The sequence below is a fragment of the Cyanistes caeruleus genome, chromosome 1, assembly GCF_971803275.1.
Source record: "Cyanistes caeruleus chromosome 1, bCyaCae1.hap1.1, whole genome shotgun sequence".
Classification (NCBI taxonomy): Eukaryota; Metazoa; Chordata; class Aves; order Passeriformes; family Paridae; genus Cyanistes; species Cyanistes caeruleus.
The window spans coordinates 63,651,791-63,723,879 of NC_141701.1; the positions used below are offsets into that span (position 1 = coordinate 63,651,791).

The 72,089-nt window shown below is 35.4% G+C and overlaps 1 long non-coding RNA gene across 1 annotated transcript; it reads right to left on the minus strand.

The window, feature by feature from the left end:
* Window positions 1-26,465: 26,465 nt before the first annotated feature.
* On the minus strand, window positions 26,466-26,806 carry LOC111925412 (uncharacterized). The gene is made up of 2 exons (XR_002862235.2): window positions 26,703-26,806; window positions 26,466-26,619 (listed from the first exon to the last, which is right to left on the minus strand). It is a non-coding gene; the product is annotated as an uncharacterized LOC111925412 (long non-coding RNA).
* Window positions 26,807-72,089: the final 45,283 nt, after the last annotated feature.

Sequence of the window (72,089 nt, forward strand, 5' to 3'; positions counted from 1 at the left end):
TTCTAAGATGCTTTTGAGATTACATTAAAAGACGGTGCATTTTGGAGGAAAGAACCAAGAGTTAGAGAGGAAGTTATTATCTAAGATGGCTTAGAAGTTTTTGATTTTCATTCAAGCCAATTAATAAAATTTACTCAAAAGATGAGTAAAAACAATGTCAAAGGTTTTAAATTTCGACTCTGTTGCTTTCTCAGACCTTTTATGCCTAAAGAGAATCATGGAATCAGTCGGGTTGAAAAATATCTAGGCATAAACTCAACACTGCCAAGTCCACCACTAAATCATGTCCCCAGATGCCTGAAGCAGCTCCAGGGGTGATGACTCAAGCACTGCCATAGGCAGCCAGTTCCAGTGTTTGACAAACCTTTTGCGGATGAATTTTCTTCCTAATATCCAATGTAAACCTCCCCTGGCACAACTGGAGGCCATTTCCTCTGGTTCTGACACTTGTCACTTGGGAGAAGAGGCTGATCTCCACCTGGCTACAAAGTCCTTTCAGGTGGTTGTCAAGAGTGATAAAGTCACCCCAAGCCTCTTTTTCTCTAGGCTAAACAACTCCAGCTCCTTCCTAATTCCTAGCTTCCTATCATAAGTCTTTTGCTGCAGACTCTTCACCAACTTTGTTCTCACTTTTCTCACAGAAAAAACCAAAACTAATCTCCAACAGCAACAACAAAACACACTAAACTAAATTTCTTAAGACAAAGAGAAGAGCAACCTTCTGGGGAAAAAAAAAAAAAAGAAAAAAAGCCAAAAAAAAATAAGCCAAACAGAAGTAAATCAAGAAACACAAAAAATCAGGACTGAAGGAAGAACAGGAACATATGTTTTGTTGAGGAAAATTTTTACATCTGGTTAGATCAGTTCATATTGTTTTCTAATTCTCTCTCTCTTACCCTGTTCTGCTCACCATATTTGAGGATTCTATCATTGTTCCTACTTTGCCATATTCAGATTATGCTGTAGACCCCTTAGTTTGGGAAGGATGGATGTTCTTGCCAACTTTGCTGAACCCTTGTATGCAAGGAGCTGACCTGCACTTTTATTCGCTAGCATGACTTGTGAGCATCATGGTTAGCTAATAAACGTCAAAGGTAGATTGAGTTTGGATTGTTCTCTGCTGGCTGTCCCCTCACCCTGTTCCCAAGCCCTGCTGTGCTGTTTGTTCCTGTAAGCCCCAGCATCATGCTGCAATGTTTGACTGACTCAGTGTTTCTCACGTTTGGGCCAGGACTCTGGTCCTTACTGACAGATTTCCTCTCCTGCCTACGCTCTCAGCCTGTGCAGGTTTGGCTCTGCTGCTTCGTGGAACTAAACACAATCATCCATCATTGCATCACTGAGGCAGCTAACTACTATTCCTAGCACAGACAGTTCTGTAAGAACTGGTTCTGTATGCCTTGAAATCTTCACTACAGCTTCTCATTAAAACTATGAGCTTTTATTACTACCATAAACACATATGGAAGTAAGGAGTGGAAGTTTTCACAACTCATAAGAATTGAAGTATTGGCCAGGACAAATCTGGTTTTCCCTGTGAACTAACAATGTTGATTTGTTCCAGTCTTTGTAGGATGCAGTTCTAAGTAATCTGTCACGATAAAAGAAAATTGTTGAGGGAGATTTAACACTGGCTAAGATTTAAAGGGAAAATAAGATAAAAAAGGAAAGAATTATAATCTTACTCCTAATATTTCTTCTCACTACAGAAAGTTATTTTTCTTATTTTTTTAAGTGGAAGCTTTAGCAAAGCTTCAGAAATGGTTGAATATAAAATATGTCAATGCCTGTAAGTTTCAGTTTCAGTTCTGTTTTGCACAGGCATAGAAGCTAATTGCAAACAGTTTTATTTTTGCAAGTAACACTTGCATGTTTAGACAACTGACATATGTAAAGAGTGAGACATACACGAAAGGTCTAACGAGGCCTACAAACACATCCTACAGACACATCTTTGTCCTTGTCTTCCACTCCCCACAGTAACCTTAGTCTTCTTCACTGGGTTGTCTGTTATATCTCAAATGGGGAGGAGAAGGTATGTGTGAGGTTGGTACACCAGCCTCAGCATCAGATACTATCTTTATGAAAATACATGATGATTGAAGAGCCACTGTCAATTTCCATTTGAAAAGCAAATTTTTGCTTAGTCTGTACAGTTGCAGGAATTATTTTGCAATCCAGGAAAATGCCACTGATTAAAAAATAAAATACACACAAATAATGAGGAAATAACCAATTTATCCTTAATATTTTCATATTTTCATGTAGCTGACTCAAATAAAACGGCATATTGCAGTGAGACTGTAATTTATATAATTATTCTATGTAATTATATATAAATAAAATATATGTATAATTTATATACCAGGCTATGTACTAAAATGCTTGGGTAATTTTAATTATTTATTTATTTTATTAATTTATTCATTAACCTAATAAAGTAGCCAAGAAAATTAATTTGGAGGACCCAGACTTCAGAACTGTTTTATAAACAAATCCTTGATTAAGATTTGTCAACTCTGCATAATTCAAAAATATTTGTTATGTGTATGAGATACCTGTGAGCTTTTCTAAATCTCTCAGGTTATGTTTTGGGATTTCAAGCACCTAAAAAATTATGATAATTTCAGGCCGAAGTTCAACAAATAAACATATTGATGCTTCTGAAAAAATTATGCTACTTACTGCCACTTGAAATAAAATTCATAAAGTAATGGAAAACTCTTTTACTGTCTTATTCATGTTCTCAACATGTTGGACTTTTGAAAACTCAAACTCACCTTCTTTTTTTTTTTTTTTTTTGTCCAATAACACGTCCTTGGCTAGCACCATGTCTCAGATCAGAGTAAAATGGATGCATTATTAATTAAAAATTACAGTGACTGTTTCAGAAGAATATGTCCAACATATATTTTAATCTTGAAAAATACAGTATTCCCTTCCTTTTGGCCTCTTCCAAATCTCTCCCCATTTCATTATGAGTGATTCCCCACCCTAGGTAGCTCCAAGGTCAGGCACAGTCTTCACCCTGTTTTAGCTTAAGAACAAGCTCAGTTCCACTTCTGAAATATCCTTGCCCACATGCAAGTCATCAGTAGATCATCAGTCAAGGACATGACATTACTTTCATGTGATTTTAAAAGTAACAGCAAAAATCCTACTCCTTTAATTACAGATGGCAGAAAGTATTGCTCATGTATATTCAGTCTTCAGAAGACCATCAGGACTGAGTGGTTTGGCCTGTGCTCCAAGTACTGAGCAAGTGGATTGCCAGGGAAAGGGAAAGAATTACTTGGGTTTTAGGCTGCCAGGAAACTCAAGCTGCAAATGCCCCTAATTATGCTTTGCACTAAAAAGGAAATAACTGCATTTAGGTGCCTGACCAAAGGGCTTTCTTGAAACTCTGTGGCTTTACAGGGTGGCAGGAAATGCCCAGCACCTTAGATGTCTTCTGGTGAGTTACAAGTGAGCTTGGGAGTCTTGGGAATGCTCGGAACTTAGTGGTACCCACTCTGGCACTCTCCCACCATATATTCTGCATCCCTAAGGGCTGCTTCTCTAAGTCTTCTACAGGTGAAGGAGTGGCAAAGGAAGTGGATGACCAGGTTAAGAAGACTGAGTGGTTACGCAGAAGAGATAGTCTGGTTTGAATTTGCTGTTTGACTCTGTATCTAATGTGTCTGTACAACAAAATGGGCCATATTTGTCATACATGCATGGAATTTGCTGGAAAATGAAAATTCTGTCTTCTAAAAGTCTCAGCGTTTTCTCTCTTGCATTGAAAGGATGTTTCAAAATGCTACAGTTCTCCATGAAGGTAACTTGCTCTGTGTAGAGCCATAGGAAGAGCTGCTGTGATAGTGCCACTCCTACCTAGTCCTTTGACTACTCAACAGGACCCCTAGATTGCCTCTTACAAGCCTGGATGGGGAATTTTCCCTGCTGACAGTGGTTTCCTGGTTAGGCCTAGGCATGTTGTTCTGGCAGGCTCTGTCCCTTCAGGCAGGCAGCCTGCTAACTGCATAGGACGTCATGCACAGAAACCAAACAATCTCAATAGCACTGTGGGGTGGTCTTGGGTTTTTCTCAGCCCTAACCCCTGGAGGCTTCAGCCTTTTTTTTTTTTTTTTGGCTTTGGATCTGCACCTCAAAACCTGGCTTGGTCAAAGCTTACACAGTAAGTTTAATGGCAAAACTGGAAAGAGATTGATGTGCTGAGTTCAAGTGTTAGCTTTGATATTCTGCAAAACAGCAAAGACCTGTTGCACTCTTCATGAATGCAGGAAGGTAAAGAAAGAAGCTTAGTTTATGAGGCAAACCCCATTGGGTATACACAAGAACCTTCATTTAAATGTGATGTAAAATTGTCCAAACAGAAAACGAAGCCACAGTTAACAGCACTAGTTTTCTCTAAATATTCACAAATGCATTACAATTCTAACAGCAAAAGCAATGTTTAAGTATTTTTGTGTTATTTTAATGATTTTTTCAGTGATCATATTTCAAAGTTAATTGAAGATTGAAAAATAGCAGCAACATGTTCACTTTTTGTCTTTCATTTGTGTGTTGGCACATGGCAAATCAGGTTAAAAATCACCTAATAGGGAATTGAGATCAGATTTTCTAACCTTCAGCATTGCAGAATTACTAGACCTTGACTGCTACCACAAATCTGAAATTACCACCTTGCAGGTATGCACGTTTGGCTAACAATTTAAATTAAGTTTCTCAAATAGAGACTTAATTTAGTTTTAAGAGGAGAGTTATTGTATGCTAATTAAACACCAAATCATTCCTAAAAAGGCATTTATGGAGTTTTAACAGCTGTGTAATAGAACATCTATGTAGTTGTTCACCTTACATAAACAGGCTCTTAATAATCAATGTAAATTCAATTAAGGTTAAAAAGATCCTATGGAAGCTCAGTAATTACATGTATATGAATCAGCTTTTAAGGCCCTCCACTTAAAGTGTTGCTAGCAGTTTAATATTTTCTTATATGTGTTGAAATTTTACAATATGATAGTATTTTCTCTCTCCTCTCCTTCACAGAATATAACTTCATTCCCTCATATCTGCACAGCTTTGCTTTTCCTTCTTTAGTGTCAGCTGTCTGGTGATCAATTCTAAATCTTATAATAATGGTAAATCACTAATAATAATGGTGATTATTCTAAAATGACTCTATTTCTCTTTGTTGCCAATTCATTTATAAAATTTTAAACAAATATTTATCTATGAATCTAATGTTCTGTCTTTTTCAGGGTTTGTTTGTTTGTTTGTTTTCCTCTAGCTTCAATATCAAACATAACTCCAACAATGTGGTAAAAACTGAAGAGTAAGAGCACTGCCTGTACATTAATTTAACAATTTTGGCAATCAGAATCCATCAGTACATTGCAGGTCAAGAAACATCAACTGTTTTTCCCAGGAAAGGAAATTTTCATGTTCTATTCAGAGATAAAATACATGGATGCAATCAAAGACTGAAGGTGTAAAAAATCTGATTTTCATTTTGTTTTAAAGCAGAAAGAAAAAATGGGAGAGTTTGGTGCAGGTCTGTTCCTTCACCTTTGAAATGCATGCAATATTGCTTGAGCATTTCTGAATTTTTAGGTGGAGTCTGACATGAATGTGAGGTAGAATTGAGATTGCTTTTGAAACAAAAATATAAATATGCTTTTGAAGAGCTTTCTTTATATACTCAGTAAAATATAGGAACCTAATAGTTCACAATTAGTGTTGGAAAACTGGGATTTTGTTCTTTGGGGAATTCCTGACACCTGGAACTTAGTTTTCATTTTGAATTTGATCAAAAATCTATAAATTTGAAACTCAGGTTTTTGGATTTTTTCTTTTTGCTCTCCTAATAGATCAGTCATACTTAGCTTTGAAGAGGTAAACAGGGACTGAAGAGTTAGAAAAGCCTGACTGCCAGCTAAAGACCCCTCTGCAAAGTGTATCTGAGAGGTGTCCTGGGGACTGGGGGAAGGAACAGCATGTCATGGCTCTGTGCCTTGCTCCACTGTTGCTATCATTTGTAGGACATCCCCTTGGCCAATGCCTTTACACTAGTTTCTTAATGGATTTGAAGAGGAAAGCAAAATATATTTAGCACAATTTTCACTAATACATCCACCACTGGGGGCTACCTTGGTGGTTTGCATACAGAATGATTTTCATCCTTGTAGAAGACTAGGAAAGAGCAATGTTCTGCTCTGCACAGCTGGGTTTTAAGCACTGGTATTTAAATACAAAATAATTGTTGGAATGTGAGTGTCAAAAGAGTGAGTGGGAAGACTAATTAATTGCTGTTTGTAGACAGACCTTTATGTTTCATGATGGATGGAAATCTGTGTTGAACGAGTGAACAGCTTTAGTGAAACGCAATGTCTCTATAAATTCTTCATGCAATTCAAGAATATATCCCTTCCAAGAACAGAACATTTTCAATAAGTCAATAGCCTATATTAAAATACTGAATGATTTCTCATTGAACTTACTCTTTAATGATAAATTTTCAAACATAGGGATTGAAGGGAAAAATTAACATTATAGAAGTTTTAAAAGTAAACAAAAATCTAATATCAATTGGAATAGTGAGAATTGAAATGTGAATTCTTTTTTTTTTTTTTGACAATGTAGCTGCTGCTTTGATTAAGATTTCATGAAGTATTTCTCTGTATGAATGAAGTCATGCAACCTCTTGAGAACTTTAACAAACAAAAATCAATACAGAACAAACAGGCAGTTTATAATTTAGTAGGGGTGCCCACAACACACACAAGGCCAGCAAAATCGGAAAATGAACCAGTGTTCAACTGTATATAGCTGTCAATCCTTCAGCTGTGAGGAACTGAGCCACTTACTGTACTTGGGTCAATGCTAAAATACTGAAATCATCTTCTTTGAGAGCTCTGTTTTAAGGAGAAAAATAAGTGTCTCTGCATTGGCATTAAGGCTGTATGACCAAATGGAACTAGAGTGGAAAAAATGTCAGTTTGGGAAACAGCTCCCTTCCCTCTGTTAGCATTGATTTCTGGAGCTGCCTCTGAGTTACATGACTTTGAAAGCTCTAAACTTCTTTGCCACCTCTGGTTTCTGTCTGGAGATGGAATTCAAAGAGTAAAATCCCACAAGAAAGCTCTATTTGAAGCACTTCCAAACCAATCTGGAAGAAAACATAGCTTCAGAGAGTTCAGGATAGCTTTTCATAAACATCAAAACACTTTTGTTCTGTCTACTGACAACTTACTGCAAGTGATCTGAGGTTATGTCTTCAACAGTAGTAACTTAGAGAAATACCAGCATCAGACTATGAGCAATACTTTGGATGTTGTGCATGAGGAAACAAGAATAAGCCCACAGAGGTACATTTCCATCTCAAGTAATCTGTGACCTCAATCTGTGGTCAATTAGAACAAATATGCATATGTTGAATTCATTATTTATAAGGATCATCTTATGTGAGTATTTCTGGTTTGCATTAAAATATTTTGGATCCAATGTTAGTTGGGGGTTGACATAAAATGCTTAGAATAAAATAATTACAAAAGTAAGCACAGGAAGTGTGTATAGACTTAGGAGATCACCCATTTGGTTGTTCATGACAGTATTGTAAATACTAGTAGTGTGGACGACTTTCTTTTTCCCTATAGACATAAAAGTTATAGACATAAAAGTTTTCAGCTGCTACATTTGCTAAGGATGCCTACATTAGCTGTATACGAACATTTTAGCAATGTTTAAAACATCATAATCCTGAAACTAACCTATGCAAGTACAATTTTGTGCAAGAATTTCCTGCAACCGTCAGGTCCTTTAAATCCTTTCATTTAAATTGTATAAGCACTTCTTTCCTGCTGCTATTCTGTCCTGGTGTTCTTTGTCTTCTAAACCCAACATTGAATTTAAGGCTTTGTTGTCCTCTGTGCTGTCAATTTCCTGTTCCTCCTCTTCTCTGTATAATGTGGAACACATGTTTTTGGGTTAACCCTTAAACTCTTGACTTCATCTTTTTTTTTTAAATGAAGGGATATGAGTCTGTTAATTCCTAATCCACTGTTGGATTATGTGTATTTGAGGGTATGAGAATTGCCTTTAAAGGAAATTTTGATTTTCATTTATAGATTTTTTTATTCAGAGTGTTGAAATTTCAGCATAGTTGTCTAAACTGTGCTGAATTGACTCATCTCTCTCCTCCTTTCTCATTTTTTGGATCATTGGACGTAAATTTGTTGATAAATGAACATTCTGTCTTAAACATATGGATGGATGGATGGATGGATGGATGGATGGATGGATGGATATAATATCAAAATAGCAAAAGATCAAATTTTAAAGGGATGCTGTTTTAAATAGATGCTGTTAAATTGCTGTAACTCCCTTCCACCATGTATTCACCAAAAAATGCAGAGTTGCAGCATCTAAATATTGGTCCCACTTTTTCCAGTACTAGTCACCATAGCTGAAGTACAAACTACTAATCAAAGTGCAACAGCAGGAATTCATGAAAGCTAGACAGCTACTGAAATATTTATATAACTGGAGCTATAATAAAATAAAATAAAAAAAAAATCATTAGCATGCTTAAGCTTAAAATTTTAAAATTCCTTCATGAAGAAAAATTATATCAAATGTGGAAAAGACAGGTTTGTATATTTAAGTAGTTTGGTGCAATATATGCAAAGATAAGAAATAGGATATTTTAATCCATTGCTCTTTTTAATCTATTGAAAACATAATTTTATGACCAAATTCTCAAATGCTTGCACCATATCATTTCCTAAAGTGCAATTGTTTTTTCCTATTGCAAGTTTTCTGAATATTACTACAAACCAAGAGTTTGGGGAAAATTAGTAGAAGTGTTATTATATCCTTTGGTTTTTAGCTATCTCAATGAATTTTTCATTCAGGTCAATAAAAACGTGGTAAGACGTGCCCTTACTGACTAACCAAGAAAAAACTTCTTTTTTAAGTACCTACAATTGCTCTCTAGAACCCTTAATTAAGCAGCTAAATTATTTTTCTCTCGAAAGGGTAAAACACTGTGTCCCTGAGATGTCAGCAACATTTGCCTTCTGCCAAGCCCTGTCTTTGGTTTTATCACTGGCAAGAGAAATCTCTTTATTGTGTCTGTTTTTACCATGTGTGTATGATAATTAGAAAAGGACCTGAAATACAATTTTTGACAACACATTAGAATGTATCGTTATATTTATGGAAAAAATTAACTGTGTTCATAACTTTCAGACTTACATATCTAAGCTTCCAACTCTGCACTGAGATAACTTCATAACTATAACCTGACAAAAGTGTTATTTCAAAAGCAGTGGGAGTTACAGTTCTACACACATTTTGAAATCAAGCCAGTGTTACTTAAGTGCCTAAATGGGGATTTAGAATGCTACCTTTAGGCATCTGAAATCTGTGGCCACATCTATTTTAAAACATCCGCTAACATCAGGAGCTGTAATTCATACTTATTTGAGGTCTGAATTTAAATTTCTCAGGTTTGGTTTTCCCCTTTTCTTCCCCATCTCCCACAGCTTTGTTTAATAACTCAATCCACCTACCTCAGCCTATATTATATTAATTAAAAAATAATAGGCAAATTAATGTTAATATCCGCTTTTATCTAAATTTTGTTTCTGTGACTAAATATTGTTTCCTCTGAATTTAAAGATAAAAGAATTTAGTCTAGATACAAATAACAACAAAAACATGGATGGTCTTTACTTGTCTATTTATTTTAGGAAATAGCTGGAAAGGGGTATTCACTTAATCTTTTGTTAAACTTCTGTAATAAAAACCTTGGAGTTGTATATTTTAAAAAAAAGTTGAACCCTTATTTCAACTCTTCTGGATTGAAACCAAGAGGAGTGAGAGTTGGAAGAAAGACCAATGCATAGGTCAGTTTTTGTATATATACATGTGTGTACAGGTGTTGTAGTCCACTTCCAACCTATTTAAGGCTTTCCACAGCAAAGAAACAGAGAGAAAGACATGTTTTGTTTTGTTTTTTCTCTCCTGAAATAGCATCAAAGAGAAATAATTAATCCATCAACATGAAACTCTGCACTTTAATGTCCAGAGCATTCACTCTGGGTTGGGAAATTTCATTTTCAGTTATTTGTCAGGGTACATTTTCTATTTTGTACACTTTTTCAGTATAAAATATGCCAGAAAACACTGAAGTACAAGTTGAAAGAGATGAGCTTGGTTGCTTAGGTGAAAGAGAAGATTCTAGGATTTGGCTAATAAATGAGTTTTAGCATCTCCTTGTAGTCTTGAGTGAGATAAAATGCTCTTATAGCCAGTAAGAGGTTCCAGAACTTCAGTAAATCTGCTTTAAGAAAATACAGTAGTTTGAATTCCTTGGAACAAACACCCCATTTGATTTTTCAAAATCCTTTCCTTTAGTGTGTGAATCTTGAGGATATCCAAGAAAATTTCCTTCAAGAACATACAGAACATATCAGTACAGAGTAATACAGGAATTGCTCCTTTTTTTTTTGATTGCCCACATTTCTCCATAACATCTGTGATTTCAACATGATTAAGAATCATTAAATTTTTTTCAGCACTCCTCTCTCCCTTCTTCACTCCCTCCCTCCCTCAAAAATATTCTACAGTGTTATTTCAACATATTCTAGGATCAACAATAAAATAGTGATCTGACAGCTAATTTTGCTGATAAAGTTATTATATCTTTAATTATTATGACTTGTTCAAACAAGATGTCATTAAAGTGAACATTTAAATACATTCTTCCTTTCACATGAGTACTGCCAAATAAAATTGTATTGAGTTACACAGTTTCAGTCTTGGCAAAATTATACAAATGTAATCCAATGTGTAGCTTTTTATATCATGTGTTAATTTTTTAAAATGACAGTTAAATAATTAAATTGGAATGTTAACAGCAGAGGTTCTTTCTCCTGAGAAAATTACATTGCCATTAATCTCGCTTCTTGCTGATGTTTTACCTACAGTGTTATCAGAGGTCTAAAATCCAAAGCTGAGTAAGGAGCTTTAATTTTAACTTTGCACATTTTAGAGCAATAAAAATTCAAGATGTTACTCCAAATTTCATCATGATTATGTCACATAACATTGAGATTTTAATAATGCACTTTATTTAATGGCTCAGTGAATTCTGTAGCACTGTGCAGTAGAGTTGCATATACAATACAAACTTCAATACAGTTCTGTCCAATCTTCAGATATTTGAAGCTCTGAAGACCTGGAAAGCTTTGTTTTGTTTTTAATTTTAGATCATTATAAAGGAAAATATTGTCCATCTGCCAAAATTTACATAGTGATGAATATTTACATTTTACCTAAAATAATTAACTAGTAAGGAGTTAAAAATATAAGGCAACTTTTTTATTTTTTGCTCACAAAAAACTTTGCCGAATTAAGGCATATTTTGAGGAACAACTTGTGTAGCAGTAAAAATGCTCTGTATAAATATTTACTTGTACAAGATGCTTTTCACTGTGTCTGTGTTTTATAGGACATGCAGGAATAAGTTCAACCAACAGTGAAATGTCATCACCTCTAGAGTAAAATGTGGCAGTTGTTTAACAATGTACATAAATGATACAAAACAGTATACAGTGAATTAAAGGTATTTAAATACTTTATTTAGTTGCAACTGTAGAGAATATTTAAGTTGGCATAATGTATTTACTCAGTTTGGACTTTGTCCAGGATGCTACAGTTAACAATTTTAGCTCTTGTGAAATGTGCCAAGGGATATCTAATTAGCCCACTTGGTCAGCATCTTAGATTTATGTATGGTGCACAGATAATACCAGCAGCAGCATCTTAGTGCGGCACTGATTCAGTGTGGAGCCAGAGTGAAGAATACCACCTACTGAGTGACCAACACCACTTCCTACAACAGCTGGGTTTTCCTTGGAGGTCTTCCATCCCAATTACACAGCAGGCCCAATCTTGCTTAGTTTATAAGATCTGACAAGATCAAAGCCCAAGGTGGTATAGCTACAGACTTATACTGTCTTGTGTATTTGGCTTGCTAGCAAATTTATGTCAAATACATGTATCAAATGATTTCTAGCCAGATGCATTGTAGTTGTGTGCGTGAATATATTAAAGAAAGAGGAAAAAAATAAATATTCCAGAGCTAAGAAAAAAAAATTATATATACATATATATATATCTATATATCTATATATCTATATATCTATATATATATATATATATATATCTTTGAAAGATTCGCAAAACCTGCCTTCATCTTCTTCACCCCAAAAGACTCTTGAGGTTTATTCTTTCCTTCAGAATTGAGGAGAGTGACATTTCTATTAAATGTTTGTAAAATATTTTAATATACCTGTATATTTTCTTTTGACCAATCTGCTTTTCAACTCACTTTAAAATAACTGTTCAAAGCATTAGAACAGCCAGAAATGCAAGCCAGCTTAGTGGTCTAAATGTATGTCCTTTCACACATTTGCTTCTTCTGGAATTAATTCAGATTTTATTAGTCTTCTAATACACTGCCAAACGAACAGAAGGAAACATTACTCACTTTCCCTCATAATATCCATCAGAGGGCTGTGTTGTAAGCAAGGTCTACTGATGCTCTATCAGGGTTTTTTTAGTTTATAGATGTGGTTGAGGACATCGTAACAATTCCACCCACAAGTAAGTAATTGGGTACCAATTATTGACTGATAAATTTTTCCCCTGTGCCCAAAGAGGTAGACCTTGCTCTACAGTGTTCAGTTACAACATGTCTGTCTCTTCTAAGGAGAATACATTGGAATGTATACTCTTGTGCAAGCATATCCATGAGAGCAATGCACACAGCTCATGGAGTCTGGAAAGCACCAGTAGCCTCTCCATTCAGGAGTACAGTAGATTTTTTGCTAAACAGCCTCTCATGTTGTCAGCCTCATAATGCAGCCCAAGCTAAAGTATCTGGGGCCTATATTTACAGCACTTCTTAATTTTTATTTTCCAATCTCCTATGTGCTTGAATCTTCTGGGAAAGTCGAAGACAAACTTATTTCTATCTGGTATTTCCCAGGCTCATCAAAGAAAACAATCAGCTAACAACATAATTGGTAATACACTTAGCATTTCACAATAGTGCCCTTCCTTGTATATCAATATACATTTTCAGTTTCCCCTGTAGGATTTGCAGGTGACAGTTTCAGTACCCTGATTTATATAATTTTTTATCTCACTAATTACCTGACTACTCCCAAAGTCTGCTTATAATTCTTAATTGTTTACAAGTGACTATAATGAACTAGTGTTGAAGTTTCTCTGTTCATTGTTTATTCCTTGTGGCAATGAAAACTGACTGAGAGACAGTGCTTTGGTATTTCTTTTCAACCTTGAACAGCATACTAATAGGCAGGTGGATTGACAGGTAGACTGATATTGGCAGGGGTAGGGGAAGGGAAAGATTGCTTGACAGAGCCTGTCGTTATGGCATGTGCACAGGGATCTCCAAAGTAAGGTATGCATAAGTACCAATTCCTTTCATTTAAGTCTCAGTGACTCTTGACCTGTGCTTTAGTACTTATAGCTGACAAAATACATATATGATGCAGAATTCCAATTTTTATTCTTAATAGGGAATAAAGTATCAGGCCGCTTCAAATCATCAGCTACTCTCTCATTAGTACCCTCTGTGCCTCAGAAGCTTTAAAAAATGTGTACATCTAGTATAAAAATTGCTTTGTTTTTAGATCCAAAATTCAGCTATGTATTTAATGGTAATTTTACTTTTATTGTAGAGTAATAAGTCACTGTCCCTGTCTGTTGCCACTATGTGGCAGATATGCATTTGTCCATGCTATAGAATCTGTGCATATTATGTTTCAGATTAGCATATTTTACCTAGTTTAAAAAACTGTTCTTCCAGTGGTGAGGTTTTAGGTTTAGTGCTTGGGGTTTTTTTAGTGTTTAAATGCAGATGTTTATTTACAAAACTCAGAACAATCCCATGCACTGGAAAATTATTCTTTAGCTCAAATTTCTTCTTCTGTCTTGTTCTGTCTGCATACTCAGTTTAAAAAATCCTTTTTTTCTGCTTCAGAAAGCTGAGATGTGAGAGTAAGAGGTGATTGAGAATCTGAATGCTCAACAGCGTAGGCCATAAAGTATCTTTGTTGGCACTTGTGAACTGAACTGGGACAGCACAGCTGGATCTGAACATTAATTCCTCAATAATTGATGATTAATCTATTAAAGTTTAATGGAGAGTTGATAAGTAATGGTCTGGCTGCCATGTCACTTGATTGTAAATATAGCAAGTTGCCTGGAAATATGTTATTTTCTTTTGTCCATCAGAAGCAGACATAGAGGAAAGAGAAAGAAGGAAAGAGAAACCTGGATGGAAGGAGAAAATATATCCGTGACAAAAGTTTGGGTTAAGTAATCTGTCTGCAGCACGGCAAGAGCAAAGCACTGGTGGCAGTCAGAGAATCACTCACACCAGCAAACTCTTCATGCAAACTGCTTAATTCCAATTCTGGGCAACACAATTCAGATCTAGTGCACTCCATAGGTCACCTTAGAATATCAGAGTGAGAATGTTTTACCCTTCAAAGTATATTTTTTAAGCAGTAGATGGGGCTTTAGACAGGAAGAAAACCCAACCCCAAACCACCAACAAAAACAAAGCATTTTTAATAGGTAAGTTTAGTTTGTATTTCTTTGAGATACTGTTGGGGGTGGAGGATTGCACATATAAGTGTGAAGTGTCAGTGTCTCAGTATGCTATTAAAGAGCTGCACTTGATGATGAAAGCACAGGTTTTGGGAAATCTTAGACTACACTTGGCATGAGAAACACTTTTAGCTCAGACAGATGACATTTTTATTCAACTGTGGCCTTACATGTGCAGCATTACACTCTGCTGTGGCCTTAGGTCTCTTTCCAGCCAGAAGAACAAGGCTTGCTCAAGTGTGAAATTCACCAGCATGAATGTATCTAGTATCTTCTATCACTTTTAATTTTATCTCCTACCAATCATCTACCATTAAGAAATAGGAATTAGGAACATGAATCTGTTCCTGTGGCAAACCACCAGCAAATACATTTGTTGCATTTGAGTACTGGTCACATTGGATGTTATAAGATAATTTAGAATGTGTTTCTCTGTCTACAGCAGTTTGGGTAGATAATAGAATGAAACTTGAAATTGTTTGATCCCATTCATCTGCTTTGTATTAAGCTGTAAGGTAGGTGGGGTATTATGCTACTGGATAGGGTAGGATGCCTGACACCCAAAACAGCTGAAGAAACCAACTCTTAGAGTATGCAAGTGAATGACTTGTGTTTGAGGTAATGCATGATTCAAATATTTCTGTTCACAAATGTAATTTCTAGTTGTATACATTTTAACTATGAAGCAAGCATTAGTTATCCATTTTCTTCACTGTTCACTCTCTTTCATCACTGTGAGGGAAAATGTCTTCTAGGAAAAAGCACAGTACTGGTGTGTTACAGATCCCAGTGGAAAGTTACTTGAATTCAAATAATTTTTTTAGCTTACCTATGCTTTGCTTTCCTCTTTTTTAAGTTAATGACATCCTTATTGCATTACAAAGTTTTATTTAGTAATGTCTGAAAAAAATTATGCTATGAGGATTACGGAGAGTTAAAACAATATTCCCAGCTGTGACAGAGTGACCTGGAGTTGTTGGGCTGGTAGAGTTGTTCATCATATTACTTCTCATTATATTTGAAAAGACGCTGTGGCAAATTTTAAAGCAAGAAAAATAATAAGAAAACAATTGCATTCTCCTTCATTTTAAAAAAGAATTGTTCATCTGACACTTGGATGTAGCAGACAATAAAGAATACATAATCTTTGGTTTGCTGAAGCAATTTTATATGGTTTTATAATTTCGTAATATGACAATTATACATAAATGAATATGTGATAATGCCAAAAATGTTTAACATGTACAGTTTAGCATGAAAAATATTGCAAATTATGCATGATTTTAATTCTAAATGCTGCTAGGACAGTTGAGAAGTCTGAATGAAAAGCAAATCCAGCTGAAATATGACAGATTAGGTTATGATGAAAGCATGAGCCTAAGTAAATATCATGTGATTTAGAAGATTACCTTTTAATAAAAACAAATATTTTTAAAGATACACATAATTCAGAAAGGAAGAAAGGATTATTAATGTATATTTATATCCAAATGCACCGGAGAAGAGTTTTTTTAAGTCTTTATGACATGATTGCCATATCTATAGGGAAAAAGAGGTGCAGTTTCAGTCTTGCCATTGTAACTGAGCAATGTCAAGTGCCAAGATCTGTTTTATTTGTCTGAAGAGGTAGAGAATTTATTTTTCTATTAATCATATGCCTCAGAGTTTCTTAATGTAGAAAGTTAAAAAGAAGTTTGACTTCTACATGCATAAGTGGAGATAGTAACACATTTTTAGGCAATGATTCAAAGAAATACTACTCAGTTAAACAAAAACAAAGCTCTAGAATAGAACCTCACCTTGGTATTCTAGACAAATATGTATATTGACCCTGGCCTCAGACAGATCAGGGCATTTACCTTGTAAAAAAGCCAAACCAAACCAAACCAAACCAAACCAAACCAAACCAAACCAAACCAAACTAAACCAAAACAAAACAAAACAAAACACCAGCTCTGTGCTTGTAACTCTAAGCTAGTGAAAACATTCCAGGCCCTCTTTATTAAAGCACAGTTGGGTTTAGCCATACTATTGATAAAGGCTGGACATTTTGTATACTCCTCTCCCAGCACATTTTAGGAAGCAGAAGTATAGTACCAGGCACACAGTTACCAGTTCCAATCACTCTTTATACCTCAGGCCATGCCAGCAGTGACTCAGACTCCTCTTTGGGCTCACGTGCTACATTCAACCTTAGGGGGACCGATGGGCTGTCCAAGAGACTGAGTCCAAGACATATTTAAGCTTACTTGGGAATTTCATGTAGTCTGTGGTCTGGTCTGGTCTTCAAATCTCTTTTTTACACCTGTTGAGTCAAATAATAATAAAAGCTGTTGGTGGAGAGCTGGAAAAATTTGTTTTCGTCTTGCAGAAATACTAGATCAAGGAGGTGGTTGTGTGAGTGGAACAATAACAGAAGCACAAGATTTGTTGACTTACGCAAGACAAAGAGGAGGCCAAGGATGTATTTGTGGAAGAAAAGCTTACCAATTCAGGAGTACATTTGGATTTGGGGTTTTTTAAACCTCAAATCTTTCATGTAAACACCAAAATCAATAGATTACATTGGATAAGCACTGGATAGGCATCAAATATCTTATTTCCACCTGACCAGTAATTTTCTATTCTTTTAATGACTGTATTTTATGATGTCTAGTTTGTATGCAATGATACCATTATCTGAAACAAGCAGTATCTACACAAGTGGCATGGCACTAATCATATTTAAAAATAATATAAAATCTTCATACTTAGAAATGTCTTTGCAACAATTTGTTCCAAAGGGAAAGGCAATCCTGTTACAGACTATCTACACAGCAGCTTGAAAAAGTCTGCAATAAAAATCAGTCAAAGGCAAACCAGATTCAGATGCCACTGCTGGAAAAGCAACATCTATAAACTGGTATCTGGATTCTTCATCTGCCAAGCTTGTCCCCTGAGTAGTTAAATTGTCTGGCTCCTGTGCATGAACTGACAGGGCAAACAAACCAGAGCGGCCTATGTTTGACATCACCAGTAACACAGTAATGTCAAATCCGTCTTCAATGGAGTATGAAGACTTCTCAACTCTCACTGATCATCTGCAAGACTGAAAATATTTTGCATTTAACATATGTCTGATTTTTGGCCTCCCATGTTCTAAAATTTCTAAAATCTGTTCTTGTAATGAAACAGTTGAGCCTTCATATGAATTTCAATAATATTTTTTTTTTTTGAGTTGCTCTTGCATTTTGAGTGCCAAAGGCAATGGAAAAGTATACTGTTCCTTATAAAACTATATGCTTCTGCAGAACTGAAATTTGGATGCTTGAAATCTCTACATTTGAAATTCATCAGTGTCATAAAAATCCCAATCCTCTCAAATATGAAGGTAGATAATATTTCTGAAACCTACTGTTAAAGGAGGTTTAGATGAGACAAGAAAAAAGCCCACATCTAATTTCTTTACAGCTGGGATTGAATTTCTTGTTGTTATCACATATGAGTAGTGACATGCTTCCAGAACTTTGACCAAATGTTCCCCATGCCCTATACAGTCCTGGAGCTGGACTTTCCCATGGGAAACATCTGTATTAGAAGCCAGTTTAGAAAAGCACACCATTAATTTTTCATACAGGTAGTTTTCATAGCCTTTCTCATACAAATTAAAATTTTGTGAGGGAAAAAAAATTGCCTTTCAATCATTAACATCACAGCAGAAAGGAGAAAGCTTCCTTCTAACATGAAGGTGAAAATGGCAGTGTCAGCAGTTATGGTCTGCAGGTTTTATAGCTGGCCAGGATTTTTTTATGTCTTCTCTACCACAGGAAGACTTTTTCAGAACAGCAATTCTCTGGCCACAAAGAACCATCTAACAATTTCAGCCCATACTTTTTCATGAGTATTATCTTTGATGACTTTTTTTCAGTCAGTCCTTCCCTGCCTAAATTTATCCTAGTTGATAGTAGTCCTCTGAGCTACTTCCTCAGGTGTTTTCTTTTTCCTTTCTCTTCCAAGGACAGTGATCCCAGCTCTCTTGGTTTCCTGCAAATATAGGTTTGATTCTCCTCATTGTTGTGTATTCTGAGTTCTGGCTTGAGTTCAGCTCTCCTGAATGTGCATGGCATGGATAGACACCAACATTTCAGATGAATTCTCCATAGTGCTGCATACACAGACATTAATGTCTACTCATCATCTCTCATCGTGAGAATACATCTGCTTTTTTTCCCTTTTATTTCCCTCTACAGTAAATCAGGTTCATGTTGTGATGGGTAAACAAGCAGTGGTAATCTTCTCATTTGATTCATCATTTGATTAAAGCTTGATAGGTCCTTTTTCTGTAGTACATATTCCTGTTAGGCCCTAATGGTGAGGCTTGTGTTCTATGAATATTTTAATTTCATCCTTTTCCCCTTACTCTTCAATCTTCTGCATTTTCTAGGCACAGGAAGAAAGCAATGCAAGCGTCCTGCTTACAGACAGATCATTCTCTGTGTAGCCCATGTTTACTCCACTTGTATCACTAGCTGTTTCAGGAGCAAAGCATTGTTTTACCAAAATCTTTTGCAGAGCATCCAAGCAGCTCAATCAGAAGGCTAGTCTTAGGTTTGTCATCATTTGATCCAATAATTTCCCTGTCAGGAAAATTTACTGTCTGCCTTACAACTTACATCCTGTTTTTTACTATCTCCCAGCTTCTCTTGATAGTTAATAATTTCTGATATAACAACAAATTCCATGTTAAACTAAGTTCTTATTTAAATGATATTGTGAAGACCTGAGATAAAGGGAAGTGGTTTAAAGTTATTTTGTTGACTGAGGGAAATTCTAGCTCTTTACAAGAGGAAAATGAGTTTAATAACAGAGATAAGTTATTTAATTAGCTTGTCATGCTTTTCTCTGACTAGACACTTAAGGTCTGTGTTCTGGTGTCTGATCAAGCACTGTTTCACTGTGTTCATCTTTGCTGCATTAACTTTGTGAGGCTACATACTCTAAAGGTTCTCTTCAGCATCCCATGATTTTCAAGAGAAAGTGGCAATATAAATGTCTGCTGTGTCAAGAGCTCTTCAGAAGATTTAAGATGGAGGCAACTTAAAAGTGAAGGTTACATGCTTTTCCTCTCTTGAAGAAAAAATGATGGCATTTAGATATTTGAAAATAAGTAAATGAGGTAGGTAAATTAAATTTAAGGGAATTTCAGTAAGTTTCATTGAATCAAAATTCTTTTCTTCCCCTTGGGGGAAAAAGAAAAGTCAGTTAAAGAAAGTAGTGTAATTGTTTTCATTTGAAAATAGTTTTTCAGTCCCATTTATGACAGGTTTTACAGTACAGGCTTTGGTAAAAAATAAAGCACTGACTAGAATAAGCTTTTTTTTTTTTCAAGTTCACTTTTTACAATGTTAAAGAAATTATGTGATAATGAAAGAAAAAGTATGTATAAACTATATCTGAGAATTATCATTGATGTGATTCCAGTACTTCAGCACATTATGTTCATATCATGCTGGATATTTAATACCATTTGTGTGTGCACCCTATAGCTAACTGTGCAAGTTCCCCTAAAACAATGTATTAAACCAGTCTTGAAATATGGTTCTTTAAAGTGGGCTATGATGAATGAGAGGTGACACAGATGGAGTTATGTCATGGCAGGATATGTTTCAGCATGTCCAGTAATAAAGGGATGTGTAAATTCTTATCATTAGGAACTTTTTGACTCCACGACTTGTTCTTGATGCTCTATGAGGACCCAAGTACATTTATGGAACCATATAAATGTATCAGGATAAAATGGGCTAGGTTGGGGTTCTTTTTCCTTCACTTTTTATCTTGGATTGATTACCTTAAACTACTTTCTTACTAAAACATTCAAATTACTTTCCTCACTTACCAGAAAAAAAAAAAAAACAAACCATAAATTAACTTACTGAAATTGCATGGGGGGGTTGTCTGTGGGATTGCAGACACAACTGGTTTTCCCTTTAAGATTTAATTTCTCTTCAGCCTACCTTATTTAAGAGTTCCAGTATTAGCATTTATATACTAAGGTATTAAGGACTCTACTAATCTACCTTGTGAAATACCTAATTTGTTTAGCTTCAGTGCACAGAAGCACAAGAGAGTTAACACAGGGCTCTCATATAAGTTTTACAACTTGTGACAACACAAAGCACCTCTCAGATGTTAATATGCCGTGGGGCTTTAAACCTCATGCATTTTGCAAATATGACCTGAAAACAAAATTCTGCTTCTTATAAGTTTAAATACTCCATTTCTTTCAAATTTCTAAGTTAAAAATAACTAGAATTTTGTTTCAAATATTAATGACAAACACTTGCCCAACAGACCTTAGAAATCATTTTTTTTCCTGTAAAATAGACACCACTTGCTAATGTTAACGTTCACTTATAAATTTATTTTATTGAAAAGTTAAGATGCCAGGATTTTCACAATTTATACAGACAAAGCTTCTTCATAATTTTAACTTAATTTTTTTTGTTCTAGAATTTTGGATTTTGTAAAATTATTTTTTCCTAAATTGTGAAAATAGGACCATAATAAATAAAATTAGGAGTCTAAATGAACAAATGAACACCTGCCTCAGATACCTGATTTTAAGTGTCTAATTGAAAAAAATGTAGGTTAAAAATTGTAAAGGCCCTTTTAATCCAAACCGTTAAAAGTACAAAGGTAAAAAAAAAATCATGAGGTTCAATTTTCAGATAGTTTAGGATGTGATTTATTAAAAGACCAAAAACCATGTAATTATTCAATCCACTAGCTTATTTTATATAAGTAATGATTGGGCCATGAATAATTTCTCTGGACTTACTCCAGGAAACTTCTCAGCTATATATAAAAAATGTGCAACAGTTGCACCACCCATTTTCCCTATGGTTTCTATCTCCAAAGAAGGTAGAAAAATTTATTGTCTTATATCTGAAAGTTGCCAAGCATACCTTCCTTCGGGAATCATCTTCATTACTGTAATTCTTAGAAGCTCAAGTCATGGACCAATACTCCCTGGTGCTAGTCACTGTACAAACAAATTATGTATAGCTGTGTTTTTTCTATAATGCCAGCCAAGACCAAACTAATGAAAATAAACAACTGTAGCTGTATCTGCTACAGACTAAAAGCCAGAGTACTAACATCATTAGTCTTCTGCAAGAATTACAGCATGAAATAAGTAAAATTATGCATTGAATTTAGTGAGTTTAGAAGACCTAGTTTCTAGACAACAGAGCACAGTGGCAATTTTTACATCTTAACTTTGATATATTCTACCTTGAATTTTATGGCTTCTATCAACGCTGCTTTTTCGGGTTTTTTTTGAGCAACTGTGACTTTCAGGGTATCTTGATAGATGAATGCACACTAATTTTCTGTGAATGTCCTGGCAGCATTAGAGAGGAACCACCTAAGTCTCTGAAGCCACTATCCTGCCCTGCTCCCTGGTGGAGGGAGTAGAGAAGGTGTACCCAAGAAGTCAGCCTTAGCTAGTCAGATTATGCATAGTGGTTTATGGCTCATACATTTCTGATGAAGCAGAAGATGACATGTGATGTCATCTTTAAAATGCAGGTTAGGTTCATTTGAAAGAAAGCTATAAAGCATGACTTAAGAAAGGCTCTGTGTTCTCCCAGAGTTTATAATCATGAAAAGAAATCAGAACAAAAGCATAAAATGTTTGAATTATAGCAGGCAATTAAAACAAAATGCTTGCTATGTTAGTCTTGTCTGCCACTCCTACTCAGTCAGAATGATAGTTTATTTAGTAAGCAGTCTTTTTGAAATGGGTTGGTTAGCCATGGAGTCAGGGCTATTTAGGAGGAAACAGCAGAATCCAGTAGGTCATGGGTAAAATGCAATGCTTAATCCTTATAGCTTGCTAAAAATTAGCCTTTGGCTACATCCGAACGTGCACAAAGATATTTTGGAAAAAAGATGCATTTTCTATCTGCTTGCTGGTGTTTTTCCCTTCCTACTAAAACTTGTTGTATGTTGACTTACATAGTCTGCAGGGGTCTTTTACTCAGACACACAATGACTACTTCATTTCCTTTCTCCTTTTACCACTGGGCAGATGTGAGAAGCTACAAAGCCACAGGTAGATCTAGCATGGGCTTTAAAAGTTTTGTAAATATGAAATGCATGAAGCTGTCATCTCCAAGCAGACACATAGGTAAGCACACAAGCATTACTTTCAGGTACAGCTACATTTAGAAACACATTTAGAAACAAAGGCCCTACCCGATGGGTTCCTGCAGTTAAAATCTTCAGGGCACAAAGATGTCTAATAGGTTCTTGTGGACAGATAAGAGGAAACTCATTTATTGTGAACTAAGTGCTTTCTCTCTTACCTAACATTATATCTGAGATTTTTGTACAGCTTTAATTGTTAGTCTTCTTGCCACTGATGTATTTTTTAAATGCAAAAGTGTACCTCCCATAATGTTAACTGGGAAAATAAAGCAAATACTGAATTGTTGAACATGTTGAATTGCATGCACAGACTCCATCATGTCTTCTGAAAATTATGTCAGAATCAACAATGTCATATTTCATAGCAGTGGACAGAAAACAGCCTTTCAAGTCATTAGCAAAATAAATGTAATCATTTTCCCTCTAGGAAACAGCTGTACTATCATGCCAAGGAAAAGGGCAGTTTTGTTGGCTAAGGAATACTTCAGATTTGCATTGAAAAATAAACTTGATTTTCAAATGAACAGTAAGAGCATTTAATGCAGAGGGCTAGAATTTTGTGTAATATAAGCTGCTTTGAGGTAAATTTTATGAAAAAAAGAACAGTGAAAAGTTATAATAATATGTACCCTTCAATACATTTTGTTCAGTGAATATGTAAGTGCCTTTGAATCATTTATGCATGCATGCAGGAAACTGATAAATTTTGAACAAATTTAATTGAAATCACCATTGGAGTGAGTCTGAAGGAAGGATTAAATTTAATGGTCTCACAGAGAGTAGTACTGTAGCACTCCACTGCCAACTCTGAAGTCTATATTTTTTCCCAATAAAAGATTCTACACCTCAATCAGACCATGAATGTGAATTTAATCACATCTCAGAATGAAAATCACTTTGCTTTTGCAGTAATGAGTCTGAAGGAAGATCTTGAGACAGACAAATCACGAAGTTTCACTTTATGGTGTCTCACTAAAATGCAGGCGTTTTTTTCCCACAGTTTTTAAAGTGAGTTGTTGCCTTGGATCTCAAGCACAATGCTGAGGAACTGTTTAAAAAATGTGAACAGGAATGAACAATATAGACAAATTTTGGTGTGTCATCAAACCTGCAGTTCCTGTCAGTGGAATGTCCTGGTTGTATCTGGGTGCAGATACATCTTCAATTCTTTATCATCATCATCATCATCATCATCATCATCACCACTGTTATATACATGATTTAACGATGCGTGATCTTATCCTATATCCCTTGCTGTGTTGTCTTTTCTTTCTGGCAGCAGCTCTTGATGGCTTGTAGCAGCGTTGCAGTCGAGTATTGTATCACCACTTCTATCAGAGCACAGCAGAAACCAACACTGTGAGTATTTTATTGTTATGAGGGATATCTAGTCTTTTATTTTATCATTATCCTTCTTAAGTATTTATAACTCTGTTGTGTTTCTGGACTAATTCCTGTGTGATGGCCCTTTAAAGTAAATTTCTCATAGCAAACAACTAACTGGATTCCAGTCTCTGATGTCCAGTATCAAACCCTGAAATTCAGTTCACAAAAGAGCTATGGAGGCATAGAGAAAGCTAATGTCTGTGAGAAATGTGCTTTGACCATTTAGATAGCCTGTGCTCTGAGCTCTGGATTTTATGCAACAGCTAACTACTCTGCTAAATTAGATTGCAGTTGTGGGGAGCATCCAAAAGAGCAATTTTTGCTCTCTAATGTAACTGTACCTCAACTTCTCTTGTGTGAAATCAAAATAGCAGTCCCAGTTCTTTGCAAAAGTATTGTGAAGATAAATTAATTAATCTATGCCAAATTAAGATAAATTAATTTATGTGGTGAGGAATGCCATGGAAAATGCTCATGAGGAAAGTAATAATTCTATATTCAAGAAGGGCTTGAGTTAAAGCTGTGTGAAGAATTGATTTTTCACTTCATTAGCTGACCTGAAAAATTGTGGAAAAAATCAATTTTGGACCAACCTAAAATGATTTTCTCTCATTTTTCTCACGGGAACATAAAGATAGGAAGCAATATATAAGTTTTATCTCACCCAAAATATAATTTGTCTCGAAGTAAAAAATTTCAGTGTAATCTTAATTATTCATAACTTTTTACCAAATTGCAGGTAGGTATTAGAGGGAAATCATCCCTTCCAGACTAATTATTGAGAGTTTATTTTGAAAATAGACTAGCAAGTGTTAGGTTGGTTTGTTTGTTTGCTTGTTTGTTACTTTAAGCCCCTATCCCTCTTTCATTGGTGAAATGCAATTGTGGGTGAAAAAAGCTATGGATAAAATGGGGTCTAGTTAGTATCTGTGATGGACCAGGTATGGTGGGTATGCAGATGGCTGTATTGGCTTAAACACAAAAATCACTTTTTTGTAGACACAACATGACCATACTTCATCATCTTCTGCTTTTTTATTCACAGTTTTGAATATTCCTGCTTCACCTTTTCACGGGCTATTTCAACATCTAAGTGTTGTTTAAGTAGTTAACCATTCTTCTTCCCAACCATGTCTGATGGGTGCAGCCATCACTTCGGTGTGAATAGTTCAGTGTGCATTAGATAAGTGCCAGCATTGTGATGAGTTCCCAGCTCCTTGACAGAAAAGTGGCTTTGCACATTATAAAATAACATCTACTTAGTTGATGGCACACAGCAATTGCACTAGGCAACCTTGTGAACAGTCTTGTACACTAACCTGTGAGGTTGTTGGTCAACCAAGTGTCTCTGACAGAGAGAATTTGGTGTGCCTCCCATTTCTAGAGGATGCATCTGTATGTCCTCTATGTCCCACCCAATTATCAGTGTGGACAAGCAAAAGAACTCTTCAGTCTAGAAAAGCTCAGCCTGGGGCTGACACTACACTCTCTGACTGGTAAAAGACTGTAGTTTCAATTAAATGCTGTAAATATGATGAAAAGTGCACTTTAAAAGTGGGTAAACCAAAACACTAGATAGCTGCTGTTAAAGAGGCACAGTTTTAAAATGCTGTCAATGACTACATACATATTAGGGAGATGTAATGAAGCAGCATAGGTAAAAGGGTTTGAGACCTCAGAAAAAAAAAATCTCTGTGTCCTACTGTGGACTGTCCTTTCTTCTGTAGCTGGCTGTTAGAACTTTTTGAAGTCTTGCTAGCTCCTTTTTAAAATTATGTACCAGCATCACAAACTTTGTTCCTCTGCTTTTTGGTACAAGATAATTTTGGTTCTAATAATTGGAACAATAGTGGCCTCAATATGAAGTTCTCCACTGAGGGGAAGGGAACATATTTTAAGGTCTTCTTTAATAACCTTGTTACACTGGTACTAGTGTTTACACATGTCACACATAAGATATATAAACATAAGATTAGCATAAAATTGCATGTAGATATGTTCACTTTTTGTCAGTAGTCTCAGCATTTACAGCAGTGTTTTGCAACAGACAAATTATTAGCTGTTTGGATTTTATCCTTTACCATTACTTGCAAAGAGGATGAAAGATTTAAAGAATTTTTCCATATGTGCATTTTTTCCTTGAGATCTTCTCTAGGTAGTGTTCTCTGCCTCACTGATCAATTGGAACTGTGGCATTTATTTAGTGGCTGATTTAGTTTAACTCAGAAGAAAATACTTAAACTCAGAATAAGATGCTTCACTTAAAGAAGAACAGCTGTGAAAAAAGTTGTTGAGCACCTCCACCTTGGCATTCTTGGAACACAGGTAACCCTGAAACAAGAAACCACATTCACTTTGAGTGGCAGAATCTGTACAGAATCTGTATAATCTTTCAGTCTACCAGATTACCACACCTGAGGATTCATAATCAGGGCTACACAACCTCCTCCCTGCCCCAGAGCCAGAGCCAGACTCCAAGTTTAGACCAGTGTATTGTGTAATCTGTGTGGTCTTCAGATTGAAGAGCAACAGTTTAACTGTAAATCCTAACTGTTATTTTCATTGCAAGTGCTTGTCCACAGACAGCTCCATTGAGGTGAAATTAATTTCACAATTCTAAATATTTACATTTCAAACTGGATGCAGGCTGCATGCTAGAGTCTGAACCTGATCCATGCTATTCCCTACAGTTCTAAGATAAGCAAGAGAACAGATGATTCTCTGTGTATTGACAAGGAGGAATTAATGGGGAAATATTTTTCCACTGGTCAGGAATCAGAGAAGAATTCAAAGTATTATGCTTATATCAATATCAAGTCAACTTTACTGTCCTTCAGGCCTGTTGAAGGGACAAAGAACTACCTGGACTGAGCTCTTACTTACTTTAGGATAGTAAGACACCACCACAAAAGTTGTCAGTTACCTGCATTGACATTAAAAGATGGAGCTCAGAGATATTACTATATCCATGTTGTTTGGGTTTTTTTCCCCAAAAGCTGAACTGGAGAAATCCCAGAATGAAGAGCTACTGAAAGAAGTTTTGGAGCAAACTGTTTATATGAATATTTATATATTACTAGGACAAGTGGAATTAATCAAAGAGTTTAAAAGGAACTTAAATTTTAAACACAAAACCTACTGTTATTCCAAGAGAAGAAGGTGTCAAGGTTGAGGCTAGTCCTTAAAAATAACTCCAAAAGAGAATTCAAGGGTCTTTTGATCAGTCTCCAGAAAGAAAAATATGGACTTCTGATTTTCATAGAGGCAAATTGGTAAGCAGAAAAATGTCCATAAACCACACATTAGAAGATGCTGGATGGGGGAATGGAGACAAACATCTCTGTTGCCTGAACAATCATCAATGTGACATTTAATGAAGAAGAGATGTGAACATATAAATGGGTGTGCTGGTTTTGTGCTAGAAATTGTATTGATAACTCAGGGATGTTTTTGTTACCGTTGAGCAGGTCTGACCCAGAGTAAAGACCTTTTTTTCTTCTCACCCAGCCCATCAGGGAGGAGGCTGGGGATGCACAGGAAGGTGAGAGGGAACAAAACAGGGACAGCTGACCCCAGCTAACCCAAGGGACATTCCATATCACATGGCATCACGTGCAGAATATAAATCTGGAGGAAGAAGAAGTCAGGGGGAACATTCAGGATGATGGTATTTGTCTTCTCAAGCCTTGGAGCTATGTTGTGTTGGAGCCCTGCTCTCTGTGAGATGGCTGAACGCCTGCCTGCCCAAGGGGAGTGAATGACTGCCTTGTCTTGCTTTGCTCATGTGCATGGCTTTTGCTTTCTCTGTTATATTGTCTTTATCTCAATGCACAAAATTTCTGACTTTTACCCTTCTGATTCTATTCCCCGTGGCACAAGCAAGAAATGAGAATGTGACTGTGGAAGGTTTGGTTGCCAGCTGGAATTAAACCAAAACAATGGACTAAAGGAAATTGTTCTCTGCTGATAGCGCAAAACCTGTGACAAATCCTGAGAAACCTCCCACAGATTATGTGACTACAAAGGGGAAAATAAGTGTCCTTAAATTTAGAATTGTGAATCTATCCAGCTCAGGCAAAGAAGGAATCATGATTACAAGGGTGAACACAAGCAATTCGAAACCGATAAAAATATCTTAATGCTGAAACTGTTACTAAGCATCCCAAACTTTACAGACCAAAGCAATTATTTCATTTCAAAGACTGCAAATAAATTTTCAGTGTTTCAGGTTTACCACTAGCTCTACACCCAGGCCACTAAGACAGACATACTGTTTTCAAAACTAGCTAGTTAGAACTTTATGGCTTGCTGAATACATTCAGAAAACCATCCTGTAGAAAATTCCCTTATCCATAAAGTCATTTAACTTTTATGCAATGCTTTTCTACAAAGTCAGTACAGTATGTGAGTTCCTACAGAGAACACTAATTGCCTATGAGCTAGCATTTACACAAATAATTATAATAAAAAAATTAGGTGGTGGTTTACTGAAGGTTATAATGGGATAAGTTGAAAGAATGTCGGAATTGCCTTTAATTGGTTTCAGGAATAACCATCTTACAGACTCACTTCTTTTTATTTGACTCTGACTAAGAGTCGGAAAAACTGACTTGCACTGGCAGGCTGATTTTGACTGCCAATATAAATAACTTTGGCCTTGTTTTAGACTACCTTGGACTTTCTTTCCCTTGGTAACTCTCTCAGATGACAAATACTAATAAAACTGAGGAACAGATTTAACACGTACCCTGGTACATTTCTTAATAAACTGTTTAGAAACAAGTTCTATTTCTGAGCTCTTTGAGTAAACATTCTATTGACTCCTACATATTTTAAAGTGTTCAGTTATAATCATAGGATCGATGTTTTGGGTTGGAAGGGCCCTTAAAGGTCATCTAGGTCCCACCCTCCTGACACAGGCAGGGACATCTTGCTCATACTTAGTGCATATTAGACTTGTTATCTGTTTATCTTCTTTTCTATTAGAATTTTTAAGAATTTGGTTCTCATGGTCTTCATATACTTAACACTAAGCTTTAAGTAATATCAAACCTTATGAAACCCCAATTCTAGTAATTTACATGCAAGAAACAATAACACATAAATTACATCTTGAAGAATGGTAGCATTTTATTTGTATATTTTGAAGAGAAACAGCTGTAGATCTTTTAACTTAGCATTGTAATAAAATAGAATTTTTGCACATTATTTTTTTTTTTCCAACTTCACAGGAAAAATAATAGGAGAAGCTGACAAGTCAAAAGTACTTGCATGATCTTCCCTATGACAGAGATCTAGAACATTTTTGGAAAAAAATAGAACATCATTCATCAAGAGCTACTAAAATTTTTGTTTGGGCCTCACAGACTTTTCTTTGACAAGCCACTTTCAGCATGGAAAGGCCTCATCAAATAAATAAACAAAGGCAATTGAAGTTTTCTTATGTTTTTGAAGTCTAAACACTCTTTAAAGGAAGTTTAAGCTTTTATTCTGAAAAATGCATCTGTCATGAAGTGTAAGGGCTGAAGTATATCATAAACAGGAAAGGAAGTGTCTCAGGTTTGCAGAGGAGAGATTTCTTTCAGGGAGAAGGTTATGGGATCAGTGCTTTTACTCTAAATCCATGATCTGTCCAGTAGCATGCCTTAATTTCATCCTTTAACACTTGAAGAGACTGAGGGTCTCATCCACTTTCAACGTTTAGTATACCATTGAAAATTTATTTTGAGAACTACAAGCACTGCTATGCTGATATTCTAACTGAAGTTAAACAATTTTTTTCACAAGTCTGTTTGCATATGTTTTGTATAACCATAAATACACTTTTTAATTTTTCTGTTAGCATCCAGCCATTTTTTCTCTTGCATTATGCTTTTTTATATTTCCTTCTCTGTGATTCCAACCTTTGTTGCAATTTATAACATAAAGCTGTTTTTCTTTCTCCTTATGGGACCTTTTAAAGCTTGTTTATTCCTTTCTCCATCTCCTTGGCATTATATTGGTATGTGTACCAGTGGACAACCTCATAATATGGTTGTCCACTTGTGCAGTTCTCCCAGTACAACCAAATCAAATCTAAGCCCTCCCTTTCACCCTACTGTCTCACTCTTTGAGTCTACAGCAATGTCAACAAACTATACCTGCAGTGTACTTGACAGAAAGAAAATCAAGTTGACACCTTTTATAGGAAAAGACTTAGTCAAGATTATACACTTGCTAAAAAAGAAGCCCTTGTCTCTAGAAACTAAATTACTCCAAAATCACAGTAGTAATTTTCCCCCCACCCATGCCCTTGCACAATTAACAACCATATCCAACATGAAAGTGTGGGTGGGGTTAGAAAGCATTCTTGCAAAATTCCCATGAAAAATAATTCATACAAAACTACCCAGTCTTGAAGCAGCAGATGAAAAGTATTCACTCTGGATAGGTCCTTCAGGGTTTTTTTTTCTCAAGTTTGGGGGGGGTTGTTTGTTTGTTTGTTTGTTTTTTATTCACTTGTTGGGTGGTTTGTTTTTTTCCCCCGTCTTAAATTGCCCTTTGTGGTCATGGCTTGGGGCTTCTGTTAAAAAACTGAGAGCTTAGCTTTTGCAGCTTCATTTTTACATTACAGTAGCAGATATTGTTATAAACACAGTTGCCCTCTGAGGGGTTACTGAGCCCAGCAGAAAAAGTGCAGCTAGCACAGAAACACAGTAAATTCCAAATGCATTACTTCTTCCCTTCCCCTTTCCAAATACAAAACATTCAACTACATCGGATTCTTTGATTTTTGATAACAGGGCTCGGTTTCTAAATGTAATATGCCCCAGGTTACTTGGTAAGTTTTCTTGGCCTGTGATCAGGAGCACACCTGACAGATGCAGACTACCTCTCCTGTCACCTTCATGTAATCCTTCATGTTTTGTATCAAAGAATTCCTCCAGCAGTTGAAAGCAAATTTATCCTCAAAGGTATTTATGACAAATACAATAATTCCTTTTAATGCAGGGACTGTTTAATCCACCAACCTATTAAGTACAGTATACCTCCAGCAAACAACCATTACTTCTCATTAACATATTGCACTTAAAAATACAATTAATCCTTTAATAGGAACCTGAAATACATAGTTTCCTCTATGCAGCACTTCTCCCGATAATAATCTGCAGAAAGTGGTATCCAAAAGTTAATTAAAAGCAAAGTGTTCTTACATACTAGGCTTCCTGTTCAGACACACAATGGCTTGATGTTATTGGTGCTTTCACTGATTAAAAGGATTTACAATATATAGTTTTGGGAAAGAAGCTCTATAATTGCTGCTAATTGCCTTCATTTTTAGATGGTTGGATATATTTCACATGGATCTTGTTTAACAGTGCTAGATATTTTCCAAGCATATATATTAAACTTTTCCTTTTATTAATTCAAAAACTAACTACAAGTTTCTTTTTTTTTCCTTACCTATTACTCCACAAATTATTTTGGTAGAGTGCTTTTTCATAGCCAATGATAATTACACTTAAATAGAGAATAAAAATAACTTTTTGATTAAATTTACAGGCCTATGGCTCAGAAAATATGGTTTCTATTCTCACTTGCACAATGGATTTTCAGTGTCATTGAGCAAGACAGGCATGATCACAGCTACTTTTCTCCATCTTTTACTGAAAAGTGCTTTTCAAAATATGGCTTTTTTATGTCTAATTAGAGCTATCAGGAATTACAGACTAATAAGGATTACATTACCAACAAAAATGCTATTAAAAAGGTATACTGCAGAAAATTGAATATTGAAACAATCATATGAATCAAATGGTTATAATTATTATGAATTCTAAATAAGATTTTTTATTTTGTTGAATTAACCTCAATCAATATCTTGTCTTCTCAAAGCAGAGAACATCATTTTGCTCAGTTCCCATTTACAATTAAGCTGCCTTCTGGTGTTTTGGCCTCCTACTTTGACTGGACTAGAGCAAATACAACTTGATACTGAGGCAATTCCTTGTGCTGTGTCCTAGAAGATAAATCCAGGTACTGAAAAACATGCCTTTTAACCTTAAGTCTCTCTGGTTTGAAACAGAAAGCCAACCTGAGGTTTTTCTCAAGTGCAGTATATACACCACTCAGCAAGAAAGTGGATGCTGAAGATTAAATTCTGTTCTGGTGGAGCTGTTTTACCATGAACTTAATGAACACATGACATCAGGACTAGGTGGCTTTGTGTAGGTTTGCCTCTGGGAAAAAGTCACCATCAAGATGAGTCTCAAAGGCCTCAGTTGCACAGGGGACCTACACTAATAAGTGGTGTCTTGCACTTTGTACTCGAATTTCAAACTCTCATAGCCTGAAGCAGTTTTGCCAACGATGATAGACCCTAGCACAACTTTACCAAGTACACACAGTAGGAATGGATCTGTGATATGTAACAATTGGTGCTGAGAACCCAAGGCCCAAGTTAGATAGATGTCTTGGGGAGGGTTATTCAGACTGGGTCTAGTCTGTCTCCTGTACTGGAAGTCTGTTGACAGGAAGATGAAAGAGCTGATGAAGAATGAAGGAGCTCAGGTGCCTTCTTGGAGTGAATATTCCAAATTAGTGTAATTTGAAATGTGTAGTCTGTGTGTTCTGAGCCTGCTCTGTGGTAGAGGGTAGAGATTTTGACCCAAGCATATTTTTTATTGTAGGTAGAAAAAAAGAAAAAAATGCCTAATATCAATGTATGCTTTTTCATTGTAATTGTTTTCCTAACAAAATTCTAGAATGCCTTCAGGCATTCTACCTACACTTTGCTGTCTTTAATAAAAAAAAAACAAAACACAAATTTCTCAATTATAGTTATTCATATTAATCTTGAGAATTCAGGGTAGATGTGAGAAAATAAATGCTATTCTTTATAATGTTATTCTTTATAACATCACAACTCACTTTTGGCTTTATTTTTGTTCATTTTGATCCTGAGAAGCCAACAATATTCAAATGCATTATGTTCTTTAACAATCTATCTACTATTGTGAAAATGGTCTGTTAGCAGAAAACATCCTAAACTCTGAACGTTTTTTACGCCAGGAACCAGGTCTATATGAAAAGTGCATTGTTGGCTGATTTGGCTTTTATGTTTTAAAATGCTGCCCTGAAAACCTTCAATATTTGGCAAGGTCTCCCAACATTTAGCAGATTTCAAGATGTGTTTCTTAAAACATGCTTTCACTTGTTTCCTCAATGCTTTTAATTTTTTAACATGTGTACAACAACTTCTCAGAGACACAACTTGTACAGTAAATTTAATGCAATTTCTGAAGTGATCAGAAAGCAAAACATAGAATTTCAAAACACAAGTAAACATACCAATGTACAAATTTTAACACATGATTACATGATTGCATGATCAGTAGCTGATGTCCACAAGTCTCACAGAATATGAAAGGATATATATCCAATAGAGTGAGTTGAAGATTCTAGTTGAAATGAATCTTATTTAACTAAGAATTGGCACAACCATGCTTTGTAGTCCTGTACGTTTTTTTATCAACATTAAAAACTCCTCATGTTTAACAAATTTGTTTCCACCTGTGCAATGTAATAATCTTACTTCACTTTTGATTTAATAGAAGAAACACACAGATACTAATTCATATCTGATTTAAATGAACATGTTCATGCTAGTTGAGGTATTCAGTTAGATTTCAGTCCCTCCAGCTGAATTATCTGAGTGAGAATACTTTTTGTAAAGATGTTGATGTGGGAGGTTTTCCCTTTAGCAATTTTACATACAAATTAGATGTATGTGTGTCTAAAAAAAAAAATAATAAATATATATATATATATATATGTATGTATGTGTGTGTGTGTGTTTGTGTATATATATCAAGAAATAACCTCATAAATGATTTTGGAACTAAAAAATCTTGAGCAATTATTGCTGAATATTAATCTGTACTATCCAGTAGAAATTACTGACAGGCAAAATATCTATATTTTTCATTAGATTGCAGTGGAACAAAAATATTTATGTAAGAAATGTGCTACTTAGCCGCTTCATATTTATGACCTGTAAATTTCCGGTATTTGCAAATACTAACGCTAATCTTTGATTGAACAAATCTTGTAATTTTTTTGCTTTTTTTATATTTTTGTATTGAATTTTCAATGTTAAAAAAATTCTTACCTAAGTCCTTGTGATTTAAGATAAAAGAGATAAAAGTCTCATGCATGACTTTTACCTTCAGCATAAAATTAAAGGTAGGGAATAAGATCAGACTCAGGAATTATCTTGCCTTAACAATGTGAGCATATTTTTGTAAATTTCTCAATTTGGTATATCCTTTTAATCAAAGGGCTTGCACACTCATCCCTCTACTACAGTGTCAAAGGAGACTTACACTGTCATCTTTATAATTAATAGTGCATTTATAATTAATACTGAAAAAAATCCTTTTTTTAATTCTGAAATAAAAGGAAATATATACAATGGAAAGAGAAAGGGCATGGTTTATTTTTTGATCGTGAAGAAATATGATTAAAAACTATTTGTAAAGTTAAAAGTTCTGCTTTGTAATCATGTTTGGTCTCAGGTACTTTTAAAAACTATTCTAAAAGGATTAACAAAGGCATCTAAACTTCTAATTTACAAGAAGATAATCAATTAGAGATTGTTTTAAATAGGGCTGTGCAGCTCCTACTCATTTTTAAGTTCTTGCATAGGGCTTCAAAACTGTCAGATGAATCTTGTGGTGAGGAAGAAGAGATGTCATTTATACATTTATACAGTCAAATCCAAGTAATCTCCCCCCAGGAATCTACATAACAATTGTTTAGGATGATGCAGAACAAGATAGAAGGAAGACTGACCTATAGGATCCAGTAGTTCTACAGTAATATTGCTATGCAGTAGGGCTTACAAATGCACAGACCTATCTTTTAGAGAGGATTTGTCTTGCAATGTGTCAGTTGTGAAAGTTCAGGATAACTCAATGATAATCATCATGTTGTGAAAGTTCAGGAAAATTCCTGAGAGATGCTGGTATTGACAGAATGTCACAAAATTGAGAACAAAGTATTGCCAAATCTTCACTTCTTTAGGAAGTACAATTTCACTGCTGTATCATCCTACATATTTCCTAATACTCTGATCTTTCCCCTTGCTTCCTTTGGATTTCCTCCTCTTCATCCACAACTTTAAGATTTTGTGCGTATTTTATCAAGAAAATCTCTTATTTCTTAATCTCACTAAACTATTTCACTTTTTTGTTGTTGCAGAATAAAGCTGGTGGCTCATTTTCAGCTTTCAATCTTAGATTCTTAGTGCTCAACTGCAACTTTGGCAGTCAACCCTTCTCTGTGTTATTTTAATTCATTTTGTTTGTTGATGCAGACCTGTATCCGTACTTGGCAGCATTACAACTAATGACCAATCTGAAAGCTTCTGAGGACATAATTAAGTGGGAGCAAAATGGTCTGTGAAGTTATGACTTTTAGCCAAAGGCAAAGCAACGAATGGAGAAATTTTTCTTGCCAAACCTGAGACTTAAAACACTACTTAATCTGGTCTACATAACTGAATATAAGGGTTCCATGTTGTGGAAGAGATAGGTTGAAGATGAGTGGCTGATGGAAAATCCAGATTGTGTCTGTGGGTTATCTGGAATTTAGGAGATATGCATCTGTAAAACCACTTTCCACCTTCCTCTGGATCTTGCTATAAACACACACAGCTGCTCTGGTCATGTCTTCAACAAACAACTGAAGAACAGAGAGCTTGCTCTGAGGTATTTAAAGCCACATGAATCTCACCAGTAATTTAGAACAAATCCCAGTTTTTCAAATGAAAATTTCTAGGTAGGAGTATTGAGATTTCCTCTCTTTTTTTAAAAAAAAGCTAATGCATAGATCTTTGAGTAATTCTAATATATTGCAAGTTCAGGAGCATGAAAGATCTACAGGATGCACAACTAATGGAGGAAGCAGAGGCAAGCGAGAGAGAACTGGGAAAAGACAAATTGGGAAGGAAGAATAGAAACTTTGCAGAAGGGCTATTGTTTATATCTCTTAGAAGCTGGTGAGAACCAGGAGGTTGAAGATGAATACCAGAGTTCTAAAAGGAGAGGCGAGTCAAAGACTCTAGGAGCAAGGCAATAATAACCTGTGACAATTCAGAGACAGGCATTTTTGGTAGGGAGTATAGCACATGAGACAGAAGAAGAAATGAGAAAATCTCTAGATCAAGGAACTTGTTCCAAAGAACTTTGTGTCAGAGAAGGAAATGAACAAAGGATGTTTGGGCAAGTCAAACTGGTCTCATCGAATAGGTGCTGAATTTGGGAATATCAGTAGTGCTTAGACATAGGCAGCTTTCCTGATTGCACAGAAATAGGTCTGGCAGAGACAATACTGTTGTTCACATGGATATTCCCCATTATGGATTTGTTGAGTTTATTGTTCTAACTATAGAGTTTTGCGTTTGCCATTAGTGGTTTACGTGTGGCTTTTTTCTCCAACTTGACAAGACCATTTCAAATTCTAATCCTGTCCTCCAATGTCTTCACATCTGTCACAGTTTGGTGTCATCTGTAGATTTAATAGGCTTACACTCTGTGCTATCATCCACTGTTGTAATGAAAATATTGAATCATATTAAATTAAAGACAGGCTCCTGAAGAGCCCAATTTGATAAATCTCTCCAGTTTGACAGTGAGCCACTGATAATTATTCTCTGCGTGGTTTTCCAACCAGTTAGGCTCACCAAACAACAGTATCATCTAGTTTATATTTCCATGGCTTAGTTATGAAAATGTCATGTGCAACAATGTAAAAAGCCTTACTAAAGTCAGCATGTGTCACATACTTTTCCTTATCCACAAGTCCTGTTAACTTTCATAAAAAGAAATTAGATTGGTTTGACATATTTTGTTCTTAATGAATCTGTGCAGGCTGCTTTTCACCTTATTCTTAAGGCTCTTAGAAGTGTTTTGTATTTTTTCTTGCTGTTTTCCAGAAATCAGAGTTTTTACCTTTGCTTGCTTATTTTGACAAGTTTGCTGACAATGTTTATGTTAATATGCCTGAGAATAAGGCTCACATTTTGTGGTGCTACCCAAAATAGAAGGCCTTTATCCAGAAGAAACTTCTCATGCATATATGTCTGTACTTGCAAATCTATCTGTGATGGTTTTGGCTAGGATACAGTTCATCTTCTTTGTAGTAGCTAGTAGAGGACTAAGTTTTGGAGTTGTGTTGAAAACAGTGTTGAGAACATAGAGAGGTCTTCTCTGTTGCTGAGCAGTATTTACAGAGAGTCCAGACCTCTTCTGCTTCTCACCCCACCAGTGAGGAGGCTGGGGGAGCACAAGGGAGGGGACACAGCTGGGACAGCTGACCCCAGGTGATAAGAGGGTTATCCCAGACCATATGTTGTCATGTTCAACATATAAATGTGGGGGAGCAGGAAGGCAGAGGGACATATTTAGAGGCATGGCATTTGTCTTCCTGAGTCACCATGACACACGAGAGAGCTCTGCTCATCTCTCAGAGATGGCTGAACATCTGCCTGCCTATGAGAAGTAGTGGATGAATGCCTTAGTTTGTTATGGTTGTGTGCATGGCTTTTTTTTTTTTATCCATTAAACTGCCTTTATCTCAGCTCACAAGTTCTCTCACCCTTTCAATTCTCAGCCCCATCCCACTGGGCAGAAGTGAGCAAGCAGCTGTGTGGGTGCTAGCTGCTACATGGGGTTAAACCACGCCACCACTCAATACCCTCTTTGCTATTCCTGTTATTTCCTATCATCTAGTTTCTTCTCTATTATGTCTTTCTAGTTCAAGGTTGTCAGAATGAAAGCATATTTCTCTATCCACCTTGCAAAAGTTCCTGGGTACTTTTGATGGTTTTCACACCCTTTATTTTCACAGATGGGACCATTAACAGAACAAAAAGAAAGCTGTGTCCTTCCTTTCTTTTCTAGGTTGTTTTTCTTTTCCCCTCTCTTCCTCCAGAAATAGATGCTTTAGACAGATTGGTGCATTTCAGTTCAGACAGCTTTATGTTTGTCTTATGTGGGAACAAGTTGGTTTATAGGACAGAATCAATACTAGAACACTAGAGCAAAATGTGTAAATTGCACACTTCTTTCCTCTCCGCTTGTGTGACATTAGAATCCATTATCTGTACTGAGTTTTCAACAGCTCTCTTAAGTGATCCCACTGAAGAATAAAAGAGTAGTAACCTCTCTCCCCTGGAACCCTTGAAAGACATTCATTTACCACTACTTGGTATTAGTTTTCTAGAGGAAATAAGTGGTGTACATGGCTATGAAACTTGTATGACTATGTTTTATCTCTGTTTTTAACATGCTGCTAAAAGGTCTTATTCCTGTCAAAGGCAACTGCAGTTATGAAAACAGACTCTTGCAAGGGAGACACAGTCTATGTGCCATCATAAAAAGTCTTCTTGATATATTTCAGACAGCAAAAGTTGGAATTCTGAAAAAAAGTAGTTGAAATTAACATTGATATTAAGAAATATTAACATATTTTTTATAAAGAATAGAAACAATTTCAGCATGTGCTTTAAAGATTTAGTAGGTATTTTGATAAAAAATATATTTTGATAAAAAAGGAGATAGAAGCAAGACACTTCCTTTCTTTTTATGGTGGAGGCTGCACAGTTTAGAGTATACACATATGAACAATGATCAAGTTAAGTAAGAGAGGTAAGTCACCTCCCAACATCTTAGAAGCTATATCTAAGTTTCAGTGGTGTATTAACAAAAATATTTCAACTTGCATTTGGGGTAGTTGAGTTTATATATTTGAACAATCAGGCAGGTTTGTGGCGCAATCTTAAATGGTCCCATCATAGCTGTGATTAATCCTGTGACCACCTGCAAATAATCCTTTACACTGTGAGTAAGGGATGCCATGGGAAAACATGGGAAACACGGTCACACAGCCAAGCAGAGGTCCTTCTTTGCCCTGAAGTGAATGGGAACACATAATATCTCTTTCTTATATGTAAAACATAACATACAAAGAGCATACAAACTATAGATGTGTTTTTCCCATGAAATCAGTGTGTATGAAATTCATGGTCCAATTCAGAGACAGATAAATTTATGTTGCTTATCGATAGGCACACTGCCATTGTATACATCATAATAACATCATAATGGTATGAAAATTTAATTTTATGTTGCTAATTTTACTATTAATTCTTGAAAACTTGTTTTGTTTTTAGACCTGCTAGGCTGGATGCAATCCATTCGTGTTTCTACATGTTGATTCTCTAATTACCAGAAGTTGCACATTAAGAGACTTACATTGTACAAAGACAATATATTATATTGTCATATTAGTGCAGTCTGAGCTATTAACTGAGATGCCAAAAGAGATCTTCTCTCATGTTACTTCACATTCAATTGTGAATGCTTTGAACAAGCAGCTACATGCTTTGTTCATTTCTCATTCCATATCTTCCCAAAAAAAAGAGAAAATTACCCACTGTGGTCACAGATTTATCCCATATTCCTGTATTCAGCCAATGAATAAATAAGAATTTTTTTTTTAAAAAAAGCATCTCTTTCCCCCAAACACCAACAGCCAACAACAAATACAAGAATATTTATTTAAAACCTTCAAGAAATAAAAAATCCCAACACTGTGGTCAATGAATGATAAGATCATATCAATGAATGATAAGAATAATTTTCAAAGCTACTGTAACAGGTATATTGAATTTTCTTATATTATGGTATCTACTCACCTTTTCTTTGATTTTTAAAATTCTGAAACTGGTGCTGCTTTCTGGGAATAGGAAAGGCTGGAGGTCAAGGTCAGCTCTATGTTAAAAGCAAATATCTATCATTAAACTCACATCAAATATCATAAAGGTATAAACATTTTTGACATATTTTGGTTTATGGTCATGCAGAAGTCTATCTGGAATCTGTAGTTGCGGTGACCATGATCAGTAGTTTTCATGACTGAGAATGTTATTAAAGCCCATTAATCTCAATCAGAGCTGGCAAACTTTGCTGCAGCTCCTGACTTTTCTCCATCATCAGCTGTATCTGCATTGGTTCCAAGATAGGAGCCAAAAAGGGATATATCTAAACAGAGAGACTGGTGAGACTTTGGAGACTACAACATTACTTATCTGTTTCCATTTAGTTCTAACTGTAGACAAAAAGTAACATTTCAGTGTAAAATAAGTTTGGCCAGAGCTATGAATTGATAGTGGGTTTAACTCACACACTCATTCTCTGCACATTTCTAAAGACAAATCTCCCTTGATATACTCATTGCTTATGTAAGTGTGTCCTTACAGTGTACTGGCAGAGCACTTGTTAGTTTACAAAAACTGTGTCAGCAGCACAGGAATAAATGATGAGTATCAGAAACAATAGTTTTAAAAGGAGAATATCATGTATGCACCAACACAAAAAATGCCAATCCTCCCTAAGGAGCAACCATGGAATCCAGCAGAGCCCTGGCATTAAACAACAATTAAGAAATTTCCTAATTTTTTTTTTTTTTTTTTTTTTTTTTTTTTTTTGAGGATACATGCTTGACAGTAAGATGTAGACCTCAGAGAAAAACATCTACAGTGTTACTGACAACAGGAGTTCAATAAGTTCTGTTGTGAAACTGAGTCATCATCCCAAGTGCTGGGTCCAGACACTGACAAAGGGAGCTCAATGTGAGCGCAGATGTGTGCAGTGTCTAGGTATCGTGGATGGTTATGAATATAACACAATAATATAGGAATATTTTTTTATTTACTTGAGAGCACAAAATACACAAAAAGTGCCTGAAAGGGAGAATGTGTAGGTGAGGTTTTAGCAAATCAAATAAATTCTTATTTAGGAGAGCAATTGAAGAGAAAATTGATATGGCAGATTTCTTTCATAATGTACTACAAATTTTAATCCATAATTAGTTTTGTACCAGGATATATTGAGCCTAACTATAGTGACAGATCCAATGAAACATCAAATTGCCTCAGCAGAGTCCAAATGGTTCTTCAAATTAGAATAAGGAAGATTTCCTAGTTGCAATTGCAGTCTTCATACAATCTTGTGAACACATGGTCTTATTCCTCAAAGAATATTCTTGATTTTGTCATAAAACTCAATATACCTACAGGAATTCTCCATCCCAATTTCATGCAGAATATTCTGGCAGCTTTATAGGACTTCAGGGAAAAGACAAAGGCAGGCCATATAGATCTATGGATCTATAGATCTACATGTTAGAGATATCTGAGGTCTTTGTATTTCATCTTAGGGTTCTCCTAGGAATGCAGTGAAAGTTTTTAACTGCAGATGTTTTTAACTCACTTAATGACATGTATACCTTCATGGCCTTTTAATTTTCATTGTAATGGTGGAAAATCTGAGCAAGTCTGAAACAGTAAATAGTGTATAAATATACATGTGTGCTTGTGCTGAGTGAGAAACTAGAACTTATTGTTAAGGTGCTGCTTCAGAAGGCAATAATGACTCTTGGTGACTTAAAATTTGAATGCTTTGAAGCCAGCCTTTGTTCTTCCATAAAAGAACAGGAAAAAAATCCCTCTTGCTCCAATATTTTGAGCTCAGAAATATACTCGTCCAGGAAATAAACCAAACGTCATAAAACAGTTAAGACCAGTCACTTATGCTTGTTCAGATCAAGTTTCAGTGAAAGAACACAGAAGAAATCTACATTTTTCAGTTCCTTAGATGCATATTTAGAACTTCTTGGTGTATTAATCTTTTCATTTTGTACTTGCAATATGCTGGAGAGTATAGACATTTTTGAGGCATGAATTGTAATTATTTTTTAGCTCTGAATTACTATTTGTCAAAGGAAAAGAAGCAACCAAAATTTTTAAGACTTTAAAGAATAATTATGTTTGCTAGAGTGTTATTTTTGTAGCATATTTGAGGTTTTCAAAACATCCCTAGCAGTAGGTGTTTCTACACTTGTGGGCCAGCAGGTCCTCACCTTAGAAGAATCCTACGGTTTTGGAGGTGACCAGTCAGGTATAAAAAGAGAGGTATTATTATGTGAGATACAATAGGAGCATTGATTGGATTAAATGGAAACCATATTTAGGTTATAAAAAAAAATATAAATTGTTGCTATCATTATTAGTATTATTTCTGCTATGAAATAACCAATGAGAAAATATAATTAATTTGCATAGAAACTAATAAGTATTTAGAACTTATAAAATTAGAAAATCTCCATTTTACTACATTTCACTCTGATTTACTGTTATTTTTAAGTTTCCTGTAAAATTATTCTGGAAATATGTGTTTCAAAAAATGAGATAATTCATAAAATATTATTTTAGATTCCTAAGAAGGCTTTTCAGTTTTAGGAATAGAACATATATATTAGAGGTATGCTTTTTTGTCTCTCTTTTGTTTTTAATTTATAATTTTAAACTACTTTTTTTAGTAGGAAATGGAGAAAGTTAGTGTAAGGAGAAAATATCATTGAATACAGACAATAAGTAAGATTGAAAGGATCAGTGTCACATAAAGTACAGCTAAGAAATACTGAGCACACTCAAGCTCCATCTTCTGTGGCCTGGAGAGCCTCACCTGGGACCAGAATTTTATATCTCCAAATAATATCTCAGCTAAACCAGCTTTTTTGACCTGCTGTGTTTGAAAATGGGAGCTCAGATGAGATGCTGGTTTTAATCATTGTCTTTGCCCTTGGAATATTAAATAAAATGCAGTGGAGGAAGGGGAAGGAGGGAGAGAGAGAGAGAGAGGAAGGAAGAGTAGAAAACATCAGTTCATTACAATCTAATAAACAAGAAGGAAAAAATTATCAGATTTTTCACAAGAAGTGCTAGAATCAGAAATGACATTGACTTACTTTAGCATCTGAATCTTATTTTAACTTCAAACAGAACAACACAGGGAATCTAAAATATGTGTGTGTTTCAGACGAGAACAAATGAACAAAAACTCCAGGTCACAAATAGTTCAGTGACTTATGTTTAAGCATTAAGGTTACAAAGTTAAAAACTAGAATGTCCACATATAAAAAGTCAGGTTCCTTCTCAAATCCCATACTCAGTTATTTAGTTTTAAAAGAAAAAATATAGAGTGACTAATAATATTTTCCTGTGTAAAAATTGAAAATATTTTTCTTTTATTTAAAAAATGGATTTGGTTTTTAATGTGTATATATAAATTGCAACTTGATAGAAAAATTCCTGAAGAAGTATCATTTGCAAAAAAGTGTCTTTTTCCAAATTCAGAAATTAATAATGAAAGAAGCTTCATCACAGTATTTTAATAGAAAAAAAGAAATTCATCAGAAAACCGAAGAACACAAATAGACCACTATACACTAAATTTTGTTAAGCAGTTTGGTACATTAAATAACCTAAGTTTGCCTGGGTTGGCAGGTGAACCTGTTCTCCCACAGATCTTGACCAACGCTGTGAAAAGAGAATTGATGATGCATTTAACAAGTAATGAACTAAAAGGAACAAGGATATCCAAAAAACTATTTGCCACTTAGAATTTTAGTTAGGTTTATCTATCTTCAATAACTTATGAACCTTTTATAGCTGCCCTGTTTGTCTCTGCGTTACTCTATTTCCAGTGTTCCTATAACTGCTGTACCAAAGCTGTGGTATTTAAAACAATGGTTTTAAAAGCAGGCTTGATGTGATATTCTTTATTAAATTCTCGACCATAAAATGGTCTTTGCTTATCAGAAGGTGTGTTGAGAGAAAAGGCAGTTTCAACAGCCTCAATAACTGTAGGTTTCACTCCTGTTTGACTTCTCTTGAGTATGGGATCAACTCTTAAGGGGACTCTAAATTTAGAACATTCCTTCCCGTACAACATTGTTATATAAATAATAAATAATTAAAAATAATAAAAAATATTTCAGTTACATCATGAGAGACATTAAAATAATTGAACAAGGGATAAAATTTTGGGGTGTTGGAGAAATCAAAGTCATTGCTGCATTGCATACTGGTTCATTGAGATCACAGAGAAGTATAAACTAAAAACCATTGTAGAAATTAAACAGGTCTTTAATTCTGCCTTTTGAAGCCTCACTGTTTACACAGTTCTCTGAATTGCATAACTTTCTAACTGCAAGTTTGTTTACATCTGAAGTGCACTATAACAGTCAAACTTCTTTGAGAAGGAAAAGGGAAAAGAAAATGCAAATTTTATGCTTAATATTGAGCTGGAAATAAGGAAGAGTAATATCATTTTAGTACCAGTACCTCTGTATCTTGGATAGGAGACAATTACTCAATCCTGAAGAAGTTCTTGATCTTCAGCTAGGAACTTTTTGAGATCTTGGTTTTAATCAATAAAGTGCATTCAAGGAAAGTTTCCCACTTCTCCCCATTAAACACTTGTTGATTCCAAACTCATGGCCATCTCAAAGTATAAAAATCTTTTGCATTCAGAGGTACAAACCACCCCCAAATTCCCTCCATCTGCTGATGGGGATTTGGCTGATGGCAACAAATCAAAGGTATCCTGAAGTGAACGCCCCCAAAATGTGCTTGGTGTGGACACTGGCTCTTGAGGAGCTCTGCAGACCTGATCCTGTTGTGCTGCACTGCTTCCAGAGAGTCTCCTTCTCTTACGAGAGCTCCAGCTCCAGTCCAAGGAAGTGACACTCATATCCAGCTCTTTCCACTTGTCTTTGGCAGCCTAATTTCATCTCTTTTTAACTCCATTCCTGTGTTAAAATCCAGCCTCTCTTGATTAGTTCTTCTCTCTGCTCAGTTTCTTGTCTCTTAGCGAGACTACTTGACGGATGTTTGCCTCTTGAGATTTTTACTTTAAAAACCTATGTAACCTTTGTATTAATATCAGTCATAGAAACTGAAAACATAAATCACAAATTAATAACTATGATTTAGAAGTTGTGCACTCGCCTAAGTTTTCATAGTTCCTCCCTCCTTTTTTCCTTCTTTTGGGAAAAATGAAGTGGAAGAGAGAGAAAGGAAGAGAAATATGTTTTTATGTGTACAAAGACCACTTTTATACCATGAAAATAAAAATAAATATTATAAAAGGGAAACTGGTTAACATACAGGCTTTCATTTAATGTTTACCTAACAGTAGGAAAGGCTGGATAAACACCTAAAATAAGGAGAATAATAAAAAAAAGATGCCATTTTAAATTAGTTAGCTGTTGTGGGGCTTATGTATTTATGTATATTTTCTTGCTAAATGTAAAAAAAATAATAAATTTTCTTCACATGTTCAACAAATTATTTATTCATTTCAATGAATGAAATGAAGTTAAAAGAAAATTAACTCTTTGGGCTTTTTTTCCCTTTTTGTCTTTCTACTTCCTGCCTAAAGAAACAATATATGCCTCCAGGTAATCCAGATGACTTGGCTCTCTTCAGTGACTTGTTTCAGTAGATCAATTATCAGTGATTCAGGTTCTCAGTGTATAATGCACGATACATACCTGAATTCAAGTTATCAGCTAACCTTTTCTCAGATGGATTTTGGTACCTGTAAGCATTTCCATCAGAAAACAAAAGGAATTTTGTTCTATTGTGTGTTCCTGCTGTTGAAGATGCTTGTTAGCTTGAAGTATCAACAAGTTTTCACAAATCTGAACACAGAACTTGTAAATTCTTCTGTAGTCTGTGGTGAAAGTCTGAGCCCTTTGTTTGGCCTTGAATTGAAGCCAAACCCACAAGCTCTTCATACACTTAGAATTCTTTTGTTACTCTAAAATGAAGGGGGGAAAAGAAAGCATTTGAGCTGTAAATGTGCAATCAATAGTTTTTTCTGTCACTGGGGAGAACTAGAGTGAAATTTCTGCTATGTCCTTGAACTGGAATGCTATGTCAGGTGCATCTGTTACTCTTCATTGGGTAGTCATTTGGCTTCAGCTCAAACTGGCAAACTTCAGAATTGATCCAGGATACCTTTTAAGTCTTGTAACACTTATTCCTGGTTTTACGAATCCCCCATATGTGAAGAAAAAGCCTTAATGTTTTCACTGTATATGTGTTTTCAATGAGTTTTATGCTTTACCTATTTCTTTGCTTTTGTTCATGCTTATCATTGGCCTTTTGAATGGCTTCTTTTTGATGATACTTGAAAACAAAAGAGAAATGTACGTTTTTAATGTTCATATTTTCATTCCCTGAGAAAGCTGAAATACTTAGCATCTCTGTGATTTTGCTTCATGTTGACTTTTCACAATATTAAAGGCAAATGTGTGATACCAACTTTTAAAGCAGAATTTTTTTCCATTTATCCCCTGAAAAATGACACATGCTTGAGTTTAGCCACGCTTAATATATAAATTCAAAGTAGTATGGATGGGAGTAGATGAGTTTTATTGACACCACAGGACTTGGGAATATCAAATGAAAACCAGGTGGATTTCCCTTTGAGAATAAGGGTACTTGAGAAAACCTGTAAATGAAACAGCAGTAGACAGGGAGAAAGAGTTAATAAAAAAACCATAGAAGAGATTAAAACCAGGAATAAATGAAAGTATGTTTTCTGCCTCTTGCACTGCTGTTGGCTCAGAAGAATGAAGATGAAAAAACTATTGTATCTTGATATTAGTCTGTTTTTTATATTCTGACCTCAGTCTTCCAGGTGCAAGGATAAAGGAGACAAAACACTCAGTTCTCCCTTTTTACACCCAAGGGTGTAAGGTACCGTTTTAACACTACCTTCAACAAAGACCTATGAACTCTTTATCTATATGGAAACATGAAAGAGCCTCTGACCAGACATCACACGCAGAATGAGGTTCTGGATTACACTTGAATCTAGTATTTTTAAAAAAATACTTTGCAAGCTTAGTAGAATAGTGAAAGAAGCAAATGAGAACTGAAAACGAAAGCTCTCAGAGTAGGAATCTCCACTATCCAGAGTCAGTATATTCTTCCTTTGTTTGTGTCTACCCTTGGAGGTAGAGGTTTCAGTAGTACTCGCAACAGTGTGGATGCTCACCTAAAAAATTAAATGAAAAAAATTGCACTAAGAATTAATAAAATTGAAATATTAAACAAATTTTACATTGGGCATTAAATAAATTTTATATTCACATCAGTTTCTGTCTGTCATCCACCCCTCAATATTTTAATACCAACATTTTTAAAAAAAAAAAGGAAATCCAACTTTACAGCTGAAGCATGATTTGTAGTAGTAGTAGTAGTTTTTGCCAGAACATCTGCCCAGCAGCGTCTCCTCCCTAGCCTACGCTGAACAAAAGCTTCAAAAACTGCTTTGCAGTATTCAGGATATTTTCACCTCAGCTCAAGACACAATCACTGTGGCCTTAGTGCAGATTTCATGTGACCATAGAAATTACAAAAATGCTTTTATAACTGGTTATTAATGTGTATTTCATTCTTGATACTTTCCTTTAAAGATTATATAAGTGCATGATAAGTTTTGTCTTTTCACTGCCTGGTCAAATTACTATATTCCTTCACAAGAAGGAAGATTTGGAAATGGCTATCCATACTTTACCCTTTATGTGACCCTGGCTAGTGGGGTTTGAGTTCCTAATCTGTGCTGTGTTCAAAAAATAAAGCTACCCTTCTCATCATGTGGAGGTGATCCTGGCACTAGAATCAGGGACAACTTGGTGACCTTGGCCACAGATTCCTCCTGAAATAAAACTGTGGCTACCAGTAATGGAAATCTATCCTCCTCTTTTTGTTTAGTAGTTCCACTGGTAATAAAAATTGCACAACGATTAAAAGCCATGATTGTATCTGTTGTGCTCTGCATGGGTACCTCTTCATGCATTAGTAATACAGGTATTCAATAAAATCCTCATCTGCTTTCAGCTGACAATTGTTTAACTTTTCTTTACACAGAGGCTCATGTTCTTTTTACAGTATGACAAAGCTTAATGGAGGTGTTGTGAAATGCTTTCATTGAAGATCTTCTTTAATTATAGATATCCTGCATGACAAGTTCTTCTTTAGCATATGTTTCTTCACTTCAAGAACATCAGTTTAAGTCAGTGATCAAAGTGTAGTTGCGGTAAAATCAGTATATTAATAAATCTAACCCTGCTCTCCATGAACTTCCCCTGAAATTTAGCCCCAGCTCACCAGACTCCATCAGCACATTTAAAGGCTGATTCATAGTAGGCACAGCCCATTGAACCAAGCTGGTACAGCTTGGCTACTCTCCAGTGTTTCTCATGTGATATCATGCAAGATATCTCCACCTTGTCTTCCGTGGAGAAAGGTTCAACCCTGGTTAACAGATTGCCCTGAAATTTAAAAATTTCAGTTTAAATATTTTGTATTGGATGTGTACCTACTCGGCTTTTTTGCAACCCACTTATCTTTCAAAGATTAAAGAAGTGCTTTTTAAAATATATCAATTCTGAATATATTTTAAAGAGTTTTCATAGAATTATATTTAAATGAATGTAAAGTCAGCATTGTTGTTTTTACAGTATTCAGAAAGTAAATTCTTGAATATAGACATATTGAATAAATGTTTCAACCATGCTTACTCTGATTGAAAATATTAAATTTACTATATTTGATTGAACTAGGTAAAGTGTGACACAAATGGATGGCACAAATCTGTATTCATGCCTTATTGTCTCAGACGTAGGTGAGGCATATATAATGGCTGATATATGTGAAAATTAGAGAACTCTGTTTTATTGAGTACTGATATAACTTGAGTGATAAAATTGTTTTAAGGACAATTAAATTGCTTTTGCCTGTTTGGATACACAAAGTATCAATTCTAAAGCGAAAAAGAACAAACATCCTCTTAAATACGGGTATGACTACTTTACACACTAGAAAGGTTGTATGGGGAATGATGGGAAATAATTACAGATGCAAAATACATGCTAGAACATTTTATTACGTAACACAGATGAGCTTACATGTGGTTAGAAACCGATCTCGGTTTGGGAATTGTTTTGGGTTTTGTTTCCATTACTTTGCAGCTTGTAGTGCTGACAGTGAGCTTTGCAGAATGTCATAAAAGGTCAGTGGTGAAGTTAGCCCTCAGCTGTAACTGTATCTTAACTATGATGTAGAGGTTATAGAAGCATATAAATACAATTTCTTTGTGGCAATATTATTTTATTACTTCTCTGGCTATTAAAAGTCAATGTATTGCCTACAGATGCTTACAATTTGCACCTCAGAAGCTATATGTGATGCGTTCACTAAATACAGTGGTTTGAAAGTTGTTGCATGCTTGTTATATGCCTCAAAATCCACAGACATACTGAACTCCTCCAAGAGTCTGAGTTCCTCATATCAGTCCTGCTAAAGACTTACATTTTGAAGCCCCAGCTCAGATAATGACAAATTCTCGAATGATACTGAGACATTATCCTCTATATGCTGTATCTGTGGGATATAAACAGTGTCAGCTAGACAGTAAAGAAAAACCAAAATGAACTTTCAATGTAAATTTATTTTTTATTTAATTTATATGGTTCAGTTTCAGCACAATTATGTTTAAGTCCTTGCCAACAGAGAACTTGAATAATAAAAGTTGCAAAGCAGTTACAAAAAAAATAGGTTCTCATTTACCCAGTTAAATTCCTGCTGGAAGTTTTGTGAAATCACAGGTATAAAAAGCCCTCCTACTTACCAATGACATTTGTATAAATCAATCACAGATTTATATGGAAACAAAGCATTAGGAAGTTTAATAAAACATTATGAAATCTGAAATTAATTGAGTGGGCGAAGATGGTTTTATTTTGTCAAACAGCAGACATTATCCTTATTTGGTATAAATTGCTACTGCTATACTGACCTTAGCAGACATACCCAGATTTAAAAAACTGTTTCTGTGAACTAACATGTTAAAAGACCAGATACATATTTTAACTTTAGCAGGATGTATTTCATCTTGTCATTAAGAAACAGCTTGAAAGACAACTTTACTCTCCAATGGAAATTCCAGTAACAACATTTTTAGTAATCTTTCTCACAAAATAAAACACAGAGCAGAGAAAAAGAAAATCAAGCCTTTTGACAGATTAAAAGGCTGTGAGAAAATTCAAAGCAGAAATGCTGAGGTATTTGTTTGCAATATTTTTTATTTACACAGCATTTTTCTTCATGCTTCAGTTGAAACACTTTTGAGAAACAGACGTAATATCCTCAGCAACAAGTATATGTGGTCAAGGGCAACTGTTCAATTTTGGGTGGGAATATGAGTAAACTGGAGGAGGTCCAAAGGGCAATTTCTTTTACAAGATCCTAAAGAGACTTTAGCACTCATGAGGGCTTTTACTATTTTTCTTTTTTGCTCTTTTTTGTATTTTAAACTCAGACTATTTTCCTTTCCTAAGTGAAATATAGTTTTCAAACTTAGCTTGGGCCTAAAGTCTTAAGGACTTGATTATGTCTTTTCCCATTCATTTCCTTTAATGTACATTTTATGTCTGAAGCCTTTACATATTGCACTTCTTCACTGGGAACTTTAGGAAAGAACTACTCCATTTAATCTAATATTTTTTTCAACCCTTTTAAGAAGAGGTGAAGATGTAAAGAAGGTCAGAATTGTCATTATAATAACAAAAGCTAGCTACACAGGTTCAGCTAATTTTTTTTTGTTATCTCTTCTTCAAGACAGTTTGGTGTAATTTAGAGAAAGAGCACATAAGGTTTACCTAAGCTGGAAGTGCAGTTGGTGTTGGGGTTACCAAATGTGGTGTAAATGGGAGCTTGTAGACAATGCAATTTATCAGATCTCTTGAACCCGTTGATTAAAATCTCATGTATTTTTTTCAGAAAATTACTTTGTGTCTTATACTGATAACAGCCCCCGGTTTGATCACTGTGTTGGTTCAGTCCATGCTATTTAACCAGAAAAATTAAAATATTTGATCTAATCAGGTTTTCTAGAACCTGTTTGCATAAGGGATGAAGAGACATATATCTCAAGAGGTAAAATCATACCAAAACCTTGGTGGAGTTTCTAAAACTTGTACTTTTGGATGCTTTTTAGTTAATATAACAATGAAGTCCATTTCTAACTTACCTAGAGCTACAGTTGGGTAGGTGACCACCTCTACTGATTATATGTAGGAATTACCAGGTAATGATGCTAAAAAACAAGAAAAAAAACCAAACCCTTAAACATTCTCTGATTGTTTTTAAGAGAAAATGTCCCATGTTAACTTTTTAAGATTCCATACTTCTCCCCTGTTCCTCTTTGTCCCAAATAAGGAGACAGGAGAATATTAGCATTTCACATTTCCCATGAAATATACATTATATATATGAAATGTATGCCATGTTTTGCATTTGAAAAAATAAGATTAATTAAAGTAATTATTCAAAGTCAACTTTTAGTGACATACTTTACAGAATTATGATTAGTCATCACAATGCTTATGTTTCTCTGAGTAGATATATTTTTCTAAAATAAATCCAGTCGAGTCATATTTGTAAGCTTCTGTTTAATTTGTGAATTTAAGGTAGTTTTATTACTTTTAATAAATATTTTGTTTGTTGAAATGGATTTCAGCTGTAACTTATGACATAAATAATAGCAAAAATCTATCCTTTTAACTCTTGATGTGTTTTTAGTTTGGTAATTTCATTTTTAATGTCTGTGTGTACTGTACCAGTATGTTTGCTTTACAAAAAACTTTCCACGTCTTTGCTCATTTTTACATAAATATAGATCTTATGAACATAAGAAAGAGATATTTTTGCTCTAAAGAAGTGAAAAAAAAAAAATTTCTTCATGTTTTGACCCCAGAATTTTAATATTTGAACTCGATTCAGCATGTGTCATATGAAGTCAGATCTCCGTGGCTTCTGTATTTCTAGTTTTGTCGTAAACAGCACCATCCTCTTATGCCCCAAAAGTCTTCAGCACAAAGTCCAAACATCTGAAAGAACAAGTACTTTGTATTCTGCATATGTTTTGTTGTCTGTGTTTTTTATATTTCTCATGTCTGATAGTTCTATTAAAACTAATGTGTTAACTTCAAAGGAAAAAAAAAGCTATTTTAATAACATTTAGAATGGATAATTAGCTTACTTAGCACCACATTATTAGGAAATTTGATGAGTGATTTGTTTGTATGTGTTGATTACAAATTTAAATATTTTTCCTTGCAGCTCAAATACTTTATTAAAACTGCTCCACATTTTTTCCAAGTTTCATTTTATTTAGTTTGATGAGCAATTATTACTTCTAATACACTTGTAAAATATTGTCATTACATACATGATGAAAATATTCTATTCTGCTTTGATGTAGCTTTTCATTCCTCAACTGAAGAATCACTATCTAAATGTGTGAAACTATATGCACTTAATGCAAATATGGACAAGAAAGGATTGGCTGTCTAAAATACAATAAAAAACATGCTTACTTATTTTGCATGTAAAAGCATTAGTACAGATTAGTATTTAAATGGTTTGGATCTGATTTACAGGGAATTGTGTGCAAGAAAACTTTAATGATTTAATGATACACCTTTTCCATTACCAACCTTTTTCCCTTGGCAACTATTCTGTACAATGCATGACAAACTCCAGTGTATGTATTCATGATAAATTGCTTGTACACATGATATTCCAAAGCCTCCTGAAAATTAGGTCAGTGTGAACAGACAAATGCTGGGTGTTACAGAGGCTGAACCCTGTGACACATGTCTCTGAAGAAGAATGTGGGAAATAATATGGGGAAAACCTGCAAATGTCTTCAGATCCTTCTGCTTGTATATACTTTCTCTTTTCCAGTTTTAAAAACATGTTTAATAGATTTCTTTTCTTTGTTTGTTTTCCACAGAAGACACTGACAGTGTTTTTAAATCTAAAAATAGAGGTCTCCTATGAGCAGTGGTTTCCTTTTACACTCCTGAAGTCTGTTTCTTCTTGTGTTCCCTTCCCTCATAATTATTAAAAGTCTCCAAGAAAATGCTTTCACTATTTTTATTTTTCCCTGATATTATCAATACTTTTCACCAATCTGATTCCTGCTGCACTTTCATTTTTTCACTTGTGCCTTTTTCTACCTCTAATTCATTTCATTCAGCCAGCAGTAGAATACCTTTCCCCTTACGTTCATCAGTGCCCTCCATTTCCCAGGACAATGTAACAGGTTGCTCTCTTACAGGGTTTGCAGTGGAAAGAAAGAAGTCTTGCCCTAAAAAGACCAAAAAGCAACCTAAAAATCCAAAAGCAATGTTTCAATAAAAAAGAATGACAGTGGACCCATTTTAAAAATGGAGAATACTCATCAGAAAGCAAAGGTTTCCAAATAAATAATACTCTGCCTGCTGTGGCTTTGCAAGACAGGTTCTTGCTTCCAGGTCTGCTTTCACTCAACTCAGGGGCTTTGTGAGCTGAGGCAAAGTCTGTACAATTTCTTCTGTCCCTAGAATACTTCTTTTAGCATCACTCTTAGGAAGGTGTTTGGTCACTTTTCCTTTCAGGGGTATCTTTGTCTTTTTCTGTGTTGCAGAATCTAAGCCTTCCATGACTCTCAGCTTTCTCCTGGAGAGTAAGTTGCTCAAAGGATAAGCAGAATCAACCCTTGGCATCAAATGCCATCTAGCAGATAGACCCATAAAATAGGCTTAGTTGGAAGGGGGTCAGTTGTTTCCTCTTTTAAGGAGATACAGGAAAGAAATGAGGACTTATCAACCCTGTGCCCAGAACAAACCCAAAATACAGTCTCAGACTAGGCACTGTGAAGAGAATTACCCCAGCCAAAAGCAGCATACTGAATCTTCTGCAGAAGTCTTGAGTTAACTCACAGTATCTGACATGAATCCTAGTGCATGCTGAAGTTTGTGCTGCTGTTTCACCAGTGTTGATTTCCACATCAGCTGCTGGCATGTTGTACATCAGTAGTGCTGTCTCTTCACCACACAGCTGATCATAACCAGCCTTTGGGAAGTGAAGAGTCTTTCTTGTGGTCAGCAGTAACTTTGACCACAGCTGTCCTTCTCTAGGCTCTGTAGAGGTCCTTTCAGTGTGTGAAAATGAATAGATTCACAGGTTTCCCTCCTTGGTCTAACACAAATGCTGCTCTCAGTGATAGAGGAATGAGGAAAATATGTCTAAAATGTAACATCTTACTGCAATAGTTGTTAATAATGCAGACATTTTTAAGGATGAGTGAAAGCAGCATCTGGTAGAAAGAGCATTTTTAGACCTGAAAACTATTAGAAGGCTTCTAACAAATGCATTTTTTTTTTTTTTTTTTCAATCACTTGATTATCCATAAATATACTGCTTTGCCAGAAGGTATGTCTGGCTAGTCTCGCTTCATGGCCTTATACCCATTGTTGTCACATGGTCTAAATCAATTCAGAAGAAGGCAAGTCTCAGAGAGGAAAACACACTGCAGGAATTTGTTGTGGGTTGCTTGGGAAGATTATCAGCAGCCAGGCAATATAGTCTGATTTCTGCATGCAAGGGAGGCAAGTTGCCAACTCATCCCAGTGCAAAATCCAAGCTCCAGCCTATCCACTTGCTCCATGTCCTCTACTGATTACAATACAATACAGTATTAATTATATTATTATACTACAATAAAACACTGCCTAAAGGCTTTGCAGCAAGCAACCACTAAATGTTACATCACTGCAGATATATATGATCAAGCTGAATTGATTTGTCCATTATTTATTAATTCATAGGGAGTAAATATCAAAATCATTCTAAAGTAGAATCTTCCACTTTACATTATGAATCAGACTAAAAGTACATGAGCTAGATTATTTTCACTGAAATTAGACTAGGAAGCTGAAGAATCTCACCAAATATTTTCCAGAAGCCAAAAGGCATTTGCATTAAATATTAAATTTATTAAATTTATTGGTTTAATATTAAACATATTAAATTTAGCTAGAATTAAAACAAAATAAAAGCTTAAAATGCATAAAGTGTGGATTTTTTGTCCTGACTCCGGCTGTTTGCTTGAAAGATTTGCTCCTTTTGCACCAAAGGACTGACTAATGGAAACATTTTAGGTTCTATTTAATTAGAATACCTTGGAACAGAATGCATTTCTACTCTTGAAAATTTTATGTCTAACAATGCACATCAGCTGTTCTGTTATGTCTTCCAAGATATTGTCTAAGGGCTTCTGATCTAGAAGTATTTGGGCTATTTTTACCCCATTAGAACATTGGCACAGCATAGGTTCTGTTCACCATTTAAGACCACAGTAAGTATGGAAAGAGCATTGTTCAGCCAGCCCTACAAAAATTTTGTTCAAATTCCTGACCTCTGCTTCTGTTACAGCTGAATCCCCAGTCTGTTATTCAGCAGTGTTAAAAATGCAGAAGGGCTCTGGACTGGAGAGAGCTAATCCAAGAGCTAGCTAAAGACACAGCTCTGCCTTTTGGTTAGTCAGAAGCCAAATTATAGCTAGGATGCATGGGACAGTCCATCAGTATTGTACATTTATTTACAGTAACCTATAGGTGGCTCGGAATGACCTTTGTGTTTTAAAGGGGGCATACAAGGCCAATGGTACCAAATAGAAAAGGAAAGGGAATGTAGGACACATCCATGTGAAGCCAGGGTTCACTAGTTTCACAAACTCACAGAATAGCATTTTTAATAGAAATTAGTATTTTTTCTTACTTGGGTTTCTAATAGGATCATACAGGCCACTTAGAAACTCCTTTTACATTCCAGTAACTGAATTTAAACTCATGTCTGAGGCTTTATTCCTCTTCTGGTATTAGTTTAAAGCAGTTCACCCCAAATAATCTGTCATCTTTAGACTGCTGTTAAACTTAGGCACCTATCATGAGAGTTTCACCCCTTTGCTCTACACAAATTGTTTCCTAATAGTGTTTCTTGAGTAGGGGAGTCTACCGTCTCCATAATCAGTATATTTCCAGATGTGTTAGTTTAAAAGGAAGGTTCATCACCTGATTTTATTTGGTACTTGTTTCTATTTGTGATCTTATTTTTGTTTGTCAAGAAAAATTATCACTGGACATGTTCTAAAGTTACCCTACTGAGAATCAGGAAATTCATTGCCTTAGCATGATAGAACTGGTTTTAATTATAGAATTTAATCAGCTGTCTGATTCTTCCTTAAATTTACCAATCCTTGGTGTTTCCAGCTCATTAGGTAACAAAAAGTTTCATAGTCAAGATGTCTGTGTTGTATACTCAGGTGCTAAACCCAATTATCAATGGATGCAGAAAGTAGTATAAACACCCTGAGTAGCTGGCTTCTCAAACTGGAACAAACTTCTAAAGTCAAAACAGTACAAAGAGTGATGATATTTCACCATATACTTACTGCTAACAGGTCACATATTTTTATATCTGCTGTCCATCTTCCTGTTTGGAGTAAACAAACAACAGAACAACTTGTTCTTGGGAACAAGAAGGTAAAGTGATTGGAAGAAAATCTACTATGCTGACTTACAGCAATAGTTTGTTGTCTGATTAGAAGTGGTATAGCTTGTAATAATCTCAGAAATGTTCAGACTATTCTTTGGATGAATAACGAGTTAGGGGATGGAAAATCAGAGCTTTCTTCTGTACCATCCTATGGAAACTACATTATGTGTCTAAGACAATGTGGATTCTGGACATGAAGAAAAATATGCTTGTGTGGAGAAAGAGAGAGACAGAGACAGAGATAGAGAGAGGTACACACAGATAATTTAATAAGTGATGTTTTTAAAGTTTTGTCTCTTCATTTTGGCATCTTAAACATTCAGGCATTGGGCTACATGAAACACTGGGACAATGTATCCTGGCAGTACCTCAGCTGAACCACTGATGTTTTTTAGTGATTGTTTCTCCAGTCTGGTGTTATCATATCTGATACTTTCAACACCACTTTTAGGACTCTTTTGCAGAAGTTTCAGACCTTGCATCTGGGTAACATACTGAAAATGTAATCTGACAGCAGAGTGGAATCTGTCTTTGCTTCTTTTCGTAAAGAGATCAATAGCACTTTACACCTAATCTTTATTTCAGCTTTTAGGCTTTTAATGCATCATTTGCTCCCTTTTGACACATAGGGAGAAAAAAAGTGCTACAAAACAACAATATAATTTTTCCTTCAATATAATTGACAGGAAACTTTTTCTTTAGCTCTGCGGAAAGAAAAATCTAAGAGTTAGGGTCACAGAAAACATTTATTTTGTTTCTCAGAAGACTGGGCAAAGGAAATGACTTTTCAATCAATATAAAGCTAGTCAATCAGAGAAAAAGACAAAAAACCCACAAAAACTGGTACGGAGGAAATTGAAGAGCCTTTTGCACTCTGTGCAGAGGGTTGAAGGAAGTATTTTCCCTAGACTATGCATGAGCAACTGCTCTGCTAGTTGGCTTCCCCATCTGAATCAGCAGGAGCCAATATGGGGAGAAAGGGAGACAAAAGATGTTGTAGGTCATTGAGTCAACCAGGCTTGTCATCATTAAAGACTTCTGTTTAGGGTCTCCCTCTGTTCCTGCATGCCACCCTGATGACAGTGGAAGGGATGCTTGACATTTGAACTACGAAAGGAAGTCATGGTCTGGGAATTTTTCTCAAATAAAGGAGTCATAAAGAATATTTTATTCAAACATGTTCTAGCTTTCCTCTAGACGTGTTAGAGAGGGCACCTTTTTTATTTTTTAATTTTGTGAATGTTTATGAGGATTGGAATGTCTCTAATTATTAAAATTACAAACATACCTAGATGGACATCTCAGTTACTTAGCACACTTTGGCAGTTTTGCAACACAATGAAAACAATGAAAACTGTTGAGTTCATGATAGCGAAGTCAGAAGTTGCCTCATATAATTAGGAACAAACTTTAAGGTAAGGAGAAACCAGTAAGTACTATTTCTGCAGAATACAACTAGCAGAGCATATTACAAGGTGTAGCTAAAACTATCCAACCCCTGAACTATGTGGTGTTTCTTAGTTCCTTTTAGGTTTTAGTTTATTACTTTCAAATATAAGAAAGTCAAAGAAATAAATCAAAGAATACAGATGAGAAATTACAGAACATCATGGCAGCTGTGTGAGAAATTACACAAGAGAAAAAAGAAAGAATCTCTGTCACTGACAAAACATTCTAACTAGCATTTTTTTAATACTTAATCAAATTTTTATGGTATTATTATTTTATTCACGATAATAGGAATCCACTGCATTGAAATTTATCGGGCCAATTTTGTACTTTTCACATATTTCTCTGTGATAAAGATGATATTGAACCCTCTTTCCTGGAGGCCTGCTTCATTTCCCCACTAGTCAGACTTGAAATTCTTAATGACAAGTGTTTGTTACTACAGAATTTTGCATAAATTGGCTTGTTCTTGAGTATGATATTTTTTGACAAGTGTGCTTGTTTTCCCCACAGATTTTGAAGTAATCTATCAGTTTTTTGTATCAGCGTCACCTCTACCTTGCAGATATCAGTTCATTTTCCTTTAAATTCAGTCCAGGGAAGTTATACCATCCTCTAACCAAGATATTTATGTCAGTCTACCCACTCAGACAGACTGTGCTTCCCAACCACTCCACCACAGTTTACCCTGCTCCAATGCCCAGCCTACAGTTGTAGTATCAGCTACAGACATGTGCTATACATTGGTACAGTTCAACAGAATCCTGCACAGCTCCCCTACATCTCCTCTAAATGCCACCTCCTCAGGCTGCAGGGCACCATCTCTCAGTGCACAGAGTGGGGAAAGAGAGCTTTTATAAAATTCTCTGCATAACAAATCTTTTTCCTCCAAGGAGAAAAAAGTTTGTTTCTTTTTATTTCCCATGAGCGAATAGGAAGTAGATTTGTAAGCAGCCAGGTAAGAGTATCCACCAAAATCCATCAGCTGGTGTTTCCTATACACACTGAACAATGATTTAAACTCACAGATTTTAGTTAGAGTCTTTAGAAATATAGATGGCTCCTTAAAGCAACTTTGTGAAGAGGGAAAGGAAACACCGCACATCACAAAATGTATGGGTTTTTGCAGTTACCACAGTTAATTGGAAAACTTATGAAAGTTCAGGGAAAGGTTACACAAACACTGATTAACCCTCTCACCACTCACAGGACATTATGTACTGGATTAATTTGCTGGGAAGAAAGACTGAATGAAACCTCAGAGAATTTACCCAATTTTATTTAATCTACGGAGTAGAATTGAAGAATTCCAGATAAGATACAAGGACATGAACTAATACAGATTTTAAAATAGGAATAGAGAATATGACCTAGAAGGGGAAAAATTAAGAATATTTATGCCAGTAATTCAGCATAAATGCTTACCATTATGAAGACTTTATAGCCTAATGCAAAATCAGATAAAAGGTGTATTTTGAAATACGTTGCTATGAAAGAGTCAAGAGGTTAAACAATGCAGTTAATAAATGTAAATAAGCAAACCAAGGAGACTGAAGTTCTGTTCATGAATCCTGATTTAAGCAAATACTTTTGAAGATGCCTGATGTGGACATGTTGTAGTGATGACCAGTTTTTTGAAGCTGATCATCTATCAAAACCACTTAAAACTCTTAATATAAGACACCCCCTTAAAAAACCAGGCAATACCAGAAGTACACGAACCTGTTGCCCACCCACAGAGAAAACCCAAGCTATTAGGTGTTCAAATTCTTTAAAACTCAGGTGTTTAATACAAGAATCTAATCCAAGGCTGAAAACACTCGAGATGTTCCAGGATTGTAACAAATGATCTACAGCATTTATATCTCCTCATCCTTTACAATGGACTCCCAGGCAGGAGAGAAATTAGGTCTGAAATGTTCTGCCTGAATCCAGAAAAACTGCAACTGACAAGAGCAGTGCTTTTCAGCCTGGAAAGTAAAGGTGAGGCAGTAGGTAAATAGCTCCTTCATGTCCATATGTTTCAGTGCATCCTCAAAAGAGAAAGATTTGAAAGTATAGATATTAGATTGGATATTAGATTATCTGTTCTTTGTCTATATTCTCAACAAATCCTGTTGAGAGTTATGAAGAGATGAAGGTCATTATACAAACCTGAAAAGCACCAGGGCATTGAAAATGCAGCATTTTTGTGAACTAGTAGTGTTTACATTATTTATTATTTACATAAACCCTATTGAGTGAATGAATGATCAAAGGTCTTCAGGCTGTTCTTGAGCCAGCACTTTGCAGTTCCTTCCTGACGCTTCCCTGGCCTTGGGGTTTGCTGGAGTGCAAAGGTGCTGCCCAAGAGGACCTTGTCCAACACACACAGGATGGAACACTCCAGCCATCAAGCACTTGTGCATTTTTTCTGCGTGTTGACATACCATTTTCTTCCACTGCCATTTTCCACCCACCATACTAGATAATATATCATCAGCCTGAAAGATTTTTTAAAGGGCTGCGGTCTGACTTTCTTCTATGAGCACAAATCACAGCACTGCCTATAGGAGCGAATGGAGAAGTAATTTCCACTGAAAGAAAAAGTTTCCCAATGACTTTTCATAAATAATATTTTATTTCATACAATTATAGGTGGGAGATTTAATTTTTTCTATGAAAATCTCAGGCACAGATTCTTCTGTGCACATAAAAGGAAGCTTTTTAAATAAAATACATCTTTTTATTTTTATGGTTTCTATAGCTGATACTGTTCAAACTCCTTTCCTAAGAGTACTAAACATTATTTGCATCATTGAGTGATTTATGGTCTTCACCACTGCTGATAAAGATGTTTGTGAATTAAAGTCCTAGCTTTTGATATTTATAGACAAAGTAGGTCCTGATTTTCAATGTTTGTATAATTGCATTTTAAAGTACTATCTTTTGGAACCATTGGTTATTTTTTAAAATAAACTGATTGAAAAGGAAGCAAACTATTCTAAGACAATGAGCATAGAGCATAGGTAAACTAGAAATTTTAAAACAAAAGCCATTTTTTTCAACTCCAGGCAATTAAAATTGTCATTAAGTAGAAAATACTTTAAAAGTAGTATCACATTCTCAGTGGTAAAATGCATTCTTTCCACTGTGAAGTCATATGAGACACCACTGTAATATTATTGATCCCATACCTTATTTCCTTAAATATTTGTTTATATTTGAAAATCCTAACTCATTAATAGTTGTATAACTAGATTAAAATTCCAAATTTTTTTTGTGACTCTTCTTACATGTTGCATAGAGTAGGACCAATTTTGAAAAATGAAAAAATATTTAGTTGTAGAAATTTCTTGTAGTTATGTACTGAGTCAATGCGTTAGCATGCAAAATTAAAATTTAAGTAATAAATAAAAAATGAAAATCAGAATTATTGTCCTGAGAATCAACAGAAGTTTAGCCATTCATTAAATGGGAGCATGATCAGGCCTAAAACTAGGACAAAATTTAGCAACTCTGTTGCTATGAGAAGTCTGGGAATGACAGGATATTGCAGGAGCTCATTTTCAAAATGATGCTGGAGTATCAGTGAGCCAAAGTAGACTATACACATCCTTTCAAAAGGATAATAATAGAAATAAATAGTAGAAATAGGATAATAATAGAAAAAAATAATCTTTCCAGACCAGCTCTCTTCCATGGAGAAATATTGTTGTACAGTAACAGCTGTTTGCCTTACCAGTCCAAGGTGAACTGACACAGGAAAAGTTGGAGAGAAGAGCACTAGGAGATTCAGCTGCAGGAGTGAGAGATGTGTCTTAGTCTCTGTTGTCTCTGCTGGAGACAGCAGGTAGTTGTGAAAATGTAAAATACTCTAGATAACTATTTACTTTCCTATACTGAATTTCCTACATGCTGTTTTTCAGTTAACCTGCTGAAGTTAATGTAGTTAATTTCTTGTGCTTTGATGGGACATGGGTTTAAGTCACTCCTTTAACTAGAGACAGATCAAGATTTTTCATTTCTATTATTAAATGTAAGATTATTAAGCCTTTTTAAAAAGATCAGTCACAGCATCTCAAGGTATGAATTTCTATGGCAATAGATTCCCTGGCCTAGCTATATTTGCCAACAAAATAATTTAGCATATAAAAAGCCGGCACTAAACAAATTATGTAAGTTTAATTAACGTTAGTATGTGTATTAACCACAGTAAGATTCAGTCTTTTCAAAATCACATAGAAAGTTCTTTTGATTTTAGTGCATTAAAGTGTTTAATTTTCTATGTCACTCATTTTATGTCAGTCCTGAAATGACTGGGCTGAACTGTGGGACTGTAAAGAGATGTACATATGTTATAGAGTACTGCTTATATAGAAAGATTTTTTTCTTGGTTTGTTTCTTGGTTGTTTTGTTGTTTTGTTGTTTTTTCTCAGCCTACTGAATTTTATAAAATGTTTGCTGAGAGATGCCCAGCGCTCTCAGTTCAAATAAAGCAATCAGCTCTAAGCAGCATTGACTCAGGGGGTAGCCCTCAGCGATAAGCACTAGTCTATTTAGACTGTTCTCTATTCTGTTTAGGCGTTTCTTCATTTCAGACTACATGGGGTAAGGGCAGGAGCGAGCACAATGATGTGGCCTCCGTCCTAGGCCTCAGAGCATACCCTGTGACATGGCCCCAGGCTCTTTTCTATTAAGCTGACCTTATGTCTCAAAGCCTTATGACCTGTGACACCACTCAATTGTTATTTAATCAATTCAGTCAAAATTAAAAAGGTGTATTTTTATTTGCCTTAACACCTTTTCTTTCTGGTATTTGTTTTGGTGACCTTTGAGTATTGGATTTCAGCTGTCAATAACACACCGCATGCCAGATTGCTTTTTCTAATAAATAATGAAGCAACTTCTGAGGATTATTTGGATTGCATTGATGTGGGTTAGAAATAGTCTGCAAACATAGCCCAAAAAGAACAATGAAGCTGCATATTCGCAGACCATCTCACAGGAAGCTCAGCAGGAGAAAAGAACTGTAGACAATTACTAAAACCGAAACGCCTAATATTTTCTTACTATTACCTGTATAGAATCTTCACCTTGAGCTTGCAATTAAAAACAAAAGGCTTCCCTCTGCTTGTTAAAAAACATAGGTGGTGGAGGTCTGCTATAGACAGGGGTAAAACATTTAATAATTTGTCACACTTTATAAAAAGGCCAAAATATCGCTTGTCCTTACCACAGATTAATATTCATTCTATATGCATATCCCATACCTGGGAACAGAAACATAATTTTTTATTATTTTTTTTTTGCTTTGAAGTTTAGTGTATTATTTTCAAAACAAAATTTTGTTTTACCCTCTATATCATATACCTGGTTCCTGGTTTGGAGAAGAATTTATGGCTGTTATAGAAATGTACCAAACTCTGTATTAAAGGGTGATGGTTTTCTGCTGCAGAAATGTACAGTCTTACAGTAAAAAATGAAATAAAAAATAATCAGAAGTCTTAGAAATTTAGTAACAACAAAAGAGATGACATCCTGAAGAGCATTTGCACAATGATGCATCTTGTTGACTTTCCCCATACATGTAAAAGTGAGGCTCAAAACTAAGCCAGACAGCATCAATGACTACTTCCAAAATTTCATCCAATGATACTTTTTCTTTTTAGGCATTTCTGTGCCATTTTATGCTCTCACTCCAAGTTGCAATGTGGAATTAAATTAATGTATTAACTCAAATAAGCTGCGGTTTAAGTAACAGGCAATCTTCATTTTATTGATTTGGCAACTGTGAATCTGAATTTTAAACCCTTCCATCTTGCAAGTCCCCACATGCAGCAACACATATTTATTTATTGTCAGTATTACAGAGCTCTAGGCTTTGAAAAGGCATCAGGAATATGATTTGACAGAGAAACTTTGGTTCTCATGTACCTGAACCTTTTTCCTTTCCTTATTTAGAGAAAACCTAAATTTTTCTTAGAGTGGCAGCAAAGACTGAGTTGCTAGGCTGCTCTTTTCTGAGCCTAAACTATATTGCACTGTGCACAGTAAGTAATAGCTGTACGTCCTGGGATTTGGCGAGAGCAAGTTTTAATCTCTTTGAGCATCCCCAGGAGCTACAAATGGGAGTGGGAAGAGAGAGGATTGCACCCCTGTTGCCCTTTCCCCTTCACAGTCTGTTATCCCCAGGGTGGCACAAGTATTTATAAATTAGTGACATTTATTTATAAAATGCCTGAGACATGCACCACTTTAATGTATTAAAAAATTACATTAATGTAAACTCAGCTTCATACATCACTGAACATTATTAATTGGGTGTGGGGATGTGTGAAGGGGGATGGGGTAATTAAGACTGACTGTCTTTTGAATACCTGCAGTGTAAGCAGAGGAAGTAGCACAGACTGAGCTCCTACAAATGGTTCTTGGTTAAAAGGAAGGAATTGAAGCAATAGAACAAGTAGTGTGATCTTGTGTGTTTAGCTCCGGAGGTGTCTGCGTATCTTTAACTCAGAGACAGACCAGAGCCTGAGGATTAACCGGGTCAAGGACTTTATTCTATAGTCTATGTGGAAAACATAATGCTTAGAGTCATAACATGGCAGAAACATGATCAAAAATATTTTTTGGTATAACACAGCTTAAATATTAGGTTGGGGAGTTTGTCATAAGTGAAGCAAAATGTGACCGAATGTGGATATGACCCGTTCTTTGCACTACAAATGATTGACATGCAAAGTCTTCAGGGCAAATCTTCTGCCCTGAATATTCAGTCTGTACAACTCCAGGTTATGAAAATCTATATGAAATGATAGCAGCTTTTGATCTAAGAATATGCATTCTATTATGTGCTTTTGACAGGGGCTTGGCATACTGGTATGCCTGATAGCTTAAAATTTGAAAGCAATGCATTCTTTTTTTTGCCACATATTTAAGTGATGGACTTTTGTTCAACTTCACTTCAATGCTTGGGTTCTTTTTCACTCCTGTTTCTCAGATGATACAAAGCTGGAGTCCTACCAGGTAGTCTGTTCCATTCCTCCTTTCTCCTCCCAGTACAATTTCATAAAGTTCCATATTCATATTCATAGAAAGAGCTATCTGAGACGCTACTGTAAGACAGTGATCTGAAAATCCAGCTTCAAGGAACAGCTACAAAAGAACACAAGAACCCACCCTTGCATCCCTAGCATCATACAAACAGAAGATATTCAGATACCAAACATCAAAACCATGGTGCAAATAAGAAAACCAGTAAAACTGGTAAAGCTGGAGCAGCCAAAGATTTTCAGAGATAGATATAAAGTGGGTAAACACTTCACTGAAGAGAGTGGTGACTTGGGTGTGTAAAAAGGAGGCTATTAGTCTGGAGTGTGGTCCAGTTTGAGACATTTCAGTAAGACAGTGGTTATATTTTTATTACAGATCTGACTTATGCACAGAAATGTCGATAACACCAGCACCAGGACACATCTTCTGTAGGGAGGAGGATCAGGATATCACAGTGGAAGAATCAGATAGCCTTGAGATCGACAGGAATAGAAGTAAGATGAAATTCAATAGCACAAAATACAAGGTCAGTCACTAAGGGACTAATAACACAAATACTCTGCTATAAACTCTGAGCTCATCTGTCAGAAATCACCAAGAAGAGAGTGACCTAAACTCTCTGGCTGATCACAGTATGACCGTGAGCTGCCAATAAGCTGTAGCTGTGAAACAAGGCAAATGTGTTTCTGAAGTAGAGTATGGAGGTATTTCCAGAGAGGATAAGAACACATTGGTATCACCATCCAATACCCTAATAAAACCAAACCTTGAGGATCACGTACCTATTAAAAGAAAGATGAAATATTACTAGAAACAATACAGTTAGTACACAAATATCAAAAAGACACCAAAGTAATTTGGCATGCTTAGTCTAACAAGCCAGCCCCTAAAGGAGATTTAACTGTTGCTTAGAAATACATATACATATAAACACAAGAGATAGTGGTGAAATATTTAAGCTGAATGCCAGCTTTGTAATAAAAAAAATAGGAGGTATGTTTATGCTAGAAATGGGGAAAAAAGGATCTTATCTAACACAGCAATCATTCCCTGGAAGAGCTTCCCAAGCATAGTAAGGGTGTAGGGGCTGAGGAACAAAAAAACTAATTGCTTTTAAGGTGGAGTTTGATAAGTGTAAAAAGATGATATGATACGGTTGCTTTCAAGAGCATGGAATTGGATTTAGTCCCCACATTCCCTTCCAGCCCTAGATTCCAAAGCTATGCCACAAATCCTCTGAGGTAAAACAGCAGATTTGTACCAGTAAGGAAAAACAGATTCCCAGAACTGTACAGACTTTTAGAAGTGAGGATACAAATATGAAAATCTTCTTTGCGATGAAACATCCTGGATAAGTTCCTGTTATGTGGCTGAATAAGAGCATCAGGTATAGCCCAAAGGGGGAAAATAAAAAAATTTTCTTGTCTTAAAAAAATTTTCTTCATGGAAAAATCAGTATAACCTCTGGTTTTTCAGTTAACTGCTGTCACTGTTTAAAAAAATTGCAAAGGTCTTATATTTACCTTAAATGCTTCAGACTTCGAGGCACCTGTACACACAACACTTTGTTAGAATTAATCCTCTCTTATAATGTGTCAGTATATTTCTCTTCATATTTTGCTTATTTATTTTAGGGCTAATTGCATAGAAATATCCTGTTTGTTTCTCAGACTAATGGGATGGGAAACCCAGCACTTTGTCCAAACATGTTTTTCAGTACTTGTACTTTGCTTTTAGTGATAAAGGCTTGATTACTACTGGGAGCTGATGCAACAAGCATGCAAAACCAGAATTACTCATACATAACACTGGATAGTATTGGACATTGGTAATCACTACTTAGTTCTCATTCCAGTTTTGGGATTGTTGACATACAAGGCAGCAGTGGCAATAAACTTACCAGAGTACAGGAGACAGTTCTATAGATTTACCAACTACCACTGCTAGCACTGCTAGTTTTCTGAATGCAGATCCATGGAAAGCAGTTTGTTAGTAAGATTTTCATAACCAGTGGGAAACAATAGGGGATTTTTGGAAATGGATGAGCAGCTAGCATTAAGAAAAAACAATATTCCTGCTGAATGCCAGAAGGGACTCGGTTATCATAACCATGGAACAAGAGTGAGTGTGCAAGTGAATGATTGCAGATAACTAAAGCAATGCTTTGTTTTTATCTTTCTCACTGATATTTTCTTGCACGTAAGGAGGAGAACTACGGTTTCAATGTCTGCTGTTCCTTCACTTCTCCATGTATCTATGCCTGTCTTACTGTGTTTCTGCTCTCTGTTGGTTACTTGGGATGTGAGCCACATTGTCCACCTCAAGAGCTTCCTGTCCTCAATGAGTTCTCAGAAGGTGATCACCCACCACTTACACTTACAAGATGCACTTAGGGCATCTTAGTAGCTGTTCATCAATAGCCATTTATTTCAGCTACACTTTTAAATTTCAGAGGCACCTCCCTTGACAACAACTACCTTAGCCTACAGCAACAAGATAGAGATGACTATATCCTACAGGCATATGTGTTATGCTGAATTCATACCCTGGCCTTTAAAAAGCACTGTGTATGATGGTTTTTATCAGAACTACTTTAATTCTATGTGTAACATTTTCTGAGCAGGTTAGATTCCAGTGGCCTAGAGCAGTTCTGCATATGCCACAGCAAAACTCCTTGTTCAGAGGCCTTGGAACAAAACTCAGAAATCTCTAAGAAGACATGGTTTACATGACTTTATTGCACTCAATAAATTCCTATTTTTAAATGTCTCAAGAGATATTTGTTTAGGGTTTTTTTTTTTTTTTTCCCAAAATTAAGAAAAAACTGAAGAGTTCTGGTATTGCCTATAATGGTTTATGAGAGGATAAATAAACTGTTTCAAATCATCAGGAATTTTGAGCAAACAGTGACTTTCTAGAGTACAAGTGTAGAAATTGGCTTGTGTTGGGAAGAAATCTGTTACTGCCCTGACTAGATTAACCATGGTAATTGGCACTGGGGTTTTTTAACATATTGTGCAGTGCTTTGCAGGCGGTAGTAATAAATAATGTGCACTTAGCTGCACTATTGGTCATTCGCAGTCCTATCACAGCAACCTCCCCCCATTCAGGGAAGATAAATGTGATTTAAATTAATAGCCAGTCCTAAATAACTCCTCAGCTGGTAAACGATGCATTTATCAGGCCCAGACAGGCAGTGTCCTTTGATTCATGGTCCCCCCCTTACAATGTGAAGGGTGCGTACAAAAATTGTTATTACTTTTTAATAAAGTGTAGCAGTCAGTCTTCAGTCATTTATCAGAAATGGAGGCATTCTGACAAACAGAAATATCTTAGCAGTGGATGAATGAGAGGGATAAAGGACACATTTCTCAACAAAAATAATCACTGACTAAATAATCTCATAAAAGTCAGCTTCTAAGTACCTTGAAATAAATGTATCCAGCTGAAAGATACAGACTCCATGTGCTGTTAAACTAAAAACTAAACCAACCATTACAATACTGACCTGCAAACAAAAATGGAAAAAAAAATATTTTCATCCTCATTCTGTGTGGAAGTAATTCATATACAAATAGTGGTCAGCTAAATAGCAATTTTCCCAATATATTTTCCTTATGGTTTCTAAGACACTAGCTCAACTTCATTTCCCCATTTATCGCTTTTAAAGTAAATGTGGTCATAAATAAATAAACAAACCTTGGAGATGGAAAAGGAATGATATTGAATGAAGCAACTTGTAACCAAAAGTAATTTAAAATGTTTGATAGCTTATGCATTTTTTGTATTCTTTTTGTATTTTAAACTTTATTGTTCTTAAAATGTAGGCATCTGCTCAGGATTTGGCAGTGCAAGGCCTTCCTGTGCAGTAAGGTTGCCTGAGGATATTTAGAGGAAGCCATTCTTTGCAGGTGAGCATCCATATTGGTGATGTGTGAACTGAGGGCAGAGCATTAAACCTGCCCTTCATCCTAATAATTTGCCCATGCACAGACTCCAACTCGCAGGATAATTCATATAAATGCAGGAAGGCAAGATCCTGCACTTTTAACATGAACTTTTCTGCAGTTCCTCTTAACACTACACAATTTGGTGGGGTATTACTGCTCAAAGGGACACAGAGCTTATCCTCTTAAAAAAGTAAAAAGAGGAGTGGTCAACTGAAGTCATCTGAGCACAGTCAGTTTCTAACATCATTCTGAGAGCAAAGTCTTCTAATAATTCCTTCTGCTGTTCAGTGCCTCCTTTGCTGCTGACTACCCCTGCAGAAGGTGGAACATGCATCACTAACACTTGCCCTCTCACTGTGCTCACCTCAGCTCCAGCTATCCCTCCTTGCTCCCTCCCTCCATCCATCTCTTAGCAAACCATGGGCAGCACATGGATGGGCTGGTTGGCACAGGAATACGGTTGTTGCTTGATTACAGCTATTCTGCTGTACCTTGGAGCAGCAGGGAAGTCCATGCCCCTGTCCTCAGCAGTTGCAGGCTTCCTCACAGACAATGTAAGCAAATTTCTTATTCAGGCAGGAACTCTTCTGGTGCATCAGTCAAGACTTTTGTCCGTCTTTCCCTGTTTAACTTTTAACTTTGTTCTGGTTGGTGTCGCTCTTTAGGAAAGAGTCAAATAAAAAATCATGTAGTAACACCCCTCAAAAATGGTCCTTAGTGCATCTGTCCACAGTGAAAGGATACAGTAGTGAATACATAAATACAGTACTGGGTAAATCCCCCTTTGTCCTCAGGCTCTGTTCCTTTGATAGCCAGAAGGAATTGCATCTACTGGGTTTAGACAGTATTGGGAATGATCTGGCAACCTCATAACTCACTTGTATTGAAACATCTCCATTGTGCCTGGTCCTCACATCAGCATCATCAGACAGGTTGTGTGCCCATATGAAGTGCTGCTTTTCAGAAATCCTGTGTTATCTTCAGCATCACATTTGACATTTGGGTCACTGAAAACTGTACTGCTCTGTGACCAAAAGAACTCTTCGAAAAAGCTTCCTTCACTAGAGTACTGAAGGCCACAGGAAGAGTTGCAAATTGCATAAACAGCTTATTTAAATACAAAAATAAACTGAACATCGAAGTATTCATTTTTTTATGAACTATATCAAATTTTCCTCTTACAGTAGGGAAATAGTTACACAGATTTTTATATTGCATTATTTGTGTCTCATCTAATAAACTGTGTCTGGGCCAAATGCCACTGAATTTAATTTAAAGAAAAAAAGAAGAACACAGTCATTAATTTCACTGTATTAGCTGAGAATATATGGTAGTTTTCTGTCCTTAATAACCAAATATTTAAGAAATAGATACATATATACATAATAAAAATTAGTGTGGAGAAGTGGTAATTAAGACTCATGTTGGATATAAATAAGGATTAGAGTCTTCTAGGGTGAGCAATTGCTCAACACAATCTTACCAGCTGCAGCTGCTAAGTGTGTGTGAGGATATAACTCAGTCTTTGTGCTGAAAAAACATTTGAAATAATAGACAGGGTAAAAGGATGAGTATTGAGAAATAAGTTCTGGGTGGTAGGATACGTTAAACTTAGGAGTAGTCTGCCACAAAAAATGGTGGAAGTCATCTGAGAAATTTAAAATAAAATTGGGCAAAGCACCCAAAAATTAATATTGGGAAGCGATTCAACATTGGCAAGGAAGGAGAATAATAGGTCATTTTTTAAGGAAGGCATTAATAGGCCAGTTCTAAAATGTCAGGTTTTTGAAAGCTGATATTCCATTTAACTAAAATAATGCTAATTACACTTGATTTGGATTTCTGTTATGTATTTCTTTTGGTGATTCTTGCTCCCAAAATTGCAAGCAGACAGGAAAAGCATGTAAGTTTTAGTGACAGTTTGTGAATATTTGACTGATTTCCCTCTTCTGTCTGCTTCTAGCCTTCATGCCGACATTATGTGCTCAGCTTTTTCCCTGAAAACATGATTTAATCAAGTGGAAGGTGGTGTTTAAGAAAAACTCCAGATAAAGAAATTGATCATGATGAAACAGCCTCTACAAAGTTCAAAATCTACAGATGGCCTAAACCTGATTTTAGTTGTTTTCCTTTCATTATAGATGCATTTGTCTTCTGTCACTGCTTCTTCTATGGAAAAGATTTTACTTAAATTCACTCACAGGAAGAAGACAATTTGATAAATTCTGTATCATATTAATTTGTCTATATTGATAAAAGTAATGTGAACATTGTATATACACCAATGATTTTTTTGTTATCATGATGACATAAATGAAAAAGAAAACAAATCAAAATTTTGAATACATCAGCCTGCTTTGGTTTTGCTCTGAAATAAGTAGAGATAATCTGATTTTACTATACATATATATATATTATATATATATACATTATATATATATATTTATAGATTTATTTATTTGTTTATTTATTTATTTTACAATTACTTGACTGAGTGATTTACAGACAAGGAATTCCTTTCCCACTTTTTTAAAACTTTTTATAGATCAGCTGTATGTTGATCTTTTCACTTGGAGCCCTTCTAAGGATTTGCAGACACTGATATGTATTTTAATCTAGAAACACACTTTAAATTTGAAAAACAGATCTGAAAAAAATATTGAATAGTTTTTCTCATCTGCTCTTCAGAAAACATCACTCTTTGTTTCTGTTTGAGATAAGGTCTTTTTAAACAAAACCTTTTGCATTTGAGATATAACTTGAATGATTGCTCTAAACTTTGTCTAATTCTCTTGAACAACATTAAAACTCCATTTAAATTTAAATCAGTATCTTCAGACAAAAATGCCAATTTTTGGTCTTTTCACAATCACACTGCACTGGAAATAGCACCCTGTACTAGAAAGAAAAAATTAAATAATTAAAAAAATAAATTAAGTAATTAAAAACTCACATTTCAAATTAAAAATGTATCCTTGTGTATTAAAACAACAACAACAACAACAGTGTCTCACTCTAAT